The sequence below is a fragment of the Urocitellus parryii genome, chromosome 1, assembly GCF_045843805.1.
Source record: "Urocitellus parryii isolate mUroPar1 chromosome 1, mUroPar1.hap1, whole genome shotgun sequence".
Lineage (NCBI taxonomy): Eukaryota > Metazoa > Chordata > Mammalia > Rodentia > Sciuridae > Urocitellus > Urocitellus parryii.
The window spans coordinates 241,872,319-241,944,407 of record NC_135531.1 but is presented as its reverse complement, the minus strand read 5'-3'; the positions used below and the strand labels follow the sequence as shown (position 1 = coordinate 241,944,407).

The window sequence follows — 72,089 nt, the reverse complement described above, 5'->3', positions numbered from 1 at the left end:
TTAAAAAACTGAAAAACTGAAATAGGGAAAAGAAAGATATTATAACAACACATGACTGTTAACTAGTTTGTTAGGTTAGGGAAACAAATTGTAATATAAAATGAAGGCCAATTAGCTTACTAATAATAGAGAATAATTTTAGCATAAAAGGTGAAGATTAACTTCCTAGTGTTAGGAAAATGGTTTTGGCATGTAATATAGCTGAGGACTCTATTATCTTTCATTAAGGCCCAATCAGTTTTAGGGTGTTCTTCCCATGATTTCAGGGATTCGGTTCCTTTGGAGCAGAGCAAGCATGAGTAACTTGGGAATGATATTTTCCTGATGGCTTAATCATTTCCATCCTTTTCAACAAATTATCAAAGCAAGAAATGGGAGACAATTAACAGTATAGTTAAGATTAGTAATCCAACTATATGCAGAGAAAAGTACTTAAAAGGGTTACAGGAAGAAATTCCTTCTAAACTCTCCCAAATTTCTTCATTATTAAAAGCAGGTGTTTGGCATTAACCATGGCCAGGACCTGAGATTATAATTTTAACTTCTTTAGATAAGCATTAGGAAATTCACCATTTGAATCTCGGTGTCATTGTATAGAACTCTAATAACACAAAAATGAGTAATATTATAATGGCATTGAAGTCTCTGAGTCCATCATAAATCTTGTACTCGTTCTCCTAGTCATACAGCAGAATCTTTTAGTCACTAGGCCTCGTTCAGGATGTTCTGATCTGCATGTACTTGAGTTTGTCGGGTCTCAGTATAATTCTGGTGGAATTGCTGAAGTTAATACGTTGTGTGGACCTCTTGGTATAAGGCCACTGCTGTCATGGAGGCAGAGGCAATGATGCCAGCCAGACCAACAATACCAGCTATTAACAACCCAATAAATTGTTTGGCCCCGTGCTTTAAACTTAGAGAAGTTCTCTCATTCCCTGGTTCAGGCTGACTCAGAGGGCAAAAGCTAAATATTGGCTTTCTTGGCCCTTTTATTTTAACCTTAATCTTTAAGCCTTGGTCTTCAACATCCAGCAAGCCAGTCTTAGCAACTCTTGCATGAACACTACTGAAGGTGTTTCCTGCCACAGTTCTTTTGATTTTACAGGGAGCCAGGTAGCTACTGGTCTTTTGAGAAGCATAACAGTTTGTTCTGGGTTCTGCCATATGGTTCACTTAACACAGTATTGCAACATACAGTTTTCACATTTAACCTAATATATATTTTGTGAGGCATTATACTGTATTTCAATGGGCCCAGATAATAAAACATAGGTATTTAATATACATGCTGTGAGGTAGAATTCTTTATGAAGGGAAGAATGAAGATGGATAACAGTTTTTGATTTCCCATAATGAGACTCACCATTCCAAACTCAAAAAGACTCCTGAATTAAACCTATTTTCCATATGGAGCCCTGAATTGGCCCAAATTCCTTTCTCAGGTGGAGAGTTGATAATTCCCCATTGTACCAGTACTTTATGATATTGGAACCAATGTTATTTCTATGAACACAAGTTAAATCAGTCCCAAGAAAGAACGTCCATCCCGTATCTCTAGACTGAGTGTCCATCACTCTCCCATGAGATCCCCAATCTATAACCTGTTTTCCTGCAACAGAAATATTTTGTGGATATGGTGTAACACATTTAGTCTACCTTAACAATTCATGTGGAGGGTCTTTGTGATTATGGTGAAAGCATAAGGATCTGTTTAATGAATAGTTAACATTAACTTCCTGCCAGGCAGGAGACCTTTTGCCTGTGAGAAAAGTAAGCCTGGCCTCTTGATTCTATCCTTCAGAGTCATGATGAACCAGCTTTGAGGCTTGGTTTAGTAACAATACGTGTTACCAAGAGAAATGCAAAGTGGGGGTCGGGAGGACAATCCTGGGTAATTAAACAAAAATTGTTGGGTAGACCCAGTAGTTCACAAAGGATCAGGCAAAAAAGTGGTGGAATTAAGATAGATTGAAGGGGGAATATCAAAGCATGTTACTGGATGAACAATAGCAGGCTGTGGAATATGACCCAATAAATCTCTGTGCCACTACCATGCCCATAGTTGTGCATATTACGAGAATCAGCATGATAAACCTGTTAACAGTAACAGTAAATTGATCTATTTTTCCCTATTCCAGGTGGTCCTGGAGCCATTTAACCTTGTCTCTTACCATTCCTGGTTGGTTTCCATAGAAAGAGCATTCTTCCCTGACTGGTTTTGCAAGATGATAGATGCCAGAGAGTCTAATTGATTTTGTAAAGTCAGTACCCAATCAATGACCTGTTGGATATCTACAATAACCTGTGCTATTTTATAGTGAATAAAGGTTCCTAATCCCACTGCTCCTGTGTTAATCCCAATGGATGTTACTAGCCCTGTGAGTAAGGGAACAATTTGGGGGCTTTCCTATGTCTGGTGTGGCTACTATTGAAATGGATAGGCTTTGATTGTGGGGTCAAATGTCAGTTTGAGGAATAAGAAAAATTTAGGTACAGAGGCCAGTTTAATTTTGGTAGGCAAGGGCAAATATGAGCCTCATAAAGGACAAACCATAGAAGTTTGGGGGCATCAGGGATATGGGACTAACCCAAGTGTACATCTTAAGTTCTATTTAAAAGAACACTTGTTTTCCTCTAAAATGCCCAGGTATGGCCATATTTTGGTTATAACTGTTTTTTCTAGGTGTTCAAGACCAAGCTGGTCAAATTGACCTTGTTCCTATCTGCTATTAAGAGTCAGCTGAGTTCCCACAGGGGTTACTCTTGGGGAACTTGAGAGCAGTTTCTTAGCTCTTTTAGAGCTATCTTCTAGGTAGGGTCTCCTTGATGAAGTGGCTTCCTGTGGAAGCATCAGATATGTCTCCTTTCTCCAATGACTCTCCTCTTTGCAACAGATGCATGGATTGGCTTTCATTCTCCAGTGGTCTCATTAATCTCCCCAATCAGAAGGTCATGTGGCCCAGAGTTGCAAAGCTCCTTAGAGAAGTTCTCTCTTTCCCTGGTTCAGGCTGACTCAGAGGGCAGAAGCCAAATATTGGCTTTCTTGGCCCTTTTATTTTAACAATCTTTAAGCCTTGGTCTTAAACATCCAGCAAGCCAGTCTCACCAGTCTTAAAATAAAGAGTACTGGGCTTTAACTTCAATGTCCATAACCTTACAGTCATTTACCCCTTATATTAATTTGAGGTCTATATTAGTACTTGGAGTTAGCCTTGTATCCTGTCTGTCCTGTAGGTGATAGCTTATTATCTCAAATTAACCCAGGTTTTGTGTTCTTGAAGCAGTACCTCTGCAAAACATTAATAGGCAACAGTTATAGAGTTTATAAGCAAAATTAAAGATAAAATTAACAAGAGTTAAAATATATTTAGTTTATATAATAGCTATCTTGAATTTTGGCTGAGTTATACATTATATCCCCTGTTTGAGATCACAGTAATCTTGACAACGAAAACCAATCTTTTAAACACAACTTTAAATGAGCTAGAGTGTGGTCTATTTTGGAGCCATTCTAACATGTAGTAAGGTGGGAGGAAGGGCCGTATCTCAGGTAAGGTGAGGCTCTTTACAAATCTTAGGTAAAGTGTTCTAGTTCAAAGATCTTTGCTTCTTTCTTAATGTTTTACAAAGTTTGCATATATTGTTTCCTGAGTCTGTATGAAAATGAGTTAACATAATATAAATTTACACTCAAAACATGAATCAAAGAAAGGCTGAGAGAGCTTTTAACTTTCTATTTATGTGGAAAAGTGGCAAATTGTTTTCATGTTTTACAATATTAACTTTTAAACAGATTAGGCTCTTATTATCTTTTAGAAGTATATTTACATTTTTATGCTGGTGTAAAAGGTAACATAAGATTTAGGTTAGTTACAGAACATAAATTCCCAATTAAATTTGCTATTCTTGTAAGTCTAAAATTACCATTACAGACAACTTTAGTTTGGAGAACATCAGCTTGGTTAAAATATTCTATTAAACTTCCTGCTTTACCTAAAAAATGTGAACATATTTAGTTTACGATATTGATGTCTTTATATTAACTACATGTAGCTTTTAAAGAAAATTTTAGACTCTATAATGTAGTGTAATATTCAAAAATAACAGCCGTTGCTGTGTAACCAGTGTTGTATAGATTTTTTAAAATATTTTTTTAGTTGTAGATGGACACGATATCTTTATTTACATATTTTTAAGTGGTGCTGAAGATCAAACCCAGTGTCTCACATGTACGAGCCTAGCACTGAGCCCTAGCCCTAGCCCAAGATCTTAATTCCTTTAAGACTAGTTGTTTTAAAGAATAAAACTTAATGGACACAATGTTAAGAGTAAATTAATATTTTAAGAAATCCTTGTCAGGTTAATATATAGATTAAACCTCGGTTTTATATCAGTACATTAGTATTTGACCTTAGAGAAAAACAATCAGCTTTAACTGATTGTTCTACATACATATAATCAACTTAGTTACACATAAACTTGTTGAAATTTGCCCTTTACTTACATAGACCCTCATGTTGTTTATTTCATCACACAAAGACCTTCTTACCCAGAAACACTTTTTCCCTTCTACTAAATATATTTCCATACCTAGAACCTTCTAACTTCTCTTTCTTATCTGTTGACCCTTGGGTTTTTTGTTGTTGTTGTTGTTGTTTTTCACATTCTGAAACAACCCTTATGAAATTTCTGAATTTAGACAAGTTATTCCATTTTAATAACAATAAGTACTTTATGTTATTCACAGTACTCTAATTGAAAGCACAGTTGAAATTTTTGGACCCTTTGTACACAGAATCATGAAAACACAAATAATGTTTAAGTATATCATCCCATGGAATTCAAGAAGGTAATAGTATTTGATGTTATATTTAACAATTAGCATTTTTATTTTTTATTTTTTATTTTTTGGGAGAGAGAGAGAGAGAGAGAGAAAGAAAGAGAGAGAGAGAGAGAGAGAGAGAGAGAGAGAATTTTTTAATATTTATTTTTTAGTTTTCGGTGGACACAACCTCTTTGTTTGTGGTGCCAAGGATCGAACCCGGGCTGCACACATGCCAGGCCAGCATGCTACCGCTTGAGCCACATCCCCAGTCCCAACAATTAGCATTTTAACTTAGCAAATTAATTAGATATCTCTAACAAACACAATTATGTTAACCCCATACATCTCAAATTTAATTTACTTATTTTTTCTGTAAAAAACAAGATACCAGACAAGTGTATTGAATAATGCTAGCCATTTCTCTTGTTGAAGAAAAGTACTAGAAACTAGATATTAGACATTTAATAATAAACATCTTATTGGTTTGATCACCTAGAGAAATTTGTGAGTTAGTCATTTTAAAGGTACCTTTACCTTCATTTGTTTACTCAATTCAAATTGAACTTTTTAAATCACATGAATTGAAGGTATTTGAATCCACTTTTTACAATTTTAATTCACAAGTGCTCATCATCAATATGCCAATTTTAATATCATGTACATAACACATGGATGCATGCACATATATGTACATATAATACAACATACAAGTGTGCACACATAGACAAAAGCAAAGGCCTTGTAGCTTTGTAAGCAAATCTCCATTGCAATGTTACAGGTATTTGTTAAAACTTATTAGATTGAGAGCTAACCTTTGTAAATTGGTCTCTGAACAAAGCAAAGTTAAAAAAAAAATTCTGTAGTTGTATAAAATATCTGATGAGAAAAACACATTAACCTATGTGCACTGGATCAAAATCATGAGCTCAAAATATGTATATATATATATATATATATATATATATATATATATATAACTTAAAATAAAGAGTCCTAGAAAAAATGACACAGCTGTTAATTATTTCAGTAAAGCAGCATGAGAGACAGAGGGGAGAGAGAGAGTGGGAGGGAGCCCTGAAATCATTTTTCTGTGTCGCAGCCAGGGAGAAGTAAGAGGGACACTCTTTTTCTTTAGTCTCAGCTCTCCTACTGAGCCTGCCCTTTGCATTCCAATGCAAGCTTGGCAGGGCGGGGCCAGAGAAATTGCTGCCTAGGGCTTTTAACTCTTTTTCCCCCCCACTGGTAATCAGGCCAGGTTTGGATGCAGAAAATGATGAAACATTATCTCCCATTACTTTTGAGGAATGAGACTGTTATGTCATGCTCCTTACTGAGACATGCCATTGGCTGTTGGGCTGGTCAGGGTTAAGGGAGGACATTTACCAGCTAGTTGTGCCCTTAAAATCTCATCAGAAGGGGAATATTTGCCTGCTGCTTGGTCATTTGCAGTCCCTTTATCTTGGGGCTGCATGGATGTATTAGGGGATATGGGAAACTGGCTGTACCAAGGGGAGGGGCATCCTCTCCAGGTAACTTTCGCATCCTAGTGGTGTGGAGGCTTAAAGACCCTCCCAGGTGTCGCCCATTAGGAGGTGGGCCTGTTGGGAGCCAGGGAAGAGCTCAGCAGATCTCTCCCCTAGACTTTTCTTCCCCCCAACATCTTATTGATGTTGAGGTGCATATTGTGGCTCGAAGCTGGCAGCCCCCAGAGGGGGTTTTCCCTGGAAACAGTCCAATTCACAGTGTCCCTGCTGCCCATAGTTGACACAGGGCTTGGTGTATTTGTTAATTGAGTGAAGGAAAAAGAAAGCTTGGAGATAGGAATCTCAGACAACCTTGCCATTCTGTAAATTTCAGACAATTTTCCCAACCTGTACGAGGTGATTTTTAAATTTTGGAGGTTTCATATTTGGGCCATCAGTGAAGATTATCTAATTTGTATTGTGGCCAAATTTGAGTGCTGAGCCTAATGAGGTGTTTAATTTTGAAGTCAGTTTGGGAGTAGAGGGTCTTAAAATTGGTAGACAGCCTGGCCAAAGGGGAGTCTCTGGGAACTGCCTGGGTAGTTCCTTTATGTGCAGAGGTTCAATGGAAGTGACAGTTGAGGGCAAAGCATCCTCTGCACTCTTATTGCCACCAATGTGCCAGTCTTGGACTGGAGTTTTCCCATTGGGGATTGGGTAAATGTCCTTATCATAATCTCAGTGGTGGGGGATCACCCAGGTCCTTATTAGCCAAAAGGTGGGGCTATCTACTTGGTAGAAACCAGACAAATGGAGTCTTACCTCTTTGGAGAGATGAGGAGGTAGTGATGGATTCTGAAACAAAATGGCAAGGAGGTCCCTGATCTGTGAGGCTTCCTGGTATGTAAGGGAAGGGAAGATTGGGAAGGGGAGAAAGGGTGTGAAGGGGGTCGGAGAGAGGATGCCTCCAACACCATAAAAAAGATTCAGTACAAATCCTTGCTCTGTCCACACAGCATAATGCTTCAAAAACATAGCTCAGGTTTGGAGTTGGTTACAGGTCACATACCGGCAGCGGTTCCGCCAAAGTGGACTCAGAGGGTGTGGAGGGTGAGGAGGGAGGTAAGGGAAGTAGTCAGTCTCGGGATTCAGCCATAGCTGCATGAGAAGTGGCTGGGGTTTCTCCCACCTCAGAGATTCTTGGAGGTGCCAGGCACTTAATGGCCACTTCCCAGATCCCATCAGTCATTTAACTTAACTTTAGGAGAAGGGAAATTCTTCAGTGGGACAGGGAAGGGTAAATTTCACCTTACTCCTGTTCTCGATCAGGGAACCAAATGTTAGCACAAAAGTATCAGGCCAGATGCAAATGTCACTGATCAGTTCAGCCTTTTTATTCAGGAATGAGATTACACCCACAGGAATGGACCCACTCTCCTCGTGGAATATGAGCCACTGGACAAAGGAGAGACTGGACTTTATATAGGTTATACTGAGGGGCAACTTAATTAATGGTGAGCTTCTCAGTTTGTGGCACTTAGGAATTCAAAGTCTGCCTTACTGGGTGAGACGGGGGAGTCTAGGGTCAGCAGTCAATTTGGGCACTCAGGAAACAGGTTTAATGAGAATTTGAAAATGTTTTTATTGGGCAATATTTTTACTTGGAGAAGAATGGAGGGTCTTTGGCCAGCATTCAGTGCTTATCGCTCTTCCTTTGGTGTCCCATTGTATTGTCACTGGGAAAGGATTTATTTGGGGAAGGATCAATGCTTTGGCTTGCTTTCTAGGGATTGTTCTGTCACTGGGAAAGAATGCTCTGGGAAAGGATCAATGCCAATCAATGTGCTGCTTTCTTTTTCACTCCCTTTTCGAAGGCCTCACTATTTTGGTGTTTGACATTTTCCGTATCAATATGTATCTCAGTGCTGTTTTAATCTATATATCTCATCTTGAGGTTGAGTATCTTTTTATATACTTTAAAGACCAGGGTTGTGAACTGTCCATATTTCTTGTCCATTTTTCCATAGTGATTTATTTTCTCTACTTTTATGAATTGCATATTAAGAATATTAGCCTTTTGTGATATAAATTACACATGTACTTTCCAATTTATCTATTATTCTTTTAATCGTGTTATGGTTTGGATGTGAGACATCCCCAAAAGGTCACGAGACAATGCAAGAAGATTCAGAGGAAAAAAAATGACTGAATTGTAAAAGTCTTAACCCAATCAGTGGATTGATCCCTGATGGGATTAACTGTGTGGTGGCTGAAGGTGAGTAAGGCGTGGCTGGGGTGGGAGGGAGACAGGACATTAGGGGTATGCCTTTGGAGTATATATTTTGTAGCTGGAGAGCAGAGTCCCTCTCTGCTTGCTGATCAGCATGTGAGATGCTTCCCTCTGCCACACTGCTCCACCATAATGTTCTGCCTCACCTGGAGCCCAGAGAATGGAGCCTGCTGTCCATGGATTGAGACCTCTGAAACTGTGAACCCTCAAATAAACTTTTCCTCTCCTAAAATTGTTCTGGTCTTTTAGTCACAGCAGTGAAATAGCTGACTAAAATATCATATAAATGTAACTGTAGTCAAATTTATTCATCTTTCCTTTAATGTTTCTAGATTTTGAGCCATTGTTTTCTCCATTTGCAAATTATAGGGAAATTCACCTGTTTTCCTACTGTTTGTAGCAGGCAGAGTTGCTAGTCATAACTGATTTCCCCTACTGTTACTTCCCTACTTTTACTTGTAGATTAAATTTCACTAAATTGGGTCTATATTCAATTGACATTTAAAGTATGACTAACCCCAGATTAAAATGTTAGTCAAATTCTGTATTTCTCTTCTCTGTATTCCTTTTAAAACCAACTCCAATCCTGTCACCTCTATGAAGGTGTCCTATGTGTTAGCAGGAGTCTCAAAGTGTTAGTATCAGTCAACAGTTAAAAGTATAGATGTTATCCGTGGAACTTTGCCACTTGTGCGATCTCAAACTTTCAATCTCAAAGTTATTTAATCTTTCATATGATAACAAGACCTCCCTCACAAAGTCATTTTATAGAGTAAATGAGATAATATAGGTTACTTAACAGCCCAGGTCTTGGCTTATCGTTAGTACTGAACTATAGGTAGCCCATTAAAGAAGTGGAAGGAGTGAATACTTAAACAGTAACTGATGAGAAAGGAACATATCTGTGAAAGGAAATGTGTTCATTACAGAAACAGCTCTGCTGGAAGTGACCATGTGTGCTGTGTTGTGTATACATGTGTGCACAAACTGGGAAAGAATATATAATTTAACAACTGTATTTTTTTCAGTGTTTCATTCAGGGACATTTCCCTATAGATTGAGAGAAGGGGTCTTTCCTTAGCAAGACACCTATACATTCTGGGTATGATAACTCTGAATCCCAATCTACAAGGACAACAAAATCCCAAGAAACAGAGGGCATTTCTAAACTTATATTTTAAGAAAATCAAGAATTTGAGAATCAAAATCTGCTTAAGAGCTGAGCATCTGCCCTGAAAACATGCAAGTTCCAGTGACTCCCTTCTGCTTCTGGCTCTCCACTGCAAACAGAGGACTTCATATGATTCTACCACTTGCTTGGAGCTGCTGAGGGAGTAGTAGTGCACCCCAGGGAGCAACTTCTAACCAGCCATCCTGGGACTTTAAATCTCTAGTCAGCTGGTCTTTATTTCAGCACTTTCTGCACCAAGAGTCTTGGTTGCCAAGTGTAAATCTTCAAGGTAAAAGAAAAAAGCTGGAGCAAAATTGAAACAAGGGACAGAATTTGAAAATGCCAAGGTCTTAGAATTTCATTTTTTTTTGAGAATTTTTTAATATTTATTTTTTAGTTCTCGGCGGACACAACATCTTTGTTGGTATGTGGTGCTGAGGATCGAACCCGGGCCGCACGCATGCCAGGCGAGCGCGCTACCGCTTGAGCCACATCCCCAGCCCTTAGAATTTCATTTCTGAGATGAAGGGGCTATGCTTGATTGTTCTGTGGCAACTGGAGTTGGAACTGGAATTAAAAAACTTGAATTCTAGAGATGACCTGACACATAAAATTGTCCCTTAAGCTAAAAATGGTTTCTAAAGTATCAGAAGTGATGGCTAATGGGGTCATGTGACTTGGGAAGACACCTGAGGGAAATTTCCAGAGGGATGGTAATATTCTATGATAGGGGTTTGAGTTCCAAAGGCTTGTTTAGTCCTAAAACTCACAAATGAACATGCAAAATAGATGTATATGTAAATTTTACCCTAAAAACTAAAAGATATTGAATTCTTTTTTTTTTTTTTTTTTTTTTTTTGTTGTCAAATCATTTTATTGAGAAGGTTGGAGATTAAGGAGTGCGGAAGCGCTGAAATTAACGATTAAATCCGACGTCCTCCGCAAGGACAGACCTTGCTGCCGCCGAAAGAAGATATTGAATTCTAATGAATAGGCCTACTGAGAAAGAGGAATATGAACGGTTGTCTGTTTACTTGAAATATATTAATGAACATATAGGATAGACCAATGTGTGATTTAGTTAGATGTGAATGGCAAAATCCAGGTGGTGAGTATATAGGGGTTTTACACTAAAATTCTTTCTACATCACTGCATGTTTGAAATTGTTCATAAAACGTTGGGGAAAGTTTCCCAATGCTTTAGTTTTCATAAGCAAAATTACTCTGTACTTATGCATGCACAGCAATCCTTAGGGATGTCACTAGGAATAGAAATTTCCTTCCAGTGTGCCCTCCGCCTTTTCCTAGGCCACTGACCTATCTAGTCCAGACCTTGGAAGGCCTCCCTTTCTCCACACTTTCATAATCAGGTCCTCACCCACTGGGCAAAGGTGAATGCAAATACAGCACTGGCTACTCAGCTATTGGGCAGATCTTTGCATTGAAAACTCAATCCTTCATGCTGTTATGGCAAATCATCAGCATAAGTGCTTTTCTTTGCCTGGAGAAACTTGTAAAACTCGAGTACCTTGGTGTACTGTTTTAAAACCAATTTAGATATAATTCATATAAATTGCTTAACACTCCTGATTTGAAATTAAAGATTTTCTAAATTAATTCAAAAATTAAAAATTCTCTAAACAGCATGGAGAAATGACCAGTACTTGTCATTTCCATTGGTCATGAGGAAAGGAATTAACGTTTGTTGAGCCTTAGACATCTTGCTTCACTGACATTGTCTCACATAGTCCTCATAACACTGCAAGTACATATCTTAACTTTATGATGATGCTCCTGGTCATGGAGCCAGTTAACAGTAGACCCAGGTCTCAAACCCAGATCTCCTCAGTTCAAAACCATGTTCTTTTCACCAAATCATATCCTGACATTTAAAATATGCTATGTTCTGCAAAGCTTACTCAACTACAATGACAGCAGCATTTAGCCAAGATTTTATAAATACACCACTGGGTCAAAGAATAAAATTTATAAGGGCAGTTTCATGTTCTACTTCAATTCTTTAAACCACTCAAAAGATGTTTTAAATAGTTTACACTTTCTACCAGTCATACTGACAAATACGAGTATGAAACTTTGCAATATTTTCCATAGCATTAATAGGTTAGGGCTTAATCTGTTCAAGGGAAATTTACTTCTTGATGTCTAGTATTGTTTACTCAAACTAGAATTAAACACTCTAGCACTCAATGTTCTTCCTTACGCTCAAACCATAAAACTGTTATCCAACAGTAATGCAACATTTTCTCCATGTTTACCCTAAGCCAGATAACAGAAGCACTAGTGCAGACTACCCTATTTTTCTTCTTTTCAGTGGTCCAACAGCATGTCAAGAGCTTAGTCTCCTGCTAGGGCCATGTTTTAAATTTAAGATTAGCCTCACATGGCAAGCAAATCATGCCCTGCATATTACTTGTGGAAAATATTTATTGTAGCTGCTTCTCTATACAAAACAGGATTTAGATCTGAAGGTGTAAGAAGGGTGGCTCTACAGATACTCTCAGGAATATCATGCTCCAGTTTATTTTTTAGTTTGGTCAGAATTCTTTTTTATAATAGGGAATTAAGGGACAAGAGTAGATAGATGCCATGAACATATACTGAATTTTTTTTAAAGTTTTTAACCAAAGGTTAGGGCAAAAAAATCTTTTTGACATGTAGGCTCAGTAGAAGCCATGTGACCCTGCTGTAGAGATTTGATCTTAACATTGATGTTATTTAATTCTACTTTAAATCTAATTCAAAAATTTGCAGTGCTCATATCCAGAGGCCACTCAACCTCTTATTCTCAGAACTATCTGCTGCAGCCATTGAATCTTTGCTTCGAGGAACATCCTTTTAATTATTTTCCATGTACAATCCCAAATCTAGTAGTCTATAGCTTCATAAAGGTAAAATAAACTGAGAAAACTTTTGTGATCTCATTGTGAAGAGGAAATCCCCAGCGCAGAAGACATGCAGAGTACTTCAGAGTAAGTGCAGGTCTCCCTCCCAGACCTACACTTGCAAATTCTAGGTCAGAGGAGCAATCCATATTTCTCGCAACTTCTTGGGGCATCTCGTAGGTGTAGAAACCAAGTTTTATTCAAGTATGTTCAATGTTATTCTATATTCAGAATATAACCAAGAAACTGTATTAACCATGTGCAGATGCACAAATTTTGATGACAAAACATCCTAACTTGGGTTGGTTATATTCTCAAATTAAGGATCCACAATAAAACTGTGGGTAAAACTTTGACTTTTCATGAAGTTTACAAGAAATACTTCCCAATTGAAGTGTTAAAATGTTCATATTCTTCTACCATACTGGCTATCTAATATGGATAAAAAGTTCTTAGTGTCTTTAAGCCTAAGGGTTAACATGGAAAAAGGCTAAATTAATGGCTTAGCACGTGAGTTGGACTTGGATTTTTCTCTAGTCTGTGCTTTGAGAAACATCAATAAACCTCTAGGTCAGAAACCTGGGATAATGTGGGTACAGTATCTGAATCCAAATTCTCATACACTCTTATTAGGCAAAATTTGAGGCATCTGCAGAAGATGTATCTGGAAAGTAAAATGGTTTTTTTGTTGTTGTTTCTCCTTCAATATAACACACGATCAAGAGCTGCTTTCCAAAGGTCATAATTAGATTTCCTCAGAAGTGTACCTGAACTGTTAATCATTACTATTTTGTGAAATGTGGAACTGTTTAATCACTTTAATGTGTAATTATTGTCTGGAACCTCAACACACAAGTACCTTTGCCTCTAACGCCCCCTTACTGGCCATTCTAGAGAATGAATGTAACCATCTTTTTCTACTAGATATATTCAGACTCCCAACCAGACAGGAGACAAAGAGAAGAAAAACTAGATCTTAAAAAAAAAAAAAAAAAAAAAAAAAAAAAAAATCCCAGCAATAAGGCAAGGAATCCCAAGACTAAAAAACACAATTGCTTGGCAAAGTGTTTTGCAAATATGACTTCACATGGTTTTCCAGTTTGTGGTCTCTAGAATGAGTCACATGCAGCCTGAAAAAGCTTGGAGCAACAATAATTATGCTAATAACACTGAAAAGGGAAGTCATTTAAGCAACTAAGCTGTCAGATTCTTATACAGAATATGAAATATTGGCTGCCAGTGTTTTCAGACTGATGTAAAACTCAACATTGTACATCCTTGAAGGCTAACCACCTCCACTTACTTTTAAATTCTTGTATCATAAATTAAAACCTTTTACTAATCTTCATCTACTTGTTTGTAGCATTATTCCTTGGTATTACTCAACCAAGCAAATTAAGCATTCATTTAAAATGTTAAATAATAAAAATATGTGACAAATATTTGTAACTACACATACTCAGGGTATCCTCAAACTGTCTTCAAACTTAAAAACAAAAATTACTAAAACTATAGTGTAAAAGCAAGCACAGTTTGACACTACAAGAGAACCTTATTAAAGTTTAGCCTTCACCATTAAATATCATCATCTGACCTCATGGATTTCAACTTTCAGTTTCTATTCTGCAGCAACTTCCCACCAACCCTGCCTGAAGGACAACCTGCTCTGATCAGGTTTTGATCCAATTCAGATTTGTTCTGTAGAAATGACAAGGGGGCCTGATCCTAAGCTGAGTGCATTTCTATACTAAATGCTTTTTGTTTCACAAGGTGTTGTTTAAACTTATTTCACAGTTGAAAGCTGAAAGCACCAGGAAGGAAGGTAGAAACTTTCTTCCTCTTAATTTCTTCACGACTGCTGTCCAAGAAGACTGGAAAGGCAAATATTCATTATGGATTGTAATTCACTTTGCTTTGGTTTTGGAGGCTTCCCTTAAGAAAAAAGAAACTTGTTAATAAGTAATAAAATCATAGAACAAGGTTAAATTATTGAGGCAGTGTCAATCACAAAAGAAAAATTTAAGTTACTACTTAATCTCATCACACTAAATAGCAATACTTCTAAATTCTTCATTTTTGTACTCCTGAGGTATGATCAGACAAACATTTGACTCCTTACTATGTTGCAGAAATCATTCCAATTTCTCACACTGCCGTCTTTAACTACACAAAGAAATATTATTATTTACTTGCTTTCACAGTTGTAGAATCAAAGACTTAGAGAAGGTCTCAACTGTAATAACTAGCCCAGCACCACAAATAAGAAAATGAGGGCAGGACTGAAAAGACAGTAACCCACATCTGACAGTACTTTAATTTTCCAAAACTCCAAAATCTGTTAACATTAACGCAAGTTTTATTCAAGAGATAATATTTAAGAAGAGGTAAATTCTAAACAAAAGAAAAATTTGCCAGTTAACCACCCTACAGTAAAAAGTAGAAGTGGGTACCATTTATGACACATAAATAAATTCCACCTTAACGTTTCTAAATAAAGCTGTAATCACTTCTTTGTCATTTAACTTTTGCTATTTAATAAGGCTATGTGAATTGTATTCAGAAACTTTTGACAACACACACAAACTTCAAATTGAAGTACCACCTAGGATTTTCAGTTCAGGCTGAGTACCTGTAAATACCTAGGATCTATAACTTAAGACTGCATATTAATATATGAATTCAATTTGAATCACCTTCACTACATTCACCAAAATTATTTTTAAAAATAATTAATCAATGTTTATTATGACTTTATAACTCTCTCAAATTAAACATCTCAATATTTAACATGGTAGATTCAAAAATAAATATTCAAGGCCTCTTAAAATTTTCTTTCAAAATCCACGCTAATAACAAATGTTAAGAGCACTATCTGAAAATAAAGCAAAGTAGCTTTCCTCTAAAACTTACATATTACAATACAGATTGCATTCTCTTCCATAATTCTGATAATCTTTTTTGGTAATGAAACAATTTAGGATGATTCATTTAAGATGATTCATTTCTTGGGAAATCTTAATGGTAGTCACTCAACAAAATCATTCATTCTTGGAGTAACAAACACTCAAAAACTATTGTTGGCATTGACCAAGTTTCTGTTTTGTTTTGTTGGTGGTTATTGCTTTAGTTGGCAATATCTGAATTTACGACAAAGAACATCTCCCATTAAGCCTTATGTGAAATATTACAAAATTCATACAGAAGACTCATAGAGGCTATAAAGCTGCTGTTTTAAATAACTCACCCTTGAAATGGGTGCAATTTTTAGAGGATATCCAATAACTTTTTTGCTCTAAAAATATATGCCCCTACTTTTCAGTGTTCCCATTCAACAGGAGTCTTGAGCAGCTTAACAGTTTTGCTATAAAAAAAAACACTCTTCTAAACAAACCAAAAACGTAAAAGGAAACCAATAAAGGACATATTTTTCACAGTTAACAATAAATAAAAGTGCACTAAGTGTTCAAGTAGGGCACGTAGTTTAAAAACTACATGTGACTATTTGGCATAGGTCATCTTTTAAAGGCTCTCCGAGGGTCCCTGCCATTACTTATTGTGGTCATGACTGTTTGATTATTAGCAGCTCCTGGTAGCTGTGTATTGATAGGTCCCCGGACATTGCTTCTACCAGCATATGAAAGTTGGTATCCCCTTGATTCAGGGCCAGTTTGAAGGCTATTTCCTAAAAAAGAATACAAAAAATCATCACTATCTTCAGAAGAGGTCTATAATAATCTATGTAACAACACATATTTTAAGTTCCAATATATCTATTAATGCTTTTAAATATTAGGGAAAACAAACTTATTTTTACACTGGAAAAAAATGCTAGTTTTAGGTTTTTACAATGTATTAGTACTATAAATACATTAACTTGATATTGTGTTAGTAGTGGAAAAAAGCCAATTTGGGCAACAAGATTAGAAAAGGAACAGGAAAACACATGCACTGCTTATACTAAAAAAAAAAAAAAAAAGCAAAAAATGTTGAGTACCAACATTTTTGCTCAAATATGGTTAATTTTTCAAAACAGACAACGTAATCCTTTTTTAGACAGCACAGTGTGATGATCAGTTGTGCCAAAATATGCAATCAGGTCAAATAAAGTATCATTTATTCTAATGAAATCTAATGACTTTTCCTTAATAAAGACTTGGAAAAAAAAAAAAAAAAAACCTTTAAAACCTTTAACAGGGGTTACAAGGACCTGTTAGGATAAAGGCCAATCTTTCAAAAAGGCAGTTAATAATTATATATGAAAATTTAAGGTGTTAATTTACTATTACTTTTCAGAACTATTAATATGATTATCAGCTTTCAATGTACCAACATAACCACTAATTCTGTATCTATTATAAAAAACTAGATTACAGAAATTTTATAAAAATAAGTGGAAAAATAGTATCAGACTTCTTTACAGATACACCAGTCTTTTGTATTAGTCAATGTTCAATATTATATTCCCTGAAATTGGTCCAAATATTTATAGAATGTGCTCAGTAAATTGGCTTACAAGTACATATTATTTGCCTTCTAGAAAACATTTGGAGATTCCCTTTTTATTGGTAGTTCACCTTTAGTACTTACTTATGCCTAAAGATATTCTTTTCCTCTAAATCTTTCACACTTCCCATAATGTATATACCTAATTTAAAAAAAAAAAAAAAAACTTACCCATTGATCCAAATGTACCTGTACCTATATTACTATTCATGGAATTAGTCTTCTGTTCATTGTGTGCCTTAAAAAAAAAAGTTTTAAACAAATGAAGATTAAAATAACACTCATTATTACAAACTTATTATACCCTTTTTAAAGTTTTAGTGGTTTTGTAAAATTATCTTTTAACAATTCTTTAAAAAATTTGTCCAAGTCCATTCAATGGTAAAAGATTCAAGAATGTTCCCCAAACCTTTTTTTAGCTTCTGTTACATCCTGTATTTCCTGACATGACTCCTCACTCCACAAAATCTAAATGGTGCATATATATATATATAAATATCCGTAATATTCTATGCCCTAAACAGACTCATTGAGTATTTTTAATGAAAGTTACTTTAAAGATTATTTTTTACAATTCTCTTCATTATGTTCAGGGTATCACAGGATTAGCCTCAGTACAGAACTATAGTTCACAGTCATATTAGCCCAATCATAAAAATGCACTCTATATTTGGATTAATTACCCCTTTGTTCTGCGGTCCTCGATAATCTGGGTTGGGCTCACTGAAATTTGGCACTTCTGAATAAACCATACAAAATCTGAAAGAAAATAAAGGACAAGTTAAATAGACTTCTGAAATTAATCAACCTTTCCTTAATATTCCTAAGGTTTGGTAATGAAAAATTTAGGTGTCAAATGAATAACAAAATGATAACTAATGCTATTCATTATAACCAAAGTCTCTAAAATCAGTATGTCCCACTAAACATCAAATATCCAACTATCTACAACACATAAAACATTCTATTTCATATTTAAATTCTTCTATACTGAAAAAAAAAAAGAAAACCATGTCAAAGGATTTTTGGACACAAAAACAAATCTGTGTCCAATTTTTCCAGACAGGCTGATGCTAGTGAACTGTGTTTAGGGTTCCAGAGTGGTTTCTCCAGCAGTGGTGATGGATTTGCACTGATCCATTCACACACTCTCATCCAGTCCCTCTTTTGACCAATCACTTCGAATCTGCAAAGATAATCATCCAAGGTTAAGAGTGGATCCTGGGTGATAAGGACAGATAACTGGCTATATTAAGCCACCAGTTTATATCGGAGCTTGTGGTGACTACATGATATGAACTAACTGACAAATATGTATTTTCTTAGTTCCTTAACCCACTAAAAAGAAACTAGAATCCATTTTAGGTAATCCTAAACTGACCCTGACAAAGAGCAGTCATAAGAAATTAAGTGACCTCCTGTGATTCTTCATTTAACCAACCATCAAACATTATTGTAAATACCTCTGCATACATGAAGGTCAGGACAGGTTTGGTAATACTGACCCTAAAACCTTTCATAATACTTAGTGCTAATAATATACCACTCTACATATAAACATGAGTGGATCCAAATTTTTTCCTCTAGCAAAGACAAAGTGTTACTTCAGTCTCTGATCTTTAAAAAAGCTTGTAAGCTCATTTTCATCATTAACAATTTTCTCCCAACAAAGTACCTCATCCTCTCAGTGTTGAGTTTTTTCTTTTTGGTGCCATTTATGACTTCTCTCTAAATATCCTCCAATTTAATGGACATTAAGAAGATGTTTAAGCAATAGAGTGGAAAAAAGATCTGGCTCACTGCCTGTACCATATTTTAAGAGCACAAGCCAAATGACTAGGCTAACATGGAGGCTGAATTACCTTTACACCCCTAGAGAGGATGGTTTCTCCAGGTCTGGGTGGAGATCATTACCAGGGTAGCAGTGTATGGAAGCTCGCATTGCGGCTGCCTGCACCACACCTAGGCTGTAGATAAATAGAGGACTTCAGTTTTCATTGCTGCAAGTCCTTTTACCATGAGTACAAATTCACCCATACACAAAAAGAAAAAGAACATGTAAACTCATGGCCAGAAATTCATGCCTTGCTCTATTTTTCATGAATCACTAGAAGAGGGAATTAAATTCAAATGACACCTAAAAGATGCGTGCTTCTAAAACCTACCAGAAATAGCCCCACTGAGGCTGGTATGAATTGCCGCTCTTACTGCTATCTGCCAGGAAAATGGATATCCTCAACATAGGATACTATACTAATAGTTGTTAAAACTAGTATCCATCAAAAAAAGCCAATTTAGTGATTTATAGTTTATACCTACCAATTATTCTGTAAACATTTGTGATTTATTCAATTGTACAAAAATGCATTTTAATACTTACTCTCCAATTTTTTGAAGTTCACCACCCCTTCCAGTATAAAGTGTCAGACATCCTTTCCACATGGATGCGTATCTAAAAAGAAACGTTAATTCTTTAGAAATATGTATATTTCAGTCTATGTAAGTCAAATAAACCTTTACACTGTGTATTTTGTATTGGGATAGAAGTGGAAATCAAGCCCTCTGTAAATCAAATACAATTCTAACATTAACTTGCTACTTACTAAAAAATACAAAGAAAATTATATCACCAAAATGTGACACAATTACTTAAGTTCAACCCAGAAATGAAAGAAAACTTCCTTTAGCAAAGCAAGCATTGTTATGCCCCAGATGATTACATCTTTAGTCAGTTAATATAGGAAAAGCTTTTAATTGCAGATATTTAAGCAGAAGTTATTTTTAGGGGTTGGGATTGTGGCTCAGTGGTGGAGCACTTGCCTCATTCGTGTGAGGCACTGGGCTTGATTCTCAGCACCTCATAAAAATAAATACAATTAAGGTGTTGTGTCTATCTACAACTTTGTATTATATGTGTGTGTATAAAGTTATTTTTATTATTTTCAGCCACAAGATGTAAAAAGTTAACACCCCATGTTTCCTTTTACACTTATTGTCATGGTATAGCCAAATTTTAACTGCTTTTCTTCTACCTCCATAAGATGAAGAGTTCCCAATGAAGTGGTAAAGAGAACTTCTTTAGTTTTGAATTTTCCTTTAAATTGTACTCCTTAGCCAGCACAGTGGCATATAGCTATAATCCCAGTGGCTAGATAGGTTGAGGCTGGATTGTAAATTTGGGGCTAGCCTCAGCATTTAGCAAGAGACTATCTCTATAAATAAAAAATACAAAGGGCTGGGGATATGGCTTGGTGGTTAAGTGTCCCTGGGTTGAATCCCCAGCATCAAAAATAAATAAATTGTACTTCTTAGCCATTGGGCCCCTTAAATAGTATACTAATGAGTTTTAGCTTTTTTGACAAATGTTTAGATGGAAACATCATGACTGACTACAGTATAGGAAATACTTGAAAAGAGATACTGTTTTTTGTATAAAGTAGTTTTAATCACTGGAAAAAGGATATTCTGGGGGGTCAAAAAACTTCAATTAAGCTAATCCTTACCACACTCTCCCAGGTAGGAATTTTCTTTTGTGTAAATTGAGGATGTGGAAGTTTAAAAAACATAATTAGTGTCATAATGAGTCAGTGTTCTGAGAATAAAATGTCTAAGTCCTGACTCTCATTTCCTGCTTTGATGATACTCTACCTCACTTCCTGAAGATGTTGTAAGACCTATAAGATAGTATCAAAGAGCTCTAAGCTCCTACACCCAGGGCACTCAAATATTTCCTTGGATTCTACTTACTAACCAACATCAATCTCCACCAACTTTTCCTGTAGTTATTACAATTCTATTGATCAAAAAAGTTCCCAGCTTCTGTTTTCAAGACACTTTCCTGGCCTTTTGTCTTCTTAAGATAAAGATTTGGCAAAATTTTTAACTTAGTCTATCCAAGAAAAAAAAAAAAAAAGTGCTAAATTGTTTTTTAAAACCACCAATTTGCCACCTGAATCTTCTGAATGAAGGTATCATAGAAGTCTTTCTGCCAAACTTTTTCTTATCATTTTGGCCTTACCACATTGACCTTACGACAGAAAACAGAAAAAATCATTTTACAGAATGAGGCTTCCAGACATTGTCTAATTTCTGAGTACAAATTTGTACCACAGAAAATACTAAATCTTCCAATTAGTTTTCTGTCCACAAAAATAAGTATTAAAAAAAAAAAACTATTGGAAGGATTTCAAGTCATTAAAAAAGGAGAGATAGAAATGAACTAAATATACTCAATTAAAGGTTTAGAAAAGATCATGGACTATACCAATCTACTAGAAAGACTCAATGACTCCAAGGCCAGTATTTTAAAACATAACTACCCTGTAAATTGGAGGGAGAGGAAATGAATTTCCTGTCTGAAACCTACCGAGTTTACCTGCAAGGTTGGGCTGCATTCCAACGCAGCTCATTAATATTAACACCAAAGGGGCTCAAAACTTTGGAGCGGCCCACAGAAAAGGTATGGAACTTCAGTACTTGGCAGGATCCCGGGAGCCAGCCAATCCAGACTCTGCACTGTTAGGCTCCCCGGCCCCCCACCCTCTTTTACACACCTACCCTCGGGTCAACCGAATAATATCCCCTGGCTGTATGAGACCTCCAATCTCATCCCACACGGAAATAGTGATGCTGCCCGTTTTATCTGCTACTTTGCACGATCTGACTTCATGGCCGTCTTTGGTTTTGGTCACGCGTCCTGTGAAGATTTAAAAATCAAAAGGGAGAGGGGCGTATTAGATTAACGAGGAAGAAGCTATTCCTCCTCCGTATTTTAATACTTTTGGAAAGAGGAGAGGCCAAGCCCTGGCTTCACACCGCTGTGGGATCCGAGCGCCGGCGGGGGGCCACTGGGACCACGTGGGTGGGGGAGGGGATCGGAGAGGACGGGCAGGGGGGAGGGGAGCCCCGGCTCGCGCCGGCGGCGTCCTTCCCTCCGAACCCGGGGCGCACATGGGGCGGTGGGGTGGGCTGCAGACCCCACTTACCTATCTCCAGGACAATAAAGACGACATTTAAGTTTTTCAGTCCGGGCTTAATATCTTTTATAAAAAGAGGTGGGTCGTTGACCCCATTCATATTGAGCAGGTGCGGCTACCGCTGCCGAGACGGGAAGGGCGGGGACAAGGCTTCCCACCCTCCCGGGCCAGGGGCGAGGGCGGAGGAACAAACTGAGGCTGGGGTTGCCAGAGAATGGGCAGAAAGCGGTTATTCAAGGAAACCAGCGCTGGCGGCACTGAGCCCAAATTGGGGGGAGGGGAAGAGGGGGTAAAAAGGAGGGGGAGAGCGCTCACAAGTTCAAAATTAAAAAAAAGAAAAAAGAAAACAAAAAGAAAACCCGAACCACTCCGCACGCCAGCCGGGCTCCCAAATGGGTGACCGGGAGGCAAAGGTAAGAACTGCCTTCTTTGGATAAAAGGAATTAAAAAAAAAAAAAAGACAGCGAGGGGACACCTCTGCCCTGAGTCCCGCTCACACACACGCGGGCGCGCGCCCAGTCTATCCTGGACTCGAGAAGGGATCGGCTGTGACAGCAAAACGGGAAAGAAAACTGCAACCGCACGCCCCGCGTCCCAAACTGCGACTGCCGAACGCGCCCGCGCACCGGTGGACTACCAGGCAGCCACGCCCCTTGTGACGTCAAACGGCGTCGGCACGCCCGCCACCACGCCCGCGTGGCGCAGGGTCGGGGAAACCAAGGGATGGAAAGGAACCAACGACGCCCACGCAGCTTCCTTAGCTCCTCCCCCGGGGCTGTCAGTGCTGGCCCCGCCCCCAGCCTGCCAATCCGCTTTCGTTCCCGCCCTCCGTCGCCGCGCAACGTCAATTCTTCCCTGGTTAACTTTCCTGCTGCAGGCTTTTACTACCAGCTGGCCAACGTCAGGGTCTTCTTCCCTTTTTCTCCTTGCCACTCAGCGTTCTGTCCCCAACCCATGCCCTTTGGTCCTGCGGTCACGGGAACGATTGAGTTTAGGATTCAGCAGGTGCAAAAGTATGCAATTAAATTAGAACAGAGCTCTGGCATGGTTAGCTGTGTTCAGGATCAAGGAAAAACGGGCTGGGATGGTGAATGGTTTCATGGTTGTAACATTGGAGTTTTCAGACCAGAAGGGAAATTGGAGATCAGCTCAGCTTCACCATTTTAAGCATATTTAAACTGGGATCCAGAAAGATGAGGGTTGTTTGATGAAGATCATCCAGGCAGCTCAACAGGCAAGTCTTCAACACAGACCATCCCACCTGGTCTTCCACTTTTCACTCTACAAAACAAAGAAGATAGACAAGCAGTTAAATATCTTTGCAGACAGGTTTCCTTCGTCATTTGCCTTTTCTTTTAATTTATACTTGTTTTTATACAATCAAAAGTAATCATATATCAGCGTCGGGAAACCCTGAAACATAACCTGAAGAAAGAAAAAAATGTGCTTTAGAAACAAACCTGGCCTTGAACTGTTTACCAGTTGTGTGACCTTTGGTCCATAATTTAATCATCAGAAAAACAGACCTGGGATCCCTACCTCATAGAGGATGAAATAGGATCAGTAAAACATTTAACTGGTGTCTAGCAAATGGTTGATGGATACTCAATATTTTCTAGTAGCCAATTTTCTATTATTAAAGGAAAGAGTAATCGCTTAACACTGATCTTTTCATGGGTCCTTTGTAGGGAGTGCTAATTTTAATCCCCATTTTAAGGATGAGAAAACTCACCAGAAACCACATAGCTGGAGAATGATCAAACTGGGTTCTGAATGTAGGCAATCTTTACTCCAGAGGTCTCCCGCTAAGAAATATTTTTATATTTAAAGTTCGGTGGTGGGATTATTTAAAACGAAGGAAGAAATGATGTGGTAGCAAAAGGACAACTAAAAATTAATTCTTAAAAAAATAAGCATCTAGTTAACTAGAAATGTTGGGAGGCATGTCAAAGAATTTGTATGTAAGAAGCATGCAAGTTTTTTCTCCTTTCTGATTATCTGCAAGAATAGCTATATTATTACCCTAAAAAAAGTTTCAAAAATAATCACAACATTAGTAAGAGAGTCAAGATTTTTTTCTAAAGAAGCAGAAGCTTCCAGTTCACAGACAAAAGGGCTCAGAGTGCCAAAGACAATGATGTAATATTGGAAAGTGGTGTAAAATAATATGATGAGCATGATTTCTACATCAAATGAAAACATGCCAGTTAATGGCAGAACTAGGGTCCAACCTCAGGTCTCCCCCAGACTCCAAATCCAGAAAAGAACTTCCTATTCACCATGGTTATCTGACAGACACTTCAATCAGATATTCCTCAAAGCTTATTTTTAATGCAGGCAAAACACTCTCATATGAGCAATATTTAAATCAGAACTTTAAAAAAAAAGTTTGATGAGTTCTTAAAAAGATACAAACAGGAAACCAATTAAGAATGTTAAGTAGATTTGTGGCCAAGTTTTTGGCAAAGAAAGTTAGCCACTCCCGAAATTCTCAGTTATTTACCCCCAGAAAGAGGAGATTATGTAGGGTTGCTCAGACTAATTATGTTGACATTTTATAAAGAGGAAGCAGACACTTAGGAAACCAAGCCCAGCAAAAGCAGAAGCTAGTGCTCTGCTTTTGCTGGCCCAGCCCTTCCCAAATCTCCCTCCCCCACTATACAGCTCAGCTGAACATCTCCTACTTCCTTCCCTAGTAACTCAGCAGTTCTCAGAAAGGAAATGGCAACCATATGCTTTTTCATTTACCAAAACTAAAGACAGCTTTGAGAAACAAGATAGTGCAGGCAGTATTGGAACTTTTTAAGTCAGGTTAGTTGGTTTCAACTACTCCCAAATCACTCCCCAAAGGTGATGGTTAGTGAAAAGAGAAAGGGGATGTGAAGAACAATCACTAGGCAAACAACCTTTCCCAATATTAACGTTCAATTACATAAACAAGGAGATCTGCCACTCTCAGTGCACCCAGTTAGGTAATAATTATTATATTGCTGATTTTTTAGGATATTCACACAATTACTTCACAGTCTTCTGGTCTTCTGCCTTCTAAAGCTTGTGTGTTCTTTGGACCTTCTTTGTTTTTCACAGCCAAATATAAACTTATTCTAAAATGATGACCTCTTCTACTTCGTGCCCAGAAACTCAACACCATAAATTTTCATGAAGGAATGCTTAGTAAGACTCAGTATGATACAGAAAAGCATCCACTAGAATTCTGTATTAAAAGGTTTTCAATATCTCATTGATAAAAGTCCTCATTGATAAAGGTTTCATGTAAATTGTGTCCAGCACCCACTACCTATACTCACAGGTTTTAGTTTCTGGCATTATTAAAATCCATTCCCACGTGGCACTATCCATTTATGTAAAACAATTACAAGAAATGGGCATGGTAGTGCATGCCTGTATTCCCAAGGGACTCAGGAGGCTGCAGGCAGGAGGATTGGAAGTTCAAAGCCAGCCAGCCTTAGCAACTTAGCAAGACTCTGTCCCCAAAAAAGAACTGGGTATGTAGCTTAGTGGTAAAGCACCCTGGGTTCAATCCCCAGTACTAAATAATATAAAATAAAATAAAATAAAAAAGCAAAAAAATAAAATAACAACCACCACCACCACTACCAACAAAAAAAGAACTAAAACTATTACAACATAAAAAAAAAAAAAAACAGCTCAACAAGGACTGTTTGATAATAGATGGTTAGTGTGGCGAAACTAAGAATAAAAAAAAATTTAGAAGAACCTCAGTGTTCTCATGTTACATAAATAATCCACTTTGTAACATAATTGGCAAGGTAAAAAAAAAAGTCTTAATTTTCTTTAAAAGATTTAACCAAAAGACTCAGAAATAATGTTTAATTACAAATGCAGTAGTAGCTACACAAATCAGAATGATCAATGCTGACACACCCTGAGCATCTGCTCTGTGCCAGGCCTATTATACTTACAAGCACTTACCACTTAATATGTTACTTAATATGTAAAATGATTGTTCTAATTTTATAGTGGGTTATGGAGGTATGATTTTAAATTAACTGGTACATATAACTTTTTCTAAAAACAAGTTATTTGTCCTAACATGTCCCTTCTTTGATTGTCTAAAAGGGTAATTTAATTTCTCAAAGATTTTGTAAATCACCATGACAAATGCAGTAACGTGATCCCCGGTGTCTGACTGTGTGGAGGCAGTGGAATCTACTTGTGAGAAATAACTTTGTAGTTTCTCTTAATCCCTAAACAGATTAATTCAAATCAACTGATTATCTTTTTAATGACAGAGGCTTCTACATTCTCAAAAGCTTCTTACAAATGTACCATACTTCTAAAAAGTTGCTCAAATTTATCATTTATGAAAAAATAAAAATATTGCCAGCAGAACAGGGCAAAATATTTTTTTTAATGGTGGAAGATTTATTTAATTGGTTCAGATATCATGGTCCTCATACTTTAATGGATATTGTAGAAAATCCAATATATCACATATACAAACTGAGCAGTAAAGGTTTTTGCAGAATAAAAAGTCCTACAGAATTCTAAGAATACTGTATGTAACTAGATGCTTCAAAAAAAGTTATTAGTGTTTGCTGATGTTCCCAGAACACTGGGAATGAACAGATGAATGAATGAAGAAAACAGTGTATAAATCTAGCTTGCATGGTCTCAGAGCCCTACTCTTTTAACAGGCCCTACAAAAAGTAAGTGAGAGACCCTATCATCATGCCTGACACATGTTAGAGTGGACTTGAGAACTATACAGAATTCTGACTTACTATCATAGTTTCTCTATAGTAAAAATAGATGCTCTCTTAATTTGGAGCATTAGCAAGCTCGCTCTCGCTCTCTCTCTTTCTCTCTCTCTTTCTCTCTCTCTCTCTCTCTCTCTCTGTCTCTCTCTCTCTCTCTCTCTCTCTCACACACACACACACACACACACACACACACACACGTAAATTACCAGGAAGAAACAATACATGTTTCCACACAAACCGCTAATTAAGAGCATTTCTTATATGAACAAAGTGTGTCCCAGGTGGAAGGATGCTTACAGATAAAGTACTTACTTGAATCCTTCATTTTGTGTATTAAAGAACACAAACTGGGAGATAACAGGATTACCACCTTCGTCTCCTAATGAACTAATGGATCTCAGTCATAATCACCAAAGGCCGCTAATATCACAAAAAGAGAGACAACCAGTTCAACCAATTAAATCAGAATCCCTCAAGGTGGGACACAGGCATTAACATATTTTAAAGTTCCCTAGGTAATTTATAGTGTAACTAACTCTGAGAACTACAGCAGTAAAGCAATTTGTTTTCTCAGAATTTTCTTTCTCTTTCTTCCCCATGTACTTCTTAATACTCTGGAACAATGTTTCCCTTATACTAACTAGGGAAAACCTGTACTGATGAATTTCTAGGAGTGAAATAATTGAGTACTTAAGACTTCTGATATATATTATCAAATTACATCTTCGGAATTTAGAAGAGACTTACACTTCCATTTGGTCTTTATATAGGCATTAAACTTAATTCATTAATTTATCCAACAATTTTTTATTAAACAATCAATAATGTGCCAGCACTGAGACTGCATCTGTAAAAAGTAATACAAAAATCCCTGACATCATGGAGCTTTCATTCTAAGGGGGCAGAAAGACAATAAAATAAATAAATTATATAGTATGAGAGAGCATGATGAGTACTAAGGTGAAAATTAAGCAAGGGAGGGGAAAGAGATATTGCAGGTAGAGATGCAAAGAGTGGTCAGAGAAGGGGATACTTGGGTGAAGATACAAAAGAGGGAGCAAGCAACCCAGGTGGACATCTGAGTTTAGACAGTCCAGATAGAGAGTCATTGAAAAGGTATGACCACATCTGGCTTTTTGCAGGAACAGAAAGAAGACTGCTGTGGCTTGAAGAGAGAACAAGGAAAGATTCTAGAAGCTGAGAAGGAAGGGGGGGTGTATCATATATGAGGACATTTTTATTCTGCAACAGGAATCTATTGGGGTGTTTTGAGCACTGATCTGACATGCTAACCTGACTTAGGAGTCACTCTGACTGTTGGCTGAAGAACAAAAATAGCAAGGGTAAAAAAGAGGAAAATCAGGAGATTTCATATTGATCCACTTGAGATGTGGCATACAAGGGTGGTAGCAGTGACCATGGGACAAGATGATCAGCATCTGGATCTCTGTGGAAGATGGAATCACTGTGTTACTGAAAGCACAGTATGAGAAAATGAGTCAAATATGGCTTCCAGATTTTGGGTCTAAATAACTAGAAAGATGGTGTCATTAAGAGACATGGAGAAGGCTGCAAGTAGAACAATTTGGGGGGTTGTAGAAAGACAAGGAGCACCATTTTAGATATCAAAAGTGAAGGTTATGGTGACCTTGACAAGAGCAGTTGCCATGAAGTTGGGGGAGGGCAAAAGTCTGAATGGATTGAGTTTAAGAACAAAAGTGCAGGAATTAGAAATGTCAAGGAGGTATGTGTCAGTTCTTCCATGAAGCCTGCTGCAGAGGAGAGCAGATATGGAGTAACAACTTGGTGGGTAGTGGGACAAAAGGTATTTTTTTTTTTAAATGTGAAACACACACACACACACACACACACATGATATTATGACTATAAGCGGTAGGGCATAATCCAGTTAAGGGGGGGGAGGGTCAGGTCGCTGGAGACACATCCTTGTCTTTGAGTAGGTGAGAGGGCATGGGAACTAGAGCCCTTGGGGAGGGATTGCTGGGAGCAGAGACAGATCTTCTGGAACAGGAAGAAGGCGGGCTGATACAGTAAAAGGTGTGTGTGGAAGTTCTGTGTGAAATAAGCAAACCCATCAATTTAAAGTGAAGATGGGAAGGAGGTGCTGGAAGTTTGCAGTGTGAGGAGAGGGTATGAAATAGTGATTGGGGAATGTGGGAGACTGAATGAACCAGGCAAATATATTACAATTTTAGAAGCAGACTGAAGTCTCACTTGAAGGCAATTAACAGCCAATTTAAAGTTAGACCACTGCACATGGTATTTTTCATCAGACACTTGCATCTGTGAAGGTTTAGGACTGACAGGCTGGGAATTGGATGTAACCAGTATTGCAGTTTTGACAAATGATAGTAACACGTTTTTTTGTGTGACGTCTGTTGTATAAGTCTTTCCTAGTTTGTGATTTGCCCTTTCCTTTTATCTGTACTTTAAGTCCAGAACTCTATATTTTTATATGGTCAAATATGTTTTCTTTTCCTATGGTATTTTCTGTTGCTTTTTGATGAGGTAGTCCTTCCTCTTAAGGGATGATATAAATATTCTTCTGTACCACTTCCCATTTGTTATAGTTGAATTTTTAATTCTTTAATTTATCTATATGTATGCTGTGATGCAATAATCTGATATAATTTTCATCAAAAAGTTAATTTTACTAGCGTTACTTAGAAATAATTTCTCACCTTTAGATTTGCAATTCATTTCTGTGTGGGTGGGTGTGTTTGTGTGTGTGTGTGTGTATGTGTATGTATAATTTTTTTTGTACTGGAGACTGAACACAGGGGCACTTTGCCACTGAACTATATCCCCCACCCTTTTTATATTTTAGTTTGAGACAGGGTATTATTATTTAGATATCAAGCATCCATCAAAAGCCCATGTATATCCCAGTGGCTTGGGAGGCTGATGCAGGAGGACTGAGTTCAAAGCCAGCCTCAGCAATGGCGAGACTCTAAACATCTAAAATACAAAATAGGCTGGGGATGTGACTCAGTGGTTGAGTGCCCTTGAATTAAATCCCGATACAAAAAAAAAAAAAAAAAAGCTCATGAGACAATGCAAGAAAGTTTTGAGGTGAAAATATTGGGTTAAGAGAATCTTAATTTAATCAGTGCAGTAACCCCCTGATAAAAATTAACTAGGTGGTAACTATAGAGGAGCTTGGTCATTGGGGGTTGTCTTGGGGTTTTTATTTTGTCCTTGTTGAACAAAGTAGTCAGTCTCTCTCTCTCTCTTCCTCCCGCCCTCTCTCCCTCCCCCGCCATTGGGCTGTCTTCCTCCACCACACCCTTTCACCATGATATTATACATTTCCACAGGCTCTGAGAAATGGAGCCAGCTGTCTATGCACTGAGACCTCTGAAACTATGAGCCACAAAATAAATTTTTTCTCTTCAAAATTGTTTTTGTCATGTCTTATGTTTACAGCAGTAAAAAAAAAAAAGCTGACTAAAACACAGGTTCTCCCTAAATTGATGGGGGGTCTTGCTAGGTTGCTGATGGTCCCACCAAGTTCCTAAGGCTGGCCTCAAGCTTGAGATTCTTCTGCCTCAGCTTCCAAGTTGCTGGAATGACAGGCATGAGCCACTGCATCCACCTTGAAAGGTATTCTCCTATTATACTTTTCTATTTTATAAACTTAAGTTCCAGGTTATTGCTCTCTTCTTGGTCACTATTTTCTCTGGCTAGTCTCAGTATTTAACTTGCTTTAACTATTACATAATGCTCCAGCATCTAATAAGGCAAATACCAACTTCCAGTCCCATTTTTCAAGCATTCTTTAACCATTGTTGCTTACTTTATTTTTTAAAAAATGTTATCATGATTTAAAATCCTTGCATGTTTTGTTTAGAATTGGAAAAAGCCTAAAAATTACTTGGGACATACTGATTTCTCAATGTTTAAGTTCCCCTTTCAGAAACATGCTATGATCCCCTGTTCTAGTCTTTTGAATTTTACTAGCTTGATTACTCACTCATGTTTTTACATCCTTTAAATCCCCTTGGGGTCAAAGTTTTGCTTTGATTTTGATTTTGCTAGAATGTTTCCTCATGTAAGTTCTCCTGAAAGAAAAGAAGGTACCTTCTTATACTCACACATCCAAAAATGTGTGATATTTTATTCCTCACACATCTTGAATAGTTACAGAAGAGTTATACTGTAGTCCTTTTCTCTTAATATTTACCATAAGGCTAATGGATTCTCTTGAAATATGAATATAGAAGAAACAACATTTTAAATTATAAATGTCAAAAGGGAGAGGTTTATTAAACAAGTTAGTGTATCATTAGTAGGGTAATCAAGGCCTGTTTTCTGAATGAGGCAAATATACATGTCCTGATAAGAAAACAAGAACATGTAGGAGAAACAACAACAACAAAAAAAGGAAGTTGCAAGACTGGGGGTACAGCTCAGTGGTAGAGTGCTAGCCTAGCACATGTGAGGCCATGGGTTTGATCTTGATCCTCAGCACTACACACACACACACACACACTGCACAATATATATACTAAAATTAGATTTCTTTTTTTTTTCTTTCTTTACTGTGCTGGGGATTGAACCCAGGACATCAGGCATGCCAGAAAAACACTCTACCACTGAGCCACAACCCTACCCCCCATTTATATACTATATAAATGCAACAACACATACCAAATATTAATGAATTACTATGGGGATTAGAACTAAGATGTGGGACAGAAAAAAAACTGTTTCTGTTTTGCATATTTTACATGATTTGAAGTTTTAAAATTGTCCTATTAATTAATAGGTATATGGCTTTTTGCTATTAATGCCTATATTTATTTCACCTTTTTTTAAAAAGTCTTTATTTCACTTGACACTGTTAATCCTACTCCCTACTGTACAGTGGATGCTTTGCCTCGCTTAACTATTCCCATAATGCACTGTACTTATCCCAATATAATACACTATATTTATTCCATTTATAGGAATTTTTGCATTTTTGATTTTGTTTTGGTACTGGGGACTGAACCCAGAGTTGCTTTACGATTGAGCTACATCTCCAGCCCTTTTTATTTTTATTTTTGAGGCAGGGTCTCCATAAGTTTCCCAGGCTGACTTCGAACTTGTGATCCCTTCCTCAATCTCCAGACTCACCGGGATTACAGGCATGTGCCACTGCATGGGAGAGGAATTTTCACTTTAATTAATGTACACATTGCCGTTTTGTCTATTTCTTCCAACTAGAATGAAAAGTTGTCATTTTATACCTTATAAAGCACATGTTCAATAAGTATTTGTTAAAAGTTTCTGTATGATTTGAAAGGGGATATGTACCATCTAGTTGACTGGAAAGTAAAAGAGGCTGTACTCAGAAGGGAGAAAAGGGAAGTGAGATGCAGGTAGAAAGTCCTGATGGTGAGCTGTGTCCATTGGGTGGGTAGTGAAACCCCATGGGAATGGTTAACCATCTCAGTAGGGCAAAGGGAACAGACAGAGACTAGTGTGAGAAACTATGCAAGAGCAGTAAGAAGGTAACCATCCTTCTCTATTTAGGGGAATTCCACATTCACATAGGGAAATATTACCTAAATGTCTTTCTCTAGTGACTTAGTTGTTTAGCTATCTCTTGTGGGTGGGATAAATAGGAGTGGCATGGAACTTTTGAAGGGGAAGTTGGAAGGCAAATATTATTGTGAAAGTCATAACTGAATCATCTAGTAGGCTTGCTGCTGAAAGAAAGAAAACCCCCAAAATATACATCTATATGCAGAGGCTTAAAAAAAAATGGAAGTTCATTTCTTCTTCATGGTATAATCTCAAGGTGAAAAGCATGGGTCTCTTGCAGACACTCAAGGACTCAGATTCTCTCCATTTTCTACTTCATTGTTCCCTAAAATGACCTCATAGTCAAAGTTGAGTTGTATCCACACTCAATGTTCCAACCCATAGAAAAAAAAAGGGAGGAACTCCAACTCAAATTATTTCCATTATAAGGCAGAGATGACCCAGAAAGTACACACTATGTCACTTTATACATTACTCCAACTTACACCCCACAATCACATCCAGCTGTGAAAGGTGTTAAAGATATCATTTCTAGCAGAGTGGTCATGTATCTCATTTTATCTCTATTTCTATGGAAAAAAGAAGGTATCCATTTTGGAGGATAAGTAGAAATATTCACCCTATTCAAACAAACAAATATTGTGTTTTTAGTTGACTTGAAATTCTTAGGGCTGTCCAATTATGCATGTGCAGTACACACGCCAAGGATAATACATGGAAATTAAAGCTAAATGCATTCCATTTGGAGAACCGTCCTTTATTATGAAATAATATTCCTATTTTATATTAAAATATCTTTAATGAGGTGGGGATGATGATTTTTTAAGTAAAGTATATTTTTTTTATTTTTCAAGTAAAATAGAAATTACATTAGAATATCCAGAAGGTAACCATTCTTAAAATCCTTAACTGGGAGCCAACACTTCATTTGACAACCAAACACAAAGGGTCAGCAGAGGGGCCAGTAGATAAGACTGTTACTATACCTACTCCTCCTTCAACATTAAAGGTGGCTTCCCACCCTCAGAGTAAGTTTCTTTTTTTTTTTTTTTTTTTTTTTTTTTTTTTTCTCTAACTCTTTTATTATACATTCATGAAGACGGACAGAGAAAGGTACTATGTAGCTTTTTACAGATATAAAATAAGGAAAATTAGATGCTGCCATATGCCCACATCAGAGAACACATGTCCACCTGAGGCAAAGCTAGGATGCAGAAGTTTGCCATTGTAAGCCTTTTATGCATCTGTTTCTTCATTTATAAGAAAGGCAGGGTGGTAGGATTGGCAGTACACTTACTGCCCTGCCATTTGCATCACAGGGTGCTTGTAAAAATTTACCATGGATCAAATGTATGATATGTCAAGATCATTGTACTGTCATGTGTAACTAATTAAAACAAATTTTAAAAAATTTAAAAAAGAAAAAAATTTTACCATGGAAATATATGTCAAAATCAGTTATTACAGGAAGCCCAACCCATTGATGGATGACTGTTCAGAGGAGGCATTAAACAATTAATTGCTGATTAACCTGAGAGTTCTCATTTTCTATCCTCCAGGATTTTCTTTTTTTTTTTTTTTTTTTTTTTTTTTTCTTATTTTATTTTTTTTTATTGGTCGTTCATAACACTACATGGTTCTTAATACATCATATTACACGGTTTGATTCAAGTGGATTATGAACTCCCGCTTTTACCCCATATACAGATTGCTGTATCACACCAGTTTCCCTTCCATTAATTGACATATTGCCTTTCTAGTGCCTGATGTATTCTGCTGTCTGTCCTATTCTCTACTGTCCCCCCTCCCCTCCCCTCCCCTCCCCTCCCCTCCCCTCCCCTTTTCTCTCTCTACCCCTTCTACTGTACATCCTTTCTTCCATTTGTATTATCTTGTCTTACCCCTCCTTTCCTCTTATATGACATTTTGTATAACCCTGAGGATCGCCTTCCATTTCCATGCAATTTCCCTTCTCACTCCCTTTCCCTCCCACCTCTTATCCCTGTTTAATGTAAATCTTCTTCTCAAGCTCTTCGTCCCTACCCTGTCCTTGTTTACTCCCCTTATATCAAAGGAGTCATTTGGTATTTGTTTTTTAAAGATTGACTAGCTTCACTTAGCATAATCTGCTCTAATGCCATCCATTTCCCTCCAAACTCTATGATTTTGTCATTTTTTAATGCAGAATAATACTCCATAGTATATAAATGCCACATTTTTTTTATCCATTCATCTATTGAAGGGCATCTAGGCTGGTTCCACAGTCTTGCTATCGTGAATTGAGCTGCTATGAACATCGATGTAGCAGTGTCCCTGTAGCATGCTCTTGTTAGGGCTTTAGGGAATAGACCGAGAAGGGGAATAGCTGGGTCGAATGGCGGTTCCATTCCCAGCTTTCCGAGAAATCTCCATACTGCTTTCCAAATTGGCTGCACCAATTTGCAGTCCCACCAGCAATGAACAAGAGTGCCCTTTTCCCCGCATCCTCTCCAGCACTTACTGTTGTTTGACTTCCTAATGGCTGCCAGTCTTACTGGAGTGAGATGGTATCTTAGGGTAGTTTTGATTTGCATTTCTCTGACTGCTAGTGATGGTGAGCATTTTTTCATGTACTTGTTGATTGATTGTATGTCCTCCTCTGAGAAGTGTCTGTTCAGGTCCTTGGCCCATTTATTGATTGGGTTATTTGTTATCTTATTGTCTAATTTTTTGAGTTCTTTGTATATTCTGGTAATTAGGGCTCTATCTGAAGTGTGTGGAGTAAAGATTTGTTCCCAGGATGTAGGCTCCCTGTTTATCTCTCTTATTGTTTCTTTTGCTGAGAAAAAACTTTTTAGTTTGAGTAAGTCCCATTTGTTGATTCTGTTTGTTAACTCTAGCGCTATGGGTGTCCTATTGAGGAATTTGGAGCCCGATCCCACAGCGTGCAGATGATAACCAACTTTTTCTTCTATCAGATGCCATGTCTCTGGTTTAATATCAAGCTCCTTGATCCATTTTGAGTTAACTTTTGTGCATGGCGAGAGATAGGGATTCAGATTCATTTTGGTGCAAATGGATTTCCAGTTTTCCCAGCACCATTTGTTGAAGATGCTATCCTTCCTCCATTGCATGCTTTTAGCCCCTTTATCAAAAATAAGATAGTTGTAGTTTTGTGGATTGGTTACTGTGTCCTCTATTCTGTACCATTGGTCCACCCGCCTGTTTTGGTACCAGTACCATGCTGTTTTAGTTACTATTGCTCTGTAGTATAGTTTGAAGTCTGGTATCGCTATACCGCCTGATTCACACTTCCTGCTTAGTATTGTTTTTGCTATTCTGGGTCTTTTATTATTCCATATGAATTTCCTGATTCTTTTATCGATTTCTACAAGATATGCTGTTGGGATTTTGATTGGCATTGCATTGAACTTATATAGGACTTTTGGTAATATCGCCATTTTGATGATGTTGGTTCTGCCTATCCATGAGCAGGGTATATTTTTCCATCTTCTAAGGTCTTCTTCTATGTCTTTCTTTAGGGTTCTGTAATTTTCATTGTATAAATCTTTTACCTCTTTTGTTAGGCTGATTCCCAAGTATTTTATTTTTTGGGGGGATATTGTGAATGGAGTAGTTGTCCTCATTTCCGTTTCATAGGATTTGTCGCTGATATACAGGAATGCCTTTGATTTATGCGTGTTGATCTTATATCCTGCCACTTTGCTGAATTCATTTATTAGCTCTAATAGCTTCTTTGTAGACCCTTTTGGGTCTGCTAGGTATAGAATCATATCATCTGCAAATAGTGATAATTTAAGTTCTTCTTTTCCTATTTTTATGCCTTTAATTTCTTTCGTCTGCCTAATTGCTCTGGCCAGTGTCTCGAGGACTATGTTGAACAGAAGTGGTGAGAGAGGGCATCCCTGTCTTGTACCAGATCTTAGAGGGAATGCCTTCAATTTTTCTCCATTCAGAATGATGCTGGCCTGTGGCTTATCATAGATTGCTTTTACAATGTTGAGGTATGATCCAGTTATCCCTAATTTTTCCAGAGTTTTGAACATAAAGGGATGTTGTACTTTGTCGAATGCTTTTTCTGCATCTATCGAGATGATCATATGGTTCTTAATTTTAAGTCTATTGATGTGGTGGATAACATTTATTGATTTCCGTATATTGAACCAACCTTGCATACCAGGGATGAATCCTACTTGATCATGGTGTATAATTTTTTTGATATGTATTTGAATCCGATTCGCCAGAATTTTATTGAGGATTTTTGCATCAAGGTTCATTAGAGATATTGGTCTGTAGTTTTCTTTCTTTGAAGTATCTTTGTCTGGTTTCGGAATCAGGGTGATGTTGGCCTCGTAGAATGAATTTGGAAGTTCTCCCTCTTTTTCTATTTCCTGAAATAGCTTGAAAAGTATTGGTGTTAGTTCCTCTTTAAAGGTTTTGTAAAACTCTGCTGTATACCCATCCGGTCCTGGGCTTTTCTTAGTTGGTAGTCTTTTGATGGTTTCTTCTATTTCCTCTATTGTTATTGGTCTGTTTAGGTTGTCTATATCCTCCTGGCTCAGTCTGGGCAGATCATAAGACTCAAGGAATTTATCTATGCCTTCACTATCTTCTATTTTATTGGAGTATAAGGATTCAAAGTAATTTCTGATTATCTTCTGTATTTCTGAAGTGTCTGTTGTGATATTGCCTTTTTCATCCCGTATGCTAGTAATTTGGGTTCTCTCTCTTCTTCTCTTCGTTAGTATGGCTAAGGGTCTGTCAATTTTATTTATTTTTTCAAAGAACCAGCTTTTAGTTTTGTCAATTTTTTCAATAGTTTCTTTTGTTTCAATTTCATTAATTTCAGCTCTGATTTTAATTATTTCTTGCCTTCTACTTCTTTTGCTGTTGTTTTGCTCTTCTTTTTCTAGGATTTTGAGATGAAGTATGAGATCATTTATTTGTTGGTTTTTTCTTTTTTTGAGGAATGAACTCCAAGCAATGAATTTTCCTCTTAGAACTGCTTTCAATGTGTCCCATAGATTCCGATATGTTGTGTCTGTGTTTTCATTTAACTCTAGGAATTTTTTAATTTCCTCCTTGATGTCTTCTAAAACCCATTGATCACTCAGCAACCTGTTGTTCATTCTCCAGGTGATGCTTGATTTTTCCTTTCTTCTTTTATCATTGATTTTCAGTTTCATTCCATTATGATCAGATAAGATGCATGGTATTATCTCTACCCCTTTGTATTGTCTAAGAGTTGCCCTGTGACATAGTATATGGTCTATTTTTGAGAAGGTTCCATGTGCTGCTGAGAAAAAAGTGTAGCTACTTGAAGTTGGGTGGTATAGTCTATATATGTCAATTAAGTCTAGGTTGTTAATTATGTTATTGAGTTCTATAGTTTCCTTATTTAACTTTTGTTTGGAAGATCTGTCCAGTGGTGAGAGAGGTGTGTTGAAGTCTCCCATGATTATTGTATGGTGGTCTATTAGACTCTTGAACTTGAGAAGAGTTTGCTTGATGAACACGGCTGCACCATTATTTGGGGCATATATATTTATGATTGTTATGTCTTGTTGGTGTATGGTTCCCTTGAGCAGTATGAAGTGTCCTTCTTTATCCCTTTTGATTGTCTTTGGCTTGAAATCTATTTTATTAGATATGAGTATGGACACTCCTGCTTGTTTCCGCGGTCCATATGAGTGATATGCTTTTTCCCAACCTTTCACCTTCAGTCTATGTATATCTTTTCCTATCAAATGCGTCTCCTGTAGACAGCATATTGTTGGGTCTTGTTTTGTGATCCATTCTACTAGCCTGTGTCTCTTAATTGGTGAGTTTAAGCCATTAACATTTAGGGTTATTATTGAGATGTGGTTTGTTCTTCTATCCATAATTGTTTATTGATGTTACTAAACCTGATTTGTTATCCTCTTTGACTACTTTCCCCCCTTTACTGTCCTACCTCCCATTGTTGGTTATCAATGTTAGTTTCCATTTCCTCTTCCTGTAATGTTTTGCCAAGGATTTTTTGAAGAGATGGTTTTCTAGCTGCGAATTCTTTTAACTTTTGTTTATCGTGGAAGGTTTTAATTTCATCTTCTAACCTGAAGCTTAATTTCGCCGGATACATGATTCTTGGTTGGAGCCCATTGTCTTTCAGTGTTTGAAATATGTTATTCCAGGATCTTCTAGCTTTCAGAGTCTGTGTTGAGAGATCAGCTGTTATCCTGATTGGTTTACCCCTAAATGTAATCTGCTTTCTTTCTCTTGCAGCTTTTAAAATTCTCTCCTTATTCTGTATGTTGGACATCTTCATTATAATGTGTCTAGGTGTGGATCTCTTATGATTTTGCACATTCGGCGTCCTGTAGGCTTCTGGGATTTGGGATTCTGTCTCAATCTTCAATTCTGGGAAGTTTTCTCGTATTATTTCACTGAATAGACTGTTTATTCCTTTGGCATGGAGCTCTGTGCCTTCCTGTATCCCAATGACTCTTAAATTTGGTCTTTTGATATTGTCCCATAATTCTTGGATGTTCTGCTCATGGTTTCTTAGCAGACTTGCTGAGCTGTCTATGTTCTTTTCCAGCTGAAATACTTTGTCTTCATTGTCTGATGTTCTCTCTTCTAAGTGATCTACTCTGCTGGTAGTATTCTCAATTGAGTTTTTAAGTTGGTTTATTGTTTCCTGCATTTCTAGAATTTCTATTTGTTTGTTTTTTATTACTTCTATCTCCCTGTGAAATTGATCTTTTACTTCCTGGATTTGTTTGTCAATGTGATCTTTCATTGTCTGATTTTGCTGTCTCATGTCTTCCTTGAGACTCCAGATCATCTGAAGCATATATATCCTGAACTCTTTATCTGATATTCCATCTGTTGCAGCTATTACCTCTTCTAAAGTTGAGTTGACCTGCATTGCTTGTGGTCCTTTCTTTCCTTGTCTTTTCATACTGCTCGCGTTTCTTTCTGCTTGGTGCAACTGTTGTGTTTTTGAAATTTACCCCCTATTTATTTATGTTGCTCTTGTATAGTTGGAAAGTCTCCCTTGCAGGGTGGGTAGTGGCTGTGCTCCTCCTCTAATTATGGTGGTCTATCTATCACGCTGATCGGTCACAGGTCTGCCCCCCCTGCGGGCACAGGAGGCGGCTTTGCTCTGCCCCCACTCCAATTGTGGTAACGTAACTACCACGCCCTGGGGTCGTAGGTCCTGATCTGGATGTGGGTGGCGGCTCTGCTGGGTCCCCACTCCAATTGGTGTGACGAGTCTACCACGCTGGCATACTTCTAGGCCGGTGGGTCACAGTTCTGCACAGCCCCCACTCCCAATGGGAGTACCTGACTACCTCTCCAACGGGTCGCTGGGCCCCCTCCGGACCCGGGCGGCGACCCTGCTCCGCCCCCACTCCAACCAGTGTGACGCAACTGCCTCGGTGTTACGTGTCCACCACTCTGGCAAGCTACCTGGCCTGTCTTGCCAGTGGGCCGCAGGTCTGCCTGCACGCTCTGCACAGCCCCTACTCCAAATGAGGTTACTTGGCTACCGCTTCGCGGGGCCGCTGGTCCTATTCTAGGCGTGGGCGGCTACTCTCTTCAGACCCAGCTGCGTTTGGGGTGTCATGCTACCACGCCGGCGGGACACTTGGCCTGCTCTGGGTGCAGGTGGAAGCTCCACTCTGCCCCCACAGCACCCAACAGGACCCTGACTGAGAAGCAGACACCGCTGGTTCCCTAGCCTTGGGTCAAAGCAGCTTCGGTAGCCAGAACCCGCCTCTCCTATCTCGATACACTCTCCGCTGGGAGCTGGCTCCAGCGAGCGACCCCCACGGGTTCCCTAGCCCCGGGCCAAAACTGTTCCGGGAGTCAGAACCCAGTCGCCCCTAGCTCAGCGCACGCTCCACTTGGAGCTGGCCTCCACCGGCAGTCTCCGCAGTTTCCTCAGACCTGGGCCAGGTTAGCCCCGGGAACCAGAATCCAGCTGCTCAGTGCCCGGTACACGCCTTGCCAGGCATGAGCCTCTAGGAGTATTCTCCACAAGATCCCCAGTCCCGAGCCTGAGCTAGAAATCTGTCTGCTAGACGCAGGCAACTACCAGCCTGCAATCACCTGTTCCGTCGCTGGATGAGCTGAGATCAATAGAACATGGGGATGATTACATCATCTCTCCGAAATGGCGGCTGCTGTCCTCCTCTGTGGTCCGACCGGTGTCTGGAACCCAACTGGACCGCTTCTCTCCTCTGTCTGAAAGCTGGAACTCAGCACTAAGCGCTGCCAAAGTCCTAGCGCCAAACCGCTAGAGGCACTTCACAGACTCAGGCCTGCGGAGCCTGGTCTGGCCGCCTCCAAGCCGGCTGGGGGTGGGGTGGGGTGGTAGGAATGTGGATCCTATTGCTGGACCGCCGGAGGCCGTTCACAGACTCAAGCCTGTGGGGCCCAGTCTGGCCTCCGCCCGCGGCCGGCGGGGTTGTGTCCCTGGTCCGCTTGCTCCGAACTGGCTGGGGGTGGGGTGGGGTGTTAGGAGTGTGGATCCTAGCACCAAGCCGCTAGAGTCAGTTCACAGACTCAGGCCTGCGGGGCCCAGTAGGTTCCTATGTTCGCTGCAGTTCAGCGGCGGCCGGCGGGATTGTGTCCCTGATCTGCCTTGCACCGAGCCGGCTGGGGGTGGGGTGGTAGGAATGTGGATCCTATCGCTGGACCGCCAGAGGCCGTTCACAGACTCAAGCCTGCGGGGCCCAGTCTGGCCGCTGCCCCTGGCCAGCCGGCGGGGTTGTGTCCCTGGTCCGCTTTGCTCCGAACTGGCTGGGGGTGGGGTGGGGTGTTAGGAGTGTGGATCCTAACACCAAGCCGCTAGAGTCAGTTCACAGATTCAGGCCTGCGGGGCCCAGTAGGTTCCTATGTTCGCTGCAGTTCAGCGGCGGCCGGCGGGATTGTGTCCCTGATCTGCGATGCACCGAGCCGGCTGGGGGTGGGGTGGTAGGAATGTGGATCCTATCGCTGGACCGCCAGAGGCCCTTCACAGACTCAAGCCTGGGGGGCCCAGTCTGGCCGCCGGGGTTGTGTCCCTGGTCCGCTTTGCTCCGAACTGGCTGGGGGTGGGGTGGGGTGTTAGGAGTGTGGATCCTAGCACCAAGCCGCTAGAGTCAGTTCACAGACTCAGGCCTGCGGGGCCCAGTAGGTTCCTATGTTCGCTGCAGTTCAGCGGCGGCGGGCGGGATTGTGTCCCTGATCTGCCTTGCACCGAGCCGGCTGGGGGTGGGGTGGTAGGAATGTGGATCCTATCGCTGGACCGCCAGAGGCCCTTCACAGACTCAAGCCTGCGGGGCCCAGTCTGGCCGCCGCCCGTGGCCAGCCCGCGGGGTTGTGTCCCTGGTCCGCTTTGCTCCGAACTGGCTGGGGGTGGGGTGGGGTGTTAGGAGTGTGGATCCTAGCACCAAGCCACTAGAGTCAGTTCACAGATTCAGGCCTGCGGGGCCCAGTAGGTTCCTATGTTCGCTGCAGTTCAGCGGCGGCCGGCGGGATTGTGTCCCTGATCTGCGATGCACCGAGCCGGCTGGGGGTGGGGTGGTAGGAATGTGGATCCTATCGCTGGACCGCCAGAGGCCGTTCACAGACTCAAGCCTGCGGGGCCCAGTCTGGCCGCTGCCCCTGGCCAGCCGGCGGGATTGTGTCCCTGGTCCGCTTTGCTCCGAACTGGCTGGGGGTGGGGTGGGGTGTTAGGAGTGTGGATCCTAGCACCAAGCCGCTAGAGTCAGTTCACAGATTCAGGCCTGCGGGGCCCAGTAGGTTCCTATGTTCGCTGCAGTTCAGCGGCGGCCGGCGGGATTGTGTCCCTGATCTGAGATGCACCGAGCCGGCTGGGGGTGGGGTGGTAGGAATGTGGATCCTATCGCTGGACCGCCAGAGGCCCTGCACAGACTCAAGCCTGGGGGGCCCAGTCTGGCCGCCGGGGTTGTGTCCCTGGTCCGCTTTGCTCCGAACTGGCTGGGGGTGGGGTGGGGTGTTAGGAGTGTGGATCCTAGCACCAAGCCGCTAGAGTCAGTTCACAGATTCAGGCCTGCGGGGCCCAGTAGGTTCCTATGTTCGCTGCAGTTCAGCGGCGGCCGGCGGGATTGTGTCCCTGATCTGCGATGCACCGAGCCGGCTGGGGGTGGGGTGGTAGGAATGTGGATCCTATCGCTGGACCGCCAGAGGCCCTTCACAGACTCAAGCCTGGGGGGCCCAGTCTGGCCGCCGGGGTTGTGTCCCTGGTCCGCTTTGCTCCGAACTGGCTGGGGGTGGGGTGGGGTGTTAGGAGTGTGGATCCTAGCACCAAGCCGCTAGAGTCAGTTCACAGACTCAGGCCTGCGGGGCCCAGTAGGTTCCTATGTTCGCTGCAGTTCAGCGGCGGCGGGCGGGATTGTGTCCCTGATCTGCGTTGCACCGAGCCGGCTGGGGGTGGGGTGGTAGGAATGTGGATCCTATCGCTGGACCGCCAGAGGCCGTTCACAGACTCAAGCCTGCGGGGCCCAGTCTGGCCGCCGCCCGTGGCCAGCCCGCGGGGTTGTGTCCCTGGTCCGCTTTGCTCCGAACTGGCTGGGGGTGGGGTGGGGTGTTAGGAGTGTGGATCCTAGCACCAAGCCGCTAGAGTCAGTTCATAGATTCAGGCCTGCGGGGCCCAGTAGGTTCCTATGTTCGCTGCAGTTCAGCGGCGGCCGGCGGGATTGTGTCCCTGATCTGCGATGCACCGAGCCGGCTGGGGGTGGGGTGGTAGGAATGTGGATCCTATCGCTGGACCGCCAGAGGCCGTTCACAGACTCAAGCCTGCGGGGCCCAGTCTGGCCGCCGCCCGTGGCCGGCCGGCGGGGTTGTGTCCCTGGTCCGCTTTGCTCCGAACTGGCTGGGGGTGGGGTGGGGTGTTAGGAGTGTGGATCCTAGCACCAAGCCGCTAGAGTCAGTTCAGGGACTCAGGCCTGCGGGGCCCAGTAGGTTCCTAAGTTCGCTGCAGTTCAGCGGCGGCCGGCGGGATTGTGACCCTGATCCGCGTTGCGGAGATTCACTCGCCTGGGACCAACTGACCCCTCCCACAGACTTACTAGTTATCGGCAGGTCTCCTTTCAGTGGAAAATTGTTAGAAGTTCCTCAGCATGTCCCATGCAAGTGTATTTTTATGTGTCTCTCTGATCCCGTTACTGCGGAGGTATAGAAAATGCTGCCTGCTCGCCGGCCGCCATGTTGGATCCCCCCAGAGTAAGTTTCTTAAACTCTCTTCACCTGATACAGAATCTCCCTGTCCATAGTTGGATAGGTCCCTCCACCACTAGATATCCATGGCGTACTTGGTCCCGGTATATCATTCATCATACTGCAAAAGTTCATATTTCTTTCCTCCTGCTTGAATATGAGCATGCCAAGAATAAGTACCATGAACTCATTAAAAGTATTATCTCTTTCCAATATGAAAATATCTTTATTAGTTTGCTAGGGCCACCAAAACAAAATACTAAAGGTGGGTGCCTTAAACAATGGAAATTTATTTTCTCACTGACTTAGAGGTTAGAAATCTAAGGTGTCAGTACACTTGGTTTCTTATGCCTTTCTCCTTTGCTTGCTGATGACCATCTTCTCACTATGTCCTTGTGTAGCCTTTCCTCTGTGTTCTGTGTCCCTTGTCCCTTGGTATGTACAAACTTCCTCTTCTTACAAGGATATCCACTAGTCATATTGGATTAGGATGCACCCCAAACAGCCTCATTTTAACTTAATCATGTCTTTAAAGACCATTTCTCCAAATACAGCCATATTCTGATGCACTGGAGGTTAGAGTGTCAACATCTGAATTCTAGAGGCATACATTTTAGCCCATAACAACATCTTCATTATTTTTTGCTAATTATAAAATTAAACTGTATTTTCAAAAGCAAATTATACAGAAGTGTGTAAGTAGAAGATCTGGAAACGTAGCTTGCATTGCTTACCTAGCATGTGCAAGGCAACCCTGGGTTCAGTCTCTAGCAGTGAATAACACACATACTTTCATGCGCACATGCACACAAACACACACACACACACACACACACACACACACAGAAGCTTTGTGCAAGAAATTTAAAGTCTCCTATCATCTTACCCCCTCCCCAAAGCAATGGTTCCCAACCAGTAGGACTGATCAATGTTTCTTGAATGAATGAATGAATGAATGAGCAGTTGTGTGGTCCTGACATTATAGCTGAAGAAATGAGACACCAAGAGGCTGCACAACTTTTAAGGTCATTAAACCAAGTAATAAAAAGAGAACCATAATCCAGTTCTGCCAATTTCCTATCCAATTTTCCTTCTAGAATCCTATACTACCTCCTTACTTATGTTTATTTTCAACTTTGAATACTTATGAGCCTCATTTCTTTTTTCCTTTTCTTCTTCTTCTTCTTTTTTTTTCCGTACTAGGGATTGAAATCAGGGGCACTCAACCACTGAGCTACATCCCCAGCCCTATTTTGTATTTTATTTAGAGACAAGGTATTACTGAGTTGCTTAGCGCCTCACCATTGCTGAGGCTGGCTTTGAACTCGCAATCCTTCTGTTTTAGCCTCCCAAACTGCTGGGATTACAGGCGTGTACCACCACGGCCAACATTTTTAATGTTAAAGGAAGTAAGCTGAATATTACTTCCTTAAAAGTTATCAAACCTGATTAAGTTGCTTTTCACTTATCTTTGTCCTTGCCTTGGGCTCTTTATACTACAAAAACAAATATTCACTCAAATTAGTTTTCAGGCATGAATAGCAAACATTGTCAAAACTTCATGTTTTAAGAACAGTAACTACTTACTTTCTTGATTCTGTTGGCTGACCATCTAGGAATGACTCCTGATGGTCTTTCCTACACTCACTCATGTGGATCCACTGAGTGAGCTATCAGATGACAGCTCACCTGAGGCCAAAGGACCTAGGTAGGACTCACTTACATGCCTGCAGATGGGTGCTAGCTCTGCACTGGGGCACCTCTGCTCTTCCCCAGGTGCTCAGCCATCCTGTGGTGTTTCACATCAGACTTTGCATCATCATGACCTCAGGGTTCCAAAGAGGCAAGTAGAAGCTTCAAGGTCTCCTAGGCCTAGACTCTAGAACTAGCATAATGTCACCTCTGTAACATTCTGTTCATCAAAGTCAGACACAAATTCAATTGAGATCCAAAGGGGGCAAACAAATAACTTCTGCCTGCTTATTATTTCCCCAGATTGTATTGCTTCTTTACTACACTACTTCTTTAAAGATGTTATTAGTTTATACATGTAAAATAGCCACATTAGCATTGATTATAATAATTTCCCTAGTGACAAAAAGCAAGTTCCTTTTTTTTTTTAATTATGGAAGGACTTAAATATTCCCCAACTATAAAAGTCTAATGCTAAATACACTTCATTCTATAGTCTCCAAGTATGTTTACACAAGTAAATACACACAAAATCACTCTCCATCTACGAAAGCACTTCTTACCACCAGGGCTTCATATGTGTATTTATTTATTTATTTATTTTTAAATAGCAGTGTGTATTTATATTTTTCAATTAAACTTTTCAAATGGGAATAATTTCAAGTAGTATTGTTCTCTCAACCCACTACTTATGACACTAAAAGTGAATTCCCTAAGCAATTTTATAGTAAAACGAATCCTAAGAAGCTTCAACATGCTCATAGCAAACATCAAATAAAAGATAAATTTGTTACTCTCTTTATGAGATCTCTTTTGAATAGTGGCCCTTTAAAATCCGGTAGTATATTTTATAGATTCTCTTTACTTCCCTGAGAATTATCAGAATCAAGGACTCGGGTAAATATTTTGATGACAGATTGTAGTTAACATATAAAAGTTGCAAGAACCACACAGAACACACTTCCAGAAATGGAGAGGGTTTTAAACTTCTAAGATCTGAGAGAAGGTTTTGATATTGGGTAAATGAAGGTGTTGTCCAGTTCTACATATGTGTAGAGGAGGATATTGTTGCAGGGTCTGAGAGGGAAATTAATATTTTTTGAGCATGTTCTTTGTGTCAGGCACTTGGCATACATTCTCATTTAATCATACAAGACCCCTCCAAAGTAAGATTTATTATCCACATTCCATAAATGGGAAAATAAAGACTGTAGAGAGATTCCAGTCCACAACTACTGCTGAGTAGTACTGAAATTCCAACCATATTTCTCTGGCCTCAAAGTCTCAACATAAGAGAACATGTTATAATGTCACAAGACATAAATCACTCTAATTAAATGTAAGCCATCCTGGGTATTATCCTTCAAACACAGTGATCTGCTTAGAGATTAAATTTTAAAGCAAAGCGAATTGAACAGGGGTCAGCCAATTGTGGCCCCAAACCCTTTTGTGGTATTGCCTAAGGCTGCTTTCAACAGAGGCGAGTAGTGACAGAGTCCACATGATCTGAAGAGTCCAAAATATTTATGACCTGACCCTGTACAGAAAAATGTGCTGACCTATGGTATAGAACCTTTCTTGATCCATATCCAGTGGTGTCCCAGGAAGAAAAATCTGAAGTCTAGCAGACACTGAAAAGAGGTATATTTTATGTTTGCAAGGGGATCTGCTGACTTTGCCCTATCTTGGAAATAGAGTAGTATTTTATAAAATCAGTCAATTCACCTTATCCTGATCTCTTACCTGTTAAGGAATTTCATCATAAATAGCATGGGCTAAGTACTGCAACAACTGAAAACATGTATGACGAAAACCATAGATAATATGGTTGCTATGAAACTTAGCCATATTATAAATCAGTTATTTAATATTATGGATTCAAAATCACCACAATTAGAGGCTGGTGTTATGGCTCAGTGGTAGAGCGCTTGCCTAGCACAGGTGGAGCACTGGATTTGATCCTCAGCACCAAATAAAAATAAATAAATAAAATAAAGGTATTGTATCCATCTACAACTAAAAAATATTTTTAAAAAATCACCACAGTTAGGAATTTACTTTGTGTGAATCTCATATAGGCTTGATTATACCTGAGAGGCCTATAAAACCTGGTTTTTAAACTATACAAAAATAAAAATTAAAACTCATTGAACCAAAAAGACAAGACAAATGAAAAATGTTTAACTGTAGAAATCAGATAACCAGTCTCTCAATTGACATCATTTTATTAGCATATTTCATTCATTAACTGACTTCAAAGAATAAATGAACTTAATTGATGACAAAGGTTTACACACTTCTGATTAATTATATTTACACGGTGTTCTTTATTTGATTTTACACAAAAACAGCAAAATAAGACATAAAACACAAAAATCTGCATGGAATTTTTTTAAACGAGTACTAGAAAGTGTGGAATAAAAGACTGTTCATCTGATTGGGCTGGACTTATTAACCACTTAATTTCCAAAGTAACATGGAAGTAGCAATTTGAGATGAATCACACACAAAAAAATAAAATAAGAAACAAAATTGTAAATAGTTAATTATTAAAAAGACAAATATTGTGGGGTATTTTTTGTACTGGGGATTAAATTTAGGGGTATGCTACCACTGAGCTACATTCCCAGCAGCCTTGTTTATGTTTTAATTTTGAGATGGCCTCACCAAGTTGCCAAACCTGGCTTAAAACTTGCTATCCTCCTGCCTCAACCTCCCAAGTTGCTATATTATAGACATGCGCCACCACTAAGGACACTGAAAATAATTTTTTAAGATAATAACTTTTGATGATGATGGTGATGATGATTATGTACTATATATTGAATTCAGGGGTGCTTTACCACTGAGCTTTTCTCCAGGTCTTTTCATTTATTTATTTATTTTTGAGACAGGGTCTCACTAAGTTGCTGGATCTGGCTTTGAACTTGAGCTCCTTCTGCTTCAGCCTACTGAGTTAATAATATTTAATAATTAATAAAGTCTAGCAGACACTGAAAAGAGGTATGTTTTATGGGATTAAGGTGTATGCCATTGCTTCCATCTCAAAAGTAATAACTTTGTAAAAGTAAAGATTTTTTTTAATTTAAAAATATTGAGGACATGGCAATAATGAATACCCAATTTTAGTTTATTTTTTGTGTGAATATATATTTTTATATATATATATATATATATATTTATAAATGTTAAATATTAAATATATTTTTTAACTTTATGACAGTTTTATATTTACAGAAAAATTACAAATATCATTTAGAGCTGCCAATGTGCTCCTCAATCAGTTTTCCGTACTATTATTGTTTTAAAATTAAGATAAAACATTTGTTATAATTAATAAAACAATATATGTTTAACTGAAAGTCCATATCTAAATCATATTTCCTTAGTTTTTACCTAATGCCCTTTCTAGATTAGCCTGAACTGTCCTTTCTTGAATCAATTAAATGTTGGCAATGGTAGTGGGTTACTGTGACTTGGTTAATTTGGTCCAACCTTGGCGAATCAACCATACATGTGCTACACTTAGGGGTAGAGTTGAATGACGTGGACAGGTCAATCCCCATATTCACTGCAGTGAATATGGTTTTCTGATGCAAAGCTTACTAAGACACAGCAAAAATAATTCAGTGAAACAGAAAAGTTTGCCTAATCCTGAATGCAAGAGATATTCATGACACCATTTTTTCACATTCCTTTTTTTTTTTTTTTTTGATACTGGGGATTGAACCCAGGGGTACTTTATCACTGAACTACACCCCCTTTTTATTTTTTTTATTTTGAAGCAGGGTTGCTGGGGGCCTCACTAAATTACTAAGACTGGCCTCAAACTTTCAATCCTCTTGCCTCAGACTCCTGAGTCGCTAGGATGACAGGCCTATGCTACCACACCCAGCTTGTTTCACATTCCTAAAGGGGGTTTCTGGAAACTTGAAATTCCCAAGATTCAGAAAAACAGAATGATTTACATGGTTTCTTGGCCTTGTCTCCATTCCATTGGTAGACATGTTGTTTTCTATACATAAGATCATGCTCTACTGTTACTTTTCTTTATTTTTCTCTTTTGAATTTAAAAAAAAATCACTTTTTTTAAGTTAAGAAAATGCATTTACATGATGAGAAATTTAAAACATATTGAAGTTGTGTATAGAAAGACTTCTTTCTCCTTCCTATGCTCTCCAGGCACCCAGTTCTCCACTCCCCTTGACCACGATTTCCATTCTCTTGTGTACCACTTCAGAGATAACCTGAGCCTTTATAAGAAAAGATGTACATATGTCCTTTCCCTCCACCTCATTTTACAACACTCTTTTGTACCTTGCTTTTATTTTCCTTATACTCTATCCTAGGAATCTTTCTATAGCCCATAGAGAACCTACTATCTTTTTTTTTTCAGAATTCATAATATTCTAATGAGGGACTTACGTCATTTATTTTATTAGTCCTCTATTGATGGACATTTGAGTTATTTACAATTTTTTGATACTACAAACAAAGCTGTAATGAATAGCTGAAACAAATGTCATTTCACACATGTAGGAGGATGCCTGTAAAATAAATTACTGCCTTTTCCATCTTTCACCAAAATTTCATTTCCTCTCCAAGAACAAGTTTTGCACTGGGTAGGAGTACTCACTGAAACACTTTAACATCTTTCGTTTGTTTAATATAAAAGAATCGTTCCTGTTACAGACTGAAACTATTTCCAAATTATATATTCCACATACTGATTTATGCAGAAACTCTACGGCCTCACTAAGAACCATCCATCACTTTCTTAGACCTTTACTTGTGTTAACAGAACCAGCAGTTGGGGAACATGTAAAATAATAATACCATTGACTACATGTGAAACAAGCCGAGAACAATGCCAGGAAGATGTGATAAGCAAGGAGTTGTCTGGCCTTGCTTGGTAGCCTAGCAACTTACTCAGTGGCCTCAGAACCCTTTCAATTTGACTTGACATTTCAGCAGAGTCACTAGGCTCATGGCCATTCTGAGGAAGCTTGTATATGTCCAAGACTGTGTGCGAATTTCCTGTCAGAGGTCTTGAAATTGTAATCCCTGGGATATTTCAGCTGATTTCCATTAGTAGGGGTCAAGAAAGCCAAATGCATTCTTTTCTAGTTACCAGTCCAAAGCAGAAGCCAGCGTACTCTGAGAAAGTTCTAAATAGTTAGACAATTGAATATGGATTATACTATCCCCCATGACTTATCAATAAAAGCTCAGTCACGCCCCTCAGGAGCTAGTGATGGCATCCACAATGGTAAAATCACAAAAATACCAACTAACATTTATTGAGCATTCACTGTTTGTCAAGCACTCTGCTAAGAGCTTTACAAGCCTCTTTAGATTTCAGAACAAATTTACAGCTAGGATCCAGAGGAAGCCTACCCCTTCCCCTTCCACATCCCTCTACCAAAGTAAACTCTGATGGTGGGCCCTCTCATTTGTCCTAAGAGCTACTAAAATAAAAAATTTCTTGCAAGAGTGAACACAGCCAACTGGAATAGTATTTACACACCTTTTTTTTTTTTTTTTTTTACTGACCATGTTATATTCTTTACAGGGTAAAATTTTTATGAAGAGAGTGGAGAGCTCTGTAGAGGTGGTGTTTACAGGGTGGGGGTGGGGAAAATGCCATCAAGAAGAGACACTAAAGGGCAAAGTTGAAAGTTAAAGCTTAGTTTGCTTCAGAGTAGTACCTGGAATGTAATCAAAATATCACTGCTCTCTCAATTCTAAATTCCCTTATGACTGCATGAGAAAACAAAAGCCAGAATAGATTTTCCAACCCTGCAATATATTGATAATAATTAACTTTATTTAATGGTTTATTAAGTAGCAGCGTGCTCAAGGACCAGTAACTTCTAATCAATGCATTAGAGAGTCCTCAGAAGTTGATTAAGGTGTTTACGAGTGTTGTTTGGGATTGGGCCTTTTAAAATATCATCAGCTCCAAGACCAGTTTCATAGAGATTTGCTTTTCAAATGATTTTTTTTTTTTTTTTTTTTTTTTGAGGTTTGGTTCTGGGTCTTTAAGCACAGAACAAGAGTTCTTTCACAGAGGCATTACTTACCGAGTCCTAAAACCACTCGGACTGAAAAAGATCACTTAGAATTGCTGAGAGGGGTCAGCAAGTGGCGTGGAATGCCTGAAAAAGTGGGACACATGGTTAATTACACAAACTAGCCAAGAGTTAAACAAAAAGCAAAAGCAATCTCTCTCTCTCTCTCTCTCTCTCTCTCTCTCTCTCTCTCTCTCTCTCTCTCCTCTCTCTCCCTCCTGTCTGTATCTAGTTTGAAAATCTATCATTTGCAGCAACTTGTTTTTTTTTAACTTCTGAGCTCCCACAGTGCACTGGGCTGGGCTGTATCATTTATGGCCTCTCTTGACTGGCTGAGTCCAGCTTGCTAAATGAATGTCTGGAACTAAGGGAAAAGAAAACCTTGTGGGGTGCCCCACATAGCCACTGGATATAGGCCCTAACCCAAAGCACACCATTGGGCTGCAGCTACCATGACCTCTCCAATATTTCCAGAGAATTACCATGAACTTTACTGGAAATGAGCTGCCTTGTCCAGTCAGAGCTCATTCTCTCAGGAAGCTTAGAATCCAGTGGATTTCACAACATTTGTAGCTTCTTGAGAAATGCAAAATGAATTTCCAAACCTTTCCTCAGGCTTGATGAGATTCCCAAGTGATTGCAAAAGTGAAAATAAAACCCAAAGCCATTTTGTATCTTGGTATTTATGAATAAGGCAGGAAGTGAAAATTGTATGGGAGAAAGCTGGACTTCATAATTATATGGATTTTTTGGATCTTAGTAGAATCCACAGCCCCTATATGGGAGGAAAAAATCATTGGGAATGATACAGGTTTAATCTCCTCCTAGACTTCAGCAATTCATAGGAAATTAGGGCTGGCAGGAATATAAAGATTATTCCACGCCTTCATTTCACAAATCTGAGCCCACAAAGATGTCACTCACTGATGGGCACTCAGTTCACAAGGTAGAAAGAACACTAGGCTTAGACTGAGAGAAGTAGAACAGAAGTTAACCTACAACTTTCTGGTTGTGACTTTCAGACAAGTCAGTGAGTTCAGTTTCTATATTGGCAAATTGAAGTAATTTCAAAATTCACATGCTGTGACTGTTGCTCTGTTAGTTGGAGGATCAGTGGAGTGGCACTAGAAACTTGAAGGTACATGGCTCTAGCAAAGTCACAAATTCACAAATAGTGGAGGAAGCCACCTTTAGAAATAAATCAGAAAATGATAAGTTTATGATGGAAAAGTTTTCAAAATATTTTTTTTGTGTGTGTGTGATCAATGAGAGCTACCTTTCTACTGTACTCCCACCCCAAAATCCAAACAAAAGAACACGGTGAGAAATGGATTACTTATAATTTCAGGTGAATATATTTCCCAATACCTTTGGAAAGAATGTATCAAATACATACAGGTAGGAGCATGCTGATTCTCTTTTGACAATTAACCAGATATTGGTATAACCCATCAGTGTATTTGAGAGCACTCAGAATTCCAAGCAAAGTGAGTTGGGTACAATATCTTGGAAGAAGATCTGATCAGAAATGTGGAAAAGGCTAAGCAAATGAAATAAGGATGATTGGCAAGAAGGAAAGCAAAAAGAATCCCCCCCCCCCACCAAGTGCCAGAAAATAGCAAGGCACTGTGCTAACTTTATGCACTTCACTGTATATAATCCTCTCAATTACCTCACAGAAAGTCAGTGCTATTGTCTCCAATTTTTCATATGAGGAAACTGATGCTCAAGAAGTTAAATAACATACAAATTAGTGTTAGGCATTGGATATGTATGACATCAGTGCACCTCCAGAGCCTGATTTTGCAGAGTTATATTTTATTTTACTGACATTACATATACATATAATTTAAAGAATCAGTTCTACAAGGTTTGTTTTGAAAACAACCTACTTTTCATTCACTAGAGGCAACTCTTTTCATACTCCATTCAAGCCCACTCTGGATGCTTAATTAGGTATTTCCCTCTGTTTTACTGAATAATGTTTGGGGATTTTTTTTGTTGTTGTTTGTTTGTTTTTTTTGTTTTTGGTACCAGGGATTGAATCCAGGGGTACTTAACCACTGAGCAACATCTTCAGTCCTTTTATGTATTTTTTATTTAAAGATAGGGTCTCACTTAGTTGCTTAGGGCTTCACTAAATTGCTGAGGCTGGCTTTGAACTTGTGATTCTCCTACCTCAGCCTCCCCAGGCCCCAGGATTATAGGATTGTGCCACTGTGCCCCAGAATAATGTGTTTTAATTGTTACTTTGTATGTTTTCCCTTGTCATGTAACTCTAGAGAGTGAGAAGTTAGCCATCCTTCTTTCTCATTCCTCACTCCCATCCTGAGCCCATTCTCTCAATATGATCATGCTGTGGTTTTCATTATATCAGATAGGAATATATTAATGAAAGTCTTAATATGGTATTCTTGGATGAATATCTGTTTTTAATCCATGGTTTGGAGAAGTTGATGGGCCACTTAACCTGGAAACTGAAATCATAAAATATTTTCATGATTTTCTTTTCTTTGTTCCCTATCATCTGCTCTTTTTTTCTTAGTAACCCTTTTCTTGGATGTTGGACTCCTGGATTGCTCCTACAATCATAATATCCTAGCTCTCCTACATCCTTATGTTAGTCTTTCTCCTCTTTGTCCTAGGAGACGTCCTTAACTTTATGTTTTAGGACTAATATCAAATTTCTCATTTCTAATGTCATATTTTTAATGTCTAGGTTTTCTTTGAGCATACTGAATATTCTTTTTATAGATAATCCTGTTATTATTTCATATCTTCTCTTAGCTCTCTGAAGACCAGATAGTTTGTTTTTTAAAGTTTTCTTTTGGCAGAGTGTATTCCCTTCAAGTTGCCTTCTTCTGTTTGTTTTTTCTCTCTTTCATTAATAGGCTTTTCCCCTCAAATATGTAGCCAGCCCCAGCTGTCCAGTTTTATTTCAAGAATGGGCCATTGAGAAGAGAAGGTGGCTGTCCACTGGGTTTGCTTTGGGATGATGTGACACTGGTCAACATACTGGGCCAGTGTCTTTTCTCTCAGGCTGATAAGACTTCCCAGAGAACACTTCCAGCCTTCTGCCAAGAAGGTGCAAGCCTGGCTAACAGTGTTCTAGGACTCAAGTGAAGGAAGAAAGTGGAGGAAATCTTGGTGCATGATTTATATTTATAAACACTTTTTTTTTTTTTTTTTGGTGTGGAGGGTGAGATTGAACTCAGGGTCACTTGATCACTGAGCCACATCAACAGTCATTTATTCTATTTTATTTAGAGAAAGGGTTGCACTGTGTTGTTTAGTGCCTCACTTTTTGCTGAGGCTGCCTTTGAACTCGCAATCCTCTGTCTCAGCCTCCTGAGTTGCTGAGATTACAGGCGTGCGCCACCGCGCCCGGCTTATAAACACTCTTTTATTTGTTTATTTTTTTAAAAAATTTTTATATACGACAGCGGAATGCATTACAATTCATATTACACATGTACAGCACTATTTTTCATATCTCTGGTTGTATACAAAGTATATTGACACCAATTCATGTCTTCGTACATGTACTTAAGGTAATGATGTCTAATTCATTCACCATCATTTCTATCCCCATGCCCTCTTCCTTCCCCTCCCACCCTTCTGCCCTATATCAAATTCATCTATTCCTCCCTTGCTCCCCCTCCCTGCCTCAGGATGAATCAGCCTCCCTAGTCTTCAGTGTCATAGCCCTCAACCTTTCCCATTACACCAATCCAGAGTCCCTTTGTTATTGTCAGCAGAGTGAGACAGAGAGTCATTCTGCTACCTGTAAAAGATAGGTGTGGTGAGTTAGGGATCTACCAGCTTTTTTTTCAAAGACTCTGTGCCAAATCCCCTGCTTAGGCACCTAAGTTCTACTTAGTTCCTAGTTCCTAAGGTACCTGATGCTCCAATTTTTTAGAGCTGTGCATTGCTAAGTTGGGCTGCCTCTCCACAAGTTTAAGATTCAGTTTCTTGGGTGTCCTAATTGAGTTACTACTCATCTATCTGCTTCCCATTTTCTAAAATTTTATTGCTGTTGTCTTCTATCTCATTCCCTTTGTCCTTGTGCATTTATGTCTTGTTCAAAATCATTTTATTGTTCTCTTGGCTGGGTTCAGGAACGGAGAGATTTGAATGCTTATGTTCAATCTGACAGCTTTAACTGAGCTTCCGCAGATGCTAAGCTATTATCTATGTTATAGTTTGTGGAGCTTGTCCTATTATAGAAAGGGATTCTAAATCTGGTAAACACAAATGCAGTCACTAAAAAAGTATAATAGTCATCATTTGGAAAGCATGTCCATCAGGACTTTCCATTGTTTTTTTGTTTGGATTCCATGCATGCTCACCAGTAATCACCTGGAATCTTCTAATTATGTGAAATTCAGCATGTCTAAAATAAAATTTATAACCTACCTTACAAACTATGAGTGCTACAGTGTTCTCCTGCAATGGGCACTGTCTTAGTAAGTGCTACCTCATCTTTTCAATTACTCATTCCAGAAACTTTGGAGTCATTCAAGCACCTTCTTCCCAGCCCAAGTGCTACCTGTGAATATTTATGGTATGCGTCCACTTCCCTCCTTCCCTACTGTAAAGACCCTAGTGCAAGTACACAGTCCTCACCCCTAGACTTCTACAGTCCTAGATAATTGCCCTGCAACACTTTCAGCCTCTTACCTGTCCACTCCCCACACTGCAGTCATTGCCATCTTTCCAAAGTGCAAGCTGGATCTTGTTCTACGTGATCTGCTTTAAACCTTCAGTTGTTTCCCACAAGACAGACCATCCTTAGCAAGATTTATATGACCTGCAGGGATTGTGGTGCTCCCTCTCTTACCTTCTGCACTGTGGCACCTCCCAGCCAAGAATTCTTGCTTTTGATCTTTTCTCTGATGCTCTTCACCCCCACCCCCCACTTTCTACCCCCTGCTGCAAAGGACCCTTCAGGTAAAAGAGCTCCAACCTAACAGCTGCTCCCAACAGCCTAACTGCCCCTCCAGTTGGCCTTGGTATTGCTTACTCATTCCGTGGGTCTTGGTTAAGTGTCCTTTCTTCAGGGAAGCCTGATGAGGTCAGTGTCTGTTTTTAGTATACTCATATAGAAACATGCTTCATTTCTTCATCTCGCTTATTAATTAGGCTCTCCATTTTTATGACTATTTGATTAATATCTGCCCTTCTTAACAAAGAATGCATCTGTTATTTCTCACCACTATATTCTCAGGACATGCTTAATTGCTGACTGTCCGTTTTATTTTTCTATTTTCTATTTATTCGTTTATTTTGCAGTGCTGACGATCAAACCCAGGGCTTCATGAATGTTAGCCAAGCACTTTACCACTGAGCTATGCTCCCAGTTGATTGTCCCTTTTAAAGTTGATTTTCAAAGAAAAAATAATATTTAGCTGAAATATTCCTCAAAATCGGTATTTTGACTATTTTGCAACTTTTCTTATGATGATTCAAGGTCGTTATCATTAAAAATACTATAAAAAGTAAATTTCTTAGTTTTTTGAGCATATATGGTTATCAATTGTTACATTAAATAACCTAATGATCAGTCAGAAGGAAAAATGAGAAGATTTTGAAATTTTCAAAGGAAATTTGAATTGTTTAATGCTCGCTAGAAGAGCATAAGATTCATTCAAATACCACTTTCAAATATAGGAAGTATTGAATAACAATAATTTTTATTATTGCCATTCTTGAGAGCTTATCACCCATCAATAGTAAGAAAGAATTTGAAATACATTATCCCATTTATTTCTCACACTAACTCCCTGGTAGCATTTCCATTTTATCAATGAGGAAACTCAGGCAGATTAAGAAAGTTGCCAAGAAGCTGACAGTCCAAGTGCTTGCATTGGGGTTCACACTTTAGGCAGTCTGGCTCCAGAGTTTGTGTGTTAAATCCCTTAATGAGAAAAGCAGTTATTTTCATGAAGCCAGATAGTTTTACCAAAGAAAAATGATCTTACATTTGGGAGAATCTTTGTTGGGATGCAGAAAGAACTATTTAGAAGCATTAAATATTGGAATAAGTTTTTCACAAGTAAGCTGCATATCTATTTTGATTATAGAATGGATAGGCATATAGCTCAGAAGGGTCAGTCAATAATATCTTTAAAGGTAGCGCTTGCAGCCAACTGACCATTTTTTGAAGTATCCTCCAACTTTTCAACTCTGAAAGGTTGTTATTGCTATCTTTTGTCTCCAACCTTTTTTCCTGGTTGAAAGTTGGACTACCATAGTCAACTCTGCATTATCCCAGGGCAGCTTATCCAGGGGCAAGTCTTGCTTTATTGAGTTTAGTAGTCACTTTGCTTAATGACTTGCTGTGTTAACAACTTGGCATGCCCTTCATCCATAGTCAGCACCTACTCAGTTTAATTACTTGCTTTGTTGACATTATGCTATCTTCAGGGAAACACTGTGAAATCCAAAACTTAATGTCTTAATCCTTGTGTGCTGCTATAACAGAATACTTGGAACTAGGTTAATTTATAGTGGACAGAAATATATTGGCTCATGGTTCTGGACGCTGGAAAGTCCAAGATCCACAGGCTGGCTTCTAGCTAGGGCTTTCTTGCTGTGTCATTACATGGCAGAATGGCAAAGAGCAGCCAATAGAATAAAAAGGGCTGAACCCATCCTTTCATAAGAAACCCACTTCCTTAATATTGGCATTAGTCTATCCACAAGGGTGGATGCCTCATGACATATTCACCTCTTATTAGACCTCACCTCCCAACACTGTCATATTGGGAATTAAGTCCCCAACACATGACCTTTGGGGGACATATTCAAACCATTAAAATTAACTGCCTTCACTATTAGTACCCTTTCTCACTCTTCAAAAAATATGAGATTACAGGGCTGGGGTTGTGGCTTAGTGGTAGAGCACTTGCCTAGCACTTGCGAGGCCCTGGGTTCGAGCCTCAGCACCATATAAAAATAAATAAATAAAATAAAGGTTCTGTGTCCAACTACAACTAAAAAAAAATTTTAAATATGAGATTATAATGATATAAGGAGAAAGATACAAAACAAGAACATGAGGAAGTTAGTATGGTCAATACAAGCATTTGATGAACTCAAAAACATAAAAAAAAGATAAAAGATGACACAATGACTCAATACATCAGAAAGGCAAGAGAAAATACCAATAGTATATATAGAAAGACTAAATTGTTCTTCATAATGATCTTGAGGTTTTCTTAAAATATGCTAAGCATCCTTTGAAGAATTTCTGCATTGAAGTCAATAATGTATAGGGGCTGCAGTTGTGGCTCAGTGGTAGAGCACTTGCCTAGCATGTGTGAGGCCCTGGGTTCGATTCTCAGCACCACATAAAAATAAATAAATAAAATAAAGGTATTGTGTCCATCTACAACTAAAATAAATAAATAAATAATTAATTTTAAAAAAGTAGATTATATACAATATATAATATTATATATATATGTATGTATATATATATATTTGGTCCTGGGGTTAAAGGTTAAACCCAGGGTTACTTTACAAAGGACTTACATCCCCAGCTCCTTATTTCTTTATTTAGAGACCTGGGTCTTGCTAAATCGCTGAGGACCTTACTAAATCGCTGAGGGCCTTGCTAAATAGCTGAGGGCCTTGCTAAATTCCTGAGGCTAACCTTGAAATTGTGAACCCCCTGCCTCAGCCTCCTGAATACTGGTTGTATTTTTAAACAAGTAAAGAACCCAACTTAATGAGGCAAACAGTGTGTGTGTATATATGTGTGTGTTGGTAATAGTTTTGTATAGGAAAGCATGCTAGAAAACGGGTCCCCATATCTCTTTCCTGGATTCTCTATGGAGTGGCTGCTGACTCAGTCCTGCTCCAGGAAAGCCTTTACTCTGTCATGGGCTGCAAGACTGAGACTGATAGCTTACACTTGCTTTTGAAGAACACTCACCAAAGGCCTTTAGATCTTAAAATCCATGTGTTCACCCTCGCCAAATGCTGTATGTCTGCCTGTTTTATCTGAGGGGGGAAAAAAAGCCTTCCCCTACTTCTCTATTGAATCACAAGAGGAAGGAAAACAAAGGATGAATTGTGTCTCTGTCTGGACCCTAGGCAAGTTCTCTGCAGGATTGTCTTTGGTTTAGCTAACTATAAGAGAATCCCACAGTAAGGAGTTTAATCTGTCTTGTGGAATTTGAGACCAAAAGGTCAGGAACTCCTCTGTACGTCAGCCTCCCCATGGGCTTCCGTAATGTTTTAATAAAAGAGAGCATTTGATACATATAACCAGTTAGCAGTTTTGATTGTCTTCATAGGACAGTGCTAGTGCCCCCAAATGACCAATGTCTTTCTTGCCTGTAAAGATGTGCATGAAGATGTGGGTGTTATCATTCCCCAAATGCACTGAAACTCTAGTTTCATGAGGTTTGGTTGCCTTGGGAATTATTAGTTTAATTCTGTCTCACCCTCAAGTTCACCACATGCTTTGTCTGCAGAAACAACATGAATGATGTTGTACAAACAATCTGAACCTGACTCCCGTCCCTCTCCAGACTATCATCTTTTATGAGGCCAAGGGGATTATGACTATCTTTTCACTGTTGCACTAGAATCTTTATCATAAAGGAAATGCTCAATAACTAGGCAGATAAATGAAAAATAAATTAATGGCTTAGGAGTGACTGTTTTCTTCACTTAATCCCTCTATTCCCAAATATGGCTGTACTTCAGGATCACCTCGGGAACTTTAAAAAAAAAAACAACAGGAATGAGTCCTTTTATACAAGCATTCCCAATAGTAGTTTATAAAATTGTGATGTGATGTTAAATTTGAGAAGCAAGAATTTAACCTATCTGGCCTCAGTTTTCTCATCTAAAAATAGTTGACGCTGCTACCTCATTAGATTTAAAGATCAAATGCAAAAAAGCCCAAAGTACTGTAGCAAAGAAGGGACTGTGTATGACGGTGTAAGGCAGGACAAGAATGGAGGGCAACCAGATAGGCCTGCCAGAAAGAACACATTCACTATTTCATAACCCAAATGCTTCTCTGTGACACAGACATGACTCATCAGATTCTAAGATTTAAATAGGATCTGAATGTCTCCTGAACAAATCAACCACTCACCTCTTTGCCTATAAATCTCCCACATCTCCCTTCTGCTAAACTTAGAAACAAAGCATTTGTTTTATATAAAATGTATGGGAAAATTACTGGAAAGACCTAGTCTTTTGGAGCAAAGATGGTGATTTATTCCTGACTTTATTTCTCCACTTGCTCAACTGTCATCACTGGTCATTCCAATCCCATGTAATTTGAAGCCTTTGGGTTATTAATGTTCAGTTTTGCTTTAAAACAATTGTTACAGACGCCCCTGCAATCCCTGAATCCCCTTTATTGCTTCTGGGAGCCCATTCTCCAGCTCTGCACACTCAGCTCCTAACCTAACTGGTCAATCCCCTTCTTCAAAAAACTACCTGTGGGCTACAGGATATCCTAAGGCAGGATGCACTGAGAGCCAGAAGTAGGTGCAGGAGAGTTGGTGTCCCTCCCCTCGTCCCAGGACAGCAGATGGCCAGCCCCTGGGTAGTAGAGAAGTATGAAAGCCCAGATGACCTCCTTGAGGCAGAATAAACTCTACAGTATCAATTACACCCCAGACCTCCCACTCAGTGATGCTGAGAATAAAACTTTGCCTATAATTGCATCCTTGCTGGGCTACTTCCTCCTCCTTTTCTACTCCCCCACCCCACCCAATTCCTTTCCTGATTCCATGTTCAAGAGCTTCATTGATAATCATTGGCCCACAAATCTTCATTTCTGCCTCTTCCTCATAACATCTTCTTCTTCCTCAACTATAGGTATTATAATTTTAAATAGACTTTTCATTTGCATTCACCTGATTCCTGCATGGCATGTGTGACTATGGGTCTATCAAAGTTAAGTAGGGAGCTGATTTCTTCTTTTGTGATTTCAAGTTCTTTGCCCTTCCAGTAATTCAGATTAGTCCCTTTTTATGCATAATTTACATATAGGAAAGTGTACAGATATTAAGTATTATAGCCCAACAAATTTTTACATGCATACACACCCATATAATCAACTCCCAGACTGAGATATAGAATATTTTCATCACTGAAGGCTCCCTGTGCCTCCTCCCAGTTGGCAGTAACCACTCCCAAGTAACCTCTTTTCTAATTTCTATCATCGTAGACAAGTTTAGCCTGTTTAACACTTTTTTATAAATAGAAACATCCTACATGTGCTTTTTTGGGTCAAGATTCTTTCATTTAACATTATGCTTGGAAAATTCATCCATGTTACATATATAGTTCATTCTTTTTCATTGTTGTGTGACTTGCCATTGTGTTAGTATACCCACCACTTATCAACCCATTTAATCACTGATGGAAGTTTGGGTTGTCTGTAACTTGAAGCTATTATGAATAAGGTGGCTGGGAACATGGTTTACATGTTATTTGGCAGAGACAAGCACTCATTTCTGGTTGCGTTCTCAGGACTGGAATTGCTAGGCCACAAGTTGTATAGTTGTCTAGCGTTAGTCAGTGCTATAGCAAACATATAAACAGTCATATCCGTGTGCATTTCCACCTAGTTGATTATCAACCTTTTTAATTAGTTATTTTTTCTCAAGTTTTATTACAGTATAATTTTTACACATTAATTTACCCCCTTTTTAATGTAAAGTTTTAAGAATTTTGATGAGAATTACAATTGTGTAACCACCACCACAGTCAAGATAACTGATCACCTTATCTTCTATTTCAGCATAGAAATGTTTGTAATTTTGCTGCATCATGTATGACTTATCTCCTATTTGTCTATTTTTTAAAGAACTTTTCTTTTATTCTTTCAGATGAACAATAAAATTACTCTGCAAAATGTCAAAACAAATATTATTACTTTCTCATTTAAAAGAGGTAAGAATAGCTCTTGAGTTGCACAGGTCCTCTTAGGAATCCTGGTCACTTACATGCTGGATGGCATTAGGAAAGCCACTGTCTTCTCTGATAATCAGTTTCTTCTTCTGTAACATGATCGCTATAAGGGTGCCTGCATCTGGGATTGTTGCAAGAAATAGTGAAAATAACCAAAATACACTGGGTACTTGCTACTTGGAGGCACTGTTCTAAGCATTTTGTAGTGACTTACTTAAATCTCACCACAATCCTATAGAGTATGTATTGTCTCTTTCCCACTTTTGTAGACCTAGAAACTGAAGCACAGAAAAGTTTATTGCCTAAGTCCTGGTCAGGCCAAGAGCCGTGTGCTGACTATAGCGCTGCTTCTCTATTTCTGAGCCCAGAGTCCAGCACAAAAGACGCAGATGTGCTGACTTTCATTATCATCGTTCATCTTCTTTATTCTCCCAGTAAAGTTACATAATTGTCTTCATTTGGGCCCGAACACTTCTTGTTAAAGCTACTCATAAATATTTTATGCCCTTTAGTTCTATTGTGAATGGGGTGTCTCTTTTTCTCATTATATTTTCCCAATGGTTATTTTGGGATGTAGCAATAGCGGTGGACTCATTTACACTTTAACAGCACCTCAGTACCATTTAAAATGCCCGCCAAACAGCAGTCTCAGTTATGGTTGGTGCTCGTTTAATATGGAATAAAGTTAGTAGCTAGGCAATGAGGAAAAAAATGGAGATTAGGAATTTCACTTTGGTCAAAGAAGAAAAGGGATGGGGTAGTAGAAAGAAATAAGACACTGAGAATTGAACACGCAAGTCCATAGTACATTCTGCCTCCTTCCTCAAAAAATTTTATTCTCAAACTCTTTTTTTTTCATAATTTAAAACCCTATTTACAGTATAAGTTGACTAAATAAAATTGTTGATATTTTCTCACCACTTGGAGAATTCTAAGACGAACAAATACTTCTTCTCTTCTAGGTGTTCACGTTTTATTGTTCTTAGTCATCCGATCAGGGGGAAAAAAAAGTGTTTGTTTATTTGTTTTTTAAGCTTAGTTTCTCTCAAACAGAAGCTGAACATTGTACTTATTTGGGGTAGGGAGCTTGGGTAAAATATTCAAATGTTTTGATTTTTGTATAGTACGTAGGTCAGAACTTCTGAGGACATTTTAATGCCAGTAAGATATGACTACGTCAATGTACTGGAATGACTGATCCACTATCAGTCAGGGGCCAATGGGAAAATATTGCTACACTTAAAGTTCCAAAGTAGAATAACTCGAGGAGGTTAATCAAAAGACTTGTTTACAAAAAGTGTGGGCAGGGGTGAGGACTGGAAGGGCTGGTGCAGCATACCAAGATCATTATGGATGAAACTTGCCACTACAGGCCGGAGGGAGGGGTGATAAAGCAGCAGAAGACCTGTGGATAAGGCTATGTTTTGAAGACCCCAAAAGGACAATCATACCCAAACCAACCCAATAAACCTAATATGCACTCAAAGCCTAATATGGCACAAGAAAAAAAAATATTCCCTTATAACCACTGGAGGCATGTCTCTTGACATTAATTAAATGAAGCACAAGAAAACTAACTGATGAATTAATCAAGACTTGAGATTTATAAGTCACAAAAACCTAAGTAAAACTAGTTTACATAAAGAAAAAAAATGTACTGGAAATTCAGGAGTGTAGCTGGCTTCATATGTAGCTGGATATAACTAAAACAATAGTAAATGGGGAACCCTTAATCCTCAATTTCTCTCTCTAGATGAGCAAACATGAGGAGAACCCTCACCTTCTCTCTTAGACTCTTCATTCATTTCTCCAAAGAGCAGGAGGTATGATCTGGGTCCCCCAATACATTGGTGCAGAAGGGGTTAGAAGCTCTACTCACCAAACCATTAGTCATAGCTTGGGAGAAAGTCATCCAACTGGGGAATCCAAGAAAGGAACTGGCATATGGGCATGATTCAGCTCCTCTGGCACCCTTCATTACATCTGATCAGATTGTTTGTCTTCCATTCTTCTCTCCTGCCTTGAGCTAAGCACGCTGCAATGGAGGGTGAGATCCAAAAGATGGCTGCCATGTTGGATGCAAATCAGATGAACTAAATAGAGTGTTAGTCTTTTGGGCAACAGTCAAAAGCCATGAGCTCAATCAGCTTCTCAGTAATGAAACTATTTTTTTTCCTCCAATTACTTCTGCACCTCCCTCTAAATTTGTTCTGAACTTAGAGGAAAAGAAATATTATGTTTTGGAATTCTACAAAGCCCATCAGCAGTTTTATCAAAACCCTTTCCTACTCTTTCCCTCTCTCAACAATATTTTCTTCTCTAGGCTTCATTCTCAGATTCTCCTCATTTGGAGAGTGAAGATGGCAAAAGGGAGTTTTAGGTTTATATGTTCTTGAAGCTCACAATTTCTGTGAAAACTGAATGACTCTTTTATATAAAACTTAAATATCATGGGGAAATTTTTCATTGGTTCAGCAAGATCATGTGTCTGTCCTTAGACAAGAATGGAGCATCCTTATTGGCTTGATTACTCCAGTTGCTTGGAATGGGTCAAACTCACCCAAGCCATATGGAATAAGAATGGAGGAAAGGACTACACTCATGGGCAGATTGAACAGAGAGTAACTGGCTTATTCTCAATAGAAATGTGTTAGTACATGTTTTCCTTTTTTTGCATATTAGTGGTTGTCATCCTTAGCTACACATCAAGATCACCTTGGAGCAAACCACCCAAGACCAATTAAATCAGAGACTCTTGGGAATAAAGACCCAGGAATGAGCATTTTTTTTTTTTAGTTCCAAGATGTTGCCATTATATAGCCAATGTTGTCCAACATTATCTTATGTAGGATATTATTTCTTAGTCTGGGGCCAATTAAGTAGACTATGGGTCTTGTTCTGTAACTAGCTCTTGTTATTCATAGTAGGAAGACTGAGATTAGAGGGGGACTCTGTGAAGATGAAGCAGTGACACTGCTTTTTAATCTTTCTGTATTTTTACACAAAAACATACCAGACAGAACAACTAGATAGAAAAACTAAAAACCCATGGACGATATATGCAACCAAACTGGGTGCAAGATATGCCTGTAAACCAAGATATGAGAGTAGGTGATGGCTAACCAGTGTCCCATACAGAGGGTGCACAGGAAGCAACTGGGTGTCTGAAGGATGAGAGACAAAACAATCCAAAAATTCAGATGCCTCCCAACTTACGATGGGATTGTGTCTGGGTAAATTCATTGTAAGTTGAAACTAGTGTAAATTGAAAATGCATTTAATCCACCTAATTTACCCACCATCACCACTTAACAACACTGCCCACTGCAGGGCTTGGCATGTTACATTGTGATCCCATGGCTGGCTGGGAGCTGTGGCTCACCACTCGGCATCACAAGACAGTAGCATAGCCCAAATTGCTAAGATGCTTTCTCACCATAATAAAGCGAAAAAATTGTAAGTTGAACCACCATGAGCTGAGGATTGTTTGTGGTAGATTTCAGAACAGCAGCTGTCTTCTAGAACAGAAGAGAAACTCCTGGGTGTGAAATCAAAGTGAACTCAGCAGGAACAATACAAAAGAAAGAGGGGATCACACCAAAGTGGGAGGAGAACAGAGTCAGAAACATTCACAAAATACAAAATAGTCACCCTAAAATATGACGATCAGGCACTTCACTTTTAAAAATGATGGTCTATGGCAGTAAAATTTCTGAAAATTTTCACTTCATCTTCATATGCTTATTGTTATTTAATACTTTATTTCAGAAAGCACATATTGCTAGAACTTTGAGCATATATTTTGTAATATACAACATCTGCAGGGTGCATACATATACATACATGTATATATACAACATACAAGTTAAAAAAGGACATATGTGTTTATTTTAATTAATAGTTTGAAACAGTACTCTAAAATACAAGTGTATGAACTCTCTTATATATCCAAAATGCTGTGCAGGTAGGATCCATCTGGACAATACCAAAGTCAATCCCTACGTATCTTGTGAACCCCAACCAGATAATCAAGAAGGAAGTGGGGCCTTTTAAGAAAAACTGTATGAACAAAAAAATGTACCACACCATGCCAATTCTACAGGGTCAAAAAGTTTAAATCAGTATTTTAGTCAACCTGAAAAAAAATCAAGTAAGAATCAGGAGAAAATGAAAAAAAGGTATTGAGAATGAGAGAACACCATAGTGTTGGACTAACTCAGCTGCAAAAGGGTTGCTTAAAGAAGCATCTCTAAAATCAGTTCTTTCTGTTCCCTTTGCTTTTGAAGACACTTGAGATGCTTCAGAAGCTTACATAATTTCCCACAGTCTCCATGTGTGATTCTTGCCTTCTTCATCCCTCAAAACAACATATCAGAATTCAGGCGAGAGAATCTCAAGTCCCAGTCTTTTAAAAAAGAAGATCTTGGAAAACTTCAGCATGGCTGTCGTCCATAACTATGCAGTGATTAAGGCTTTCCCATCAGAATAGATCCATGTTTTACTGGTGACCCAAGCATTTTTTTCCTTCTGTGTCCCCAGGCAAACGACAGCTGTAATCCTCATTTCCCCCATCTGTAAAATGGGTTACAGATGTACCCATCTGTATTCATCTGTGCCCATACTGTTATGATAATAAAATGAAATAAATTTTGAATTCAGGACAATGCCAACAAAATGTTGGCTAATAATTTACTGGTACCACAATCTGTGTGGATTCAGTACTCTTGTGTGAAAAAAGAAAAGCCACTGAAAACCACTAATCTAAACAGTCTTCAGTTTCATTCTTAGCAAAATTATTTAATTGTTTATATATTTCCCTCATTTAGTATTCAGGTTAATGCAGTATTTATTATTCATTTAAAATATACATATATAAGGCACATATAAATTTGTTGGTAACTGGATAGAAAAGATATTAGGTTTCTCTTTGTTTTTCCTTTTTGATTCTGGGGATTGAACCCAGGGGTGCTTACCACTAATCCACATCTCCAGCTGTTTTTTTTTTTTGTTGTTGTTGTTGTTGTTTGTTTGTTTGTTTGTTTTAACTTTGTGACAGGGTCTTACTAAATTGCTGAGACTGGCTTTGAACTTGCAATCTTCTCTGTCCCAGCCTTCTGAGGAGCTGGGATTACAGACAGCAGCGCCACCACAACCTGCTAGGTTTCTACTTTTTATTTAAATATTTTTTAAATTACAAGGTACTTCTGAAACAAAGGGTGATTTTAATACCAGAACAATGCTCGGTAGGTGAGTGCCTGCCCAGACAGCTCATCTTTCACTTCTGAGCCTTGGCAGGGCGGCCAGAGAGACTTGGGAGGACAAGGCTGGCATGTTCTGCCAATCTATGGGACGGGAGCTGTGCATATCAGATCAGACGTTGGCCAGCCAATTGAAGAAAAGCCCCAAACTCAATAAATTCATCTGAACTCTTGTGTTTTGAGTTGTCCATGCACTCGCCATACCCTTGGTAAACAAGCCACCTGCAATTTGAGTCCCTGGTGTCAGTGGAGTACAGCAGCCACCTGGCTTCCTGCACAAGATTGCAAATGACTTGGTTTGAGTGATTTCTCACCGAGGTGACGCCATCAAGTGGTAGGCTCCATGTTTGTGCAAAGACTTGGAACCTGTTTTGCATGGAACAGTTTTCGAGTCTGCGATCTTTCCAGTACATTTTTTTTTTTTTTTTTTTTTTTTTTTGTCTACAAGCTGTTGGCTCTGAGAATTATTTACATTTTAATTAGGAGTGCTCAACTCCCTTCTACAAAGAGAGTCAAGCCGCTTATTTACTTCCTACTGGCAGGCTTCTGAGGAAACAGCTTAGGCAGTTTTGCTGCGCCACTGAACCAAAATAAAGTTACTTGCAGAAGAGCAAAACCGTGCTCTCATTCGCCAGCTTTGCTTCTCTGCTGGGGGCTGCTCAGGGAGACCCTGAGAAAAGCTTCTCTATGTAGCCATCCAACTACTGCCCAATTTTTTTTTCTTTTCTGTTTCCTTTTTTTTTTCTAGCAAACTTTTTAACAGGTGTGTGTGTGTGTGTGTGTGTGTGTGTGTTTACCATTCATTTATTAAGCTGAGCCAGGGAGTGAACTCGTTCTCTGTGTGTCTTTTCAGATAAGTTTATTCTTTTAATCATTTAACCTTTTCCTTGTTTACGAAGAAATATTATTAAATATTATTCAGTCTCATCCCCATTCTAAGACAGACAGAAAGCAAACTTCCCTTGACGACACACAGCCGCCATGGTGGATTAGTCATTGAGCTCTACGTACTCTGACACCCACAAAGGGCTAGAGAGTGGGAAGACTTGTTTGCCCCAACATTAAGTAATCCTGCAATACTACATTTTGTGCCCTAGTTTCTGTCTCTGTATCTCCTCCTTCCATGACTGCCTCCCTGTCTCTTTCTCTATTTCTCACTTGCTATTTCTAATCTACCATGAACAAGGAAATCAGATAAGCCTGTTTCCTAGAGCTGGGAAATCAGACAAGCCTGTTTCCTAGAACTAAATGCCTGACATAATGTTTCAGGAGCAAAGAGCACAGACTTCAGTGCATACTTGGCTATTAGGATTGTTTTAGCTACAAATAAATGACAAACCTTGACTCGTTATGGTTCAAATAAAGAAATTTATTGTCTCTCAGTGTCATCTAGATATAGGAGTTCCAGTTTTGTGTTAGTCCTGGGTTATTCTACCAGCTGTCTTTTTCTGTGGTTGGCTTCATCCTCTAGCTGGTGGCAATAAGCTGCAGTGGTTGCAGAGGCACACCCTAGATACATCATCGTTCCCAGGAAGGAACGAGAACAACAACTTGCATGTTTCTCTTTGAGAAGAATATGGTTTCTAGAGACTCCCCAGCTGATTTTCCCAGAATTGCCCTTTCCTGATCCAACCTCTGACTAGGTGTACAGGATTCTCATGATAGGTTTAGACAAATTAGTATTCATTCTGGACTACATCATAAGGCTCTTAGGAAAAAGGAGAAGAAAAGTGGAGATTGGGAAGAAACCTACAGTGTGTGCTAGAAATGGAAATTGTCTGTTTTTAATTTTTTAAAATACCTTTTCTAGATTTGACTGTGTCTATAATTAGTTTAGATCTGAAATAGATCACTTTTAGAAAAGTGAAACATTGTTTTAAGATAAAATCATATGTTAACCAGGGACATTTAATGAAAACCTAACTTTGTAACTGTGAATACATAAATGGAGACAAAAATGTGATGTTGAGTCCAAGCATGTTACAGCCCTTGAATGACTCGTCAGGAGTGAAGACTGCACATTTCATTCCAAGGAAATGTTCAGAGGAAGGGCTGTTGAGTTCAGAGGTGAGTGTGGCTTTTCATAAAGGCCAGATACCTTTTAAAAAGCTGCAGTCAAGGTATCAAGTAGCAGGAATGTCCCAGCAACCAATATTTTCTACTTGAAACACATTAGTAAGGAGTTTTAGAGTTACTTTGGACTTAAGTGAGATTATAATGTGTTCTTTGCTTGAATTACATCCAGGTGGAAAGTCTCTCAGTCAAAGCAGGAAGCCCCTCCCTCCTCAGGCTCATTACACACAAATGTACATGTCTCAGAAAGCAATCACAGGGGGAAGGGCTTATTCTTGTTCCAGTTTCCATTTGACCAAACTTCTGTCAGAACCACACTCCTGTTTCCGTATTCGTCTACTCTGCTGGGCAGTGAATTGCTGAACATAGAGGAACTCATCATACTGTATGTGAGCACATTCCAGAAGGTGGACTGGCCCCAAGACTGATGAAAGCATCCTTTTTGCTTCACATTTCAGAACTTTTATGAATCATCAGAACATCAGGCCCTGACTGGAAATGCCAAGATGTTTCAAATTTCACAAACTACAGCAGATAATTTGGCTGAAAATAATCTGGCTAAAAGAAATTTCACCAAATAAAATTTGACCAAATATAAAAGTATGTATAGTTTCATTTAAAATTTAGTTTAAGTGTGATTTGGTCAACAGAACAATTGGAATAAATAATACTTATACTAAGTGAATAAACACAGCCAGTGATTATTTGAATGTTGACAACTTTGGTGTATCTGTATCACAAGGTAGCTTTCAGCTCTCTGTGCTTTGTAAGCATTTTTGTCTGGTTGTTATAATTAATGCCCCCCCCCTTTTTTTGTCAATTACTTATGTTCTTTGCTTCTTTGCTCCTTACAATACTGAAAAATTAGAAAAAAGAATTCTACAGCAATAATGTATGTTTGCAACAACCGAAATAACCAACAGAAGCAGATGGACTAAAACAACCTAAATATTAATTAATAGGGGAATCCATTAAAACTAAGAATTTTTATATATTTACAAGCTTTATCTTACTATTAATATTGTTATTAATTTTCCCTTAGTATAAAAGTAATGTTTTACAATATAAAAAATAGAAAATGTAGATATACAAAAATAAAAGAACATTATAAGTCACATATCCAGTTGGAATCTTGAGTTATTTCCTTCCAGGTCTTTTTAATGCACATACACATATACACATGCATATATGTACACTCACGTAGACACACACATATGAACACGTTCACGTCTGACCTTTGCAAAATAGGATCATGCTATAATAATGTTTTATAATTAACTACATAAACTCTATATACAAGGCATTTACTGTTAGACCTTTGGATAATTTCAGCAAATATTTATTGGTCAGAAACAAGTTAAGATTTATTATAGATATAAATAGTGGAAAAATTGAAGTGTGAACAAAATGCTTAAAGCCACATGAAAGGTTACAGTTGAACCCCATGATTAATACAACTGCTAATGTTTTAAAAATTCAGTGTCAATCAATTCGGAATTTTAACCAGATTATTCTATTGCTAATTTTCCTTGGACCATGTTCTTTAGTTCCTATTTGCTGTGGACAATTTACTCTTGAGAAATCAACGGAAGATTCTGGGTCAGTTCAGTTTTGAGCTAGGTCATCTTTCCAGTGTCACCTTGCTTGAGGTGTCTCCATTAGTCATTTCCAACTCACTTGTTCTGAGGAATACAACATCTGGGTGTTCAAATTCGAGACACACTGTGGGCCTTGTTCCAAGAAAGAACTTCAGGTGACCTTCACAAATACATTCAATAGAGCAAAATGAAAAATAAGGGAAGCTGGGTGGGGCTGGGGTTGTGGCTCAGCGGTAGAGCACTCACCTAGCACGTGCAAGGTGCTAGGTTCGATCCTCAGCACCACATAAAAATAAATAAATAAAGTAAAGGTATTGTGTCCAACTACAACTAAAAAAAATATATATTTTAAAAAAATCAGGGAAGCTGGGTGAAAAGTACACAGGAACTCTCTGTTCTCTGTGCGCAACTTTTTTGTGAAGTCAAAAATCAGTTCAAATTCAAAATTCAAAAAAACACGACCTAGAATATAAGGATGCAAGAGAAATATTTTCACTGCATTAAGAAGAATCAAACAGAGAAAGAGAGAGATGAGACTAATGAGAATTGGTGCATATAGCAGGGCAAGTTCTAGGGTTTACAGTTACTATAGTTGAGTTGTGCCAAGATAAAAACATGATTATTGTAAGAACCACATTACATCGAAGAAGAAGGAGGAGGAGGAGGAGGAGAAAAAGAAGAAAAGAACAAAAGTCTTCTTGCACTTAGAACTAAGAGAAGTTTTTCTGTGGTTTTCCCAGCATGAAACTAAAGTGTTACAAGGTTTAACAACATCCAATAGCACACTAACTCTAAATAAAACAATGTCTTCTA

At 38.9% G+C, this 72,089-nt stretch overlaps 1 protein-coding gene across 2 annotated transcripts; it reads right to left on the bottom strand.

The window, feature by feature from the left end:
- Positions 1 to 14,969: 14,969 nt before the first annotated feature.
- On the bottom strand, positions 14,970 to 56,310 carry Nabp1 (nucleic acid binding protein 1). Of its 2 annotated transcripts, none has more exons than XM_026389044.2 (8): positions 56,241 to 56,310; positions 51,413 to 51,487; positions 22,141 to 23,412; positions 21,713 to 21,851; positions 19,536 to 19,607; positions 17,839 to 17,914; positions 17,327 to 17,393; positions 14,970 to 16,334 (listed from the first exon to the last, which is right to left on the bottom strand). In XM_026389044.2, exons 3-8 carry the CDS (start codon positions 22,229 to 22,231, stop codon positions 16,165 to 16,167), a joined length of 615 nt encoding a protein of 204 aa, XP_026244829.1. In that variant the 5' UTR covers positions 22,232 to 23,412; positions 51,413 to 51,487; positions 56,241 to 56,310; the 3' UTR covers positions 14,970 to 16,164. The 2 variants fall into 2 exon arrangements, with proteins under 2 accessions (XP_026244829.1, XP_026244828.1); XM_026389043.2 differs by having other exon boundaries at positions 56,081 to 56,277.
- Between the last annotated feature and the right edge of the window lie 15,779 nt (positions 56,311 to 72,089).

Coding starts and splice junctions, on each gene's coding strand:
- Nabp1 (XM_026389044.2), bottom strand. CDS start 22,231: ATGAATGGGGTCAACGACCCACCTCTTTTTATAAAAGATATTAAGCCC. Junction 19,608..21,712: donor ATTATTCGGTTGACCCGAGG/GTAGGTGTGTAA, acceptor GTTTCTTTTTAG/ATACGCATCCATGTGGAAAG. Junction 17,915..19,535: donor GAACTTCAAAAAATTGGAGA/GTAAGTATTAAA, acceptor ATTTTCTTTCAG/ATTTTGTATGGTTTATTCAG.